Source organism: Hirundo rustica, chromosome 6, assembly GCF_015227805.2.
Source record: "Hirundo rustica isolate bHirRus1 chromosome 6, bHirRus1.pri.v3, whole genome shotgun sequence".
Taxonomy (NCBI): Eukaryota; Metazoa; Chordata; class Aves; order Passeriformes; family Hirundinidae; genus Hirundo; species Hirundo rustica.
Window position 1 is genome coordinate 41,133,224 of NC_053455.1, and position 71,775 is coordinate 41,204,998.

Here is a 71,775-nt window from a genome sequence, read left to right on the forward strand (position 1 = left end):
CCTACCAGAGCAGCAGAATTGCTCTCCTTGGTCATAGGGTTGTCCACTCCCACCTCACATACTGGCACTGGAACTGCCCCTTGGAGTTCCAACAGGAGCACCTAGGTTTTCAGGAGCCAGGGGCATGAAGCATTAGCGGTGCTTATGTGACCTTGTCCCCATTCCTACCTTTCTGCCTCCCAGCAATGAATTCTCATGACCTTCTAGCCGATTTCCCCATTTTTAACCAGAATTGCCAACAGCATGCTTTCCTCAAGAAATTCTGGAGTCTCCTTACAATAATTTTTTGATACTGCTGGAAACAGCCTTTTTCACCTCATGTCAGGCAGGTGAGAAATTAAGTTATGATTCGTGTCAGAACATCTCCTCATTTATAATAGGCATCACAGACAGTATGAGTGATACTTTACCTGAAGTTCCTAGACACAAGCCACCTACAGTGCAAAAGAAACCCCAAACAATTTTAAAAAACCCAAACCCACCCCAAACTAGAAGCCAGGGATCTAGTTAGTTCAGTGACATGGAAAGAGCACATCTCCTGTATACTCAGCAAAGTAAAAACATTTGCTAGATAATCCCGTAAATCAGGAAGATCTGCAGATCTTCAACAGCTTAATGGCATGCACTGCCACAGGGAAAAGGATGTCACACCTTAGTAAGAACAGGTTCCACTGAATGAGATGAGAACGTTCTAGTTCAGCAGTAATTTCACTTAATGTCAGCTCTGAGGCGGGGGTTTCATGTGAATAGTGAAGCTGAAAGCCATTAGACTTCTCCCTCATGCTATCATCAACCACTTTTGGCAAGGCCTGTTAAACTGAATAGCTTGCAGAGGGAGCCAGAAATAGGGCCTGTGGAACAGATTCTTCAGATCACAAATGTTAAACCATGGAAATGGATTGGTGACAAAGAGGGTGGAGGGGAGAGAGAAAGAAGTTTCCACATACTATTTTTTTCCCCCATCACCACCACACATGTGGTCTACACCCCAACATATGTTTGCCACGAGCGTAGCCCAAGAGATATTCCAGATCTTACTCAAGAGGTGAAACTTGAAAGAACCAGCCAAGTTTGAGATTAATCAAAGGGCAGGGTAATGGGGTGTGTTGAGTGTAATGGAGTCACCCTCGCTTAGATTCCACAGACAAGGGCAGAGATACCAATAGCCCTGCAGTGGTGACTCTGATCTACAGTCTGTCTTCAGCAGCCACTGAAGGGCTCACCTCCTAGCTTAGATTAGGTTTTCACCTGTGACCAGGCTGTCAGTTTAAGCACCCCAGGTGTGTTCCCAAAGTTAGGAAGATAAAAGCATGCTTTGGAGAACACTTGGCTTTGAAAGAAGGTTCTTTGAATTTTATGGCTCCTTCCTTTCTTGCCTCTACTTCTGCCTCTCTCCCCACTACCACTGGATTGGTTTACCAATTTTCACAGAAAAATTCTGAGCATGAAAGAAAATGTCTCTTCACTCAGCTAAATCCAAAGTGTGCTAAGATAGATGGTTGCTGAAGAGTGAATAGTATGTCAGGTCATGTCAGATCAGAAAAAAGGAAGCTAAATGTTCTTAGAAAAAAGAAAAATAAATACAGCAAGATGGTTACTGTGGGACACAATTTTCATGCTCATACAAATTCTCTAAAAATTTAAGTTATACTTCTATGTTTCACAGAGAGATTTAGGAAAAATAATTTTGTAGGCTTGATAGACTTGGAGACTTATATCGTTAAAATTCCTGAGAAGACATTACAGAAAATCAGAAATACAGATGCATATACTAGCACATTACTGGTGACATAAGTTAATTTAGGGAGACCTATTAGGAGAATGGGATAGTTTAGATAAATGTGTTATTTATCACAAATGTTTGTGTACTTGGTTTAAAAGACAGCTAAAGATTAAGTGGGACTTGGGATATAGGCTGGGGTTTTTTACAGAGCTATAAATGAAAAGGGAGCAGAAAGGAGAAACACATTTCAATTTTATATACCCAGTACTGAGACTGGAACTAAATACAGAGCAACAGAAGAGTGCCCCCAAATAGCCACAACTCTGTCACATGGGGCCTGGCAGGTAACATATGGAATTGCTAGATGGAAAATGACCCACCAGTTTTTGGCTTCAGTGGAACTTTTTTCCCAATGGAGTAAGAGCAGTAACCAAATAAAAATTAATGGAACAGGCTGAATGATGCAGGTCCATATCTTATCAGAGCTGGTGCCTATGTTCAAATGATGGATTAGTTTTGGCAACTGAATTTGGAAATTTATTGCTGTTTTTATTTTTCTCCACTGGAGGAAAGACTAGCAGTTGGAAAGGAAGCCTATAAATCTTAACATTAGAGAGGGGAAAGGGCAAGGTGTTTTACACACACACAGAGGCTAGACAAGAAATTGTTCTTTCTAGACACAACGAGAAACGTGCAACAGATTTCTTTTGAAGATTTTTCATTTACTGAAAAATAGAAAAAATATTCAGTGCACATCCCCTTTGTTCTTCTAATTCCAGGTTTTATTAATTTTCACTGAAAAATCTGTAGGCATTTCAACACAAAGAAAAACCTATAGCTTCTTTTGCACCAAAAAAAAAAAAAAGTAATCGCAGATTTTTGCCAGAAAGAGGAATCACAAAGAAAGCAAACCTCTCTATCTCTTTGGAAGATGTTATAACCAGAATTTTTCTGGGATGAGAAGAGTTTGGGAATCATCACAACCTTAGATGAAGTATCTGACCCAAAACAGTGGTTTGCTACTCTCCACTGTGGATCACAGATGGGGAATGCACAGTCCCAATGGGGAAATAGCCAAATAGAACAAGGCTGCTGAAAGGGCGATGGGAGCAGCACTTGTAAATGATAAAAAAATCCTGACATCAGTTGAAAGTGGTCTGAGGAGCTCCAGCCTGCATGGAAAAGAACAAGAAGATGTGGCAGATATTTAACTGTTCTCATAAAACTCTTTTTGGCTATTTGCAATGATTCCTTCTAACCCTGGGCAAGATGAACAAAATTACCTAATTAAGTCCAAATCTTTGAATGTCCCAATTAAACCAGCTCCTCATCTTCTCTTGCTGAGAGGCACCCTGCATTCCCTGATTGAAGCTGGTGGCAGCATTTAACGTAGTATGCTGAGAGCTTATGGCTAAAGGTTAGAAGCTCTGAGAATCTCTCCCTTGCCAGTGAACTTGGGATGGAGCTGGTAAGCAGCAGGCTCTAGAAGGAACGTGGACACTTTAGTTTGCAATGAGCCATTGAGGAAGCTCATAAACTGTGGTAATAGCAGGTGATGACAAGAAGCCCTCGAGGGTAATAGGGGATGGCAGTAGCTTCAGAAGAGCTTTGCCTCTTACCTTGGCAAGCACAAGGAAAACTCCCTTCTCTGCCTCCTATTTCCCTTAAACAAAACAACCCCCTCAGAGTATTTTGGAAAGGAGTATTAGTGCACTAAGATGACAAGGCATTCTGCAACATGGGTCTGAGGAACTGCTTCCAAGAAAGAAATCCTCATACACACAGATCACAGGAACTTGAGCCCTTTTCATATCAAAGCAACTCGCTCAAGGGCCTTCAAAGTGCATTCTCCATTCCAAGGCTTAATGGAGCTGGAAACCTTCAAGGGATGAGAAGAGATAAATTTCTGCCAAAGAGTCCTGCTCCCTGGATTTTTAAGACATCAAAATGTTTCAAGCTGCTAGTTCTGCAACTAAATATGGGATAAAATGAGATATTTTATCCCATTAAAACAGTGCTTTCACACTCCTTTTTCTTCAAGTCCCGAGTTCAAGAAGGGTTAGAGCAGTGGGAGGTGAGGGAGGGAGGAAAAGTACCGAAAGGAAAAAAAAACTGCTAAAAGACAATGCAATGACATTTTAGACAATGGAAAACTGAAGTTAAATATAATTGCATAATTGGAGTAAGGCAGGATCAAATATTTCTGATTTATTATATAGCTTGACTCTTGATTTCCAAGGAGTAGAATCAGCACTCTGATATATTTTGTGACTCATAGAAAAACAGTTTCAACTTGAAACTGTAGGATAACGGTGACAAGACCAACAGCTTACGACTCTGCAGCACACTATGTAAGCTTTTGGGGTGTGATTTCCACATCAAGATCAGATCAGCTTGTGGCTGAGTTGAAGCCTTAGATCATGCCAAACTTTTTTTTCCTGATCTTAGTTTTAAATCCAGTTCAGCAACAACTTGGCACATCAAGCCTCATGCATTTACCAAAACCTTCAACAACCTCTCTCTTAAAACTACAAATCCTGAATAAATCCCCAAGCTCTCCTGAATGCTTCCTAAGCCTAGCCTCACCTAAGGCTGTCCTGACTGGTACCTAAATATCCATGGCCCTTCTAAGAACCAGCCTTCATTCTTGCCCTGTAAGCAAGGAAAGGCAGGACAGAATGATAAATCTTAGCCCAAATCCTAGCTGCCTCTCTGGTGGAAAGACACCAAGCAGTTCTGTCACCTGTGCCAAAATTCAAAGCAGCCTTACAACTCTGTGCTCTCTCTAAATGCTGGAGTTAGGAATATACTTGCTCCACACTAACTTGCATTCAGAGACCCATTTCAATGGACAGCCATCAGTAAAATCCTAGAAGCTACCCCTACACCTTGAGACCTCTGGCTTTAGCAGACCACAGCTAAGACCAGCATTAGGAGGCTGCAATAAACAGTTTTTACTGCAATGCCAGAGGGCTTGCACACATGATGAGGCTGTTGAGACAAACACCCAGTGGCTCTGGCTGAACTTGCATGGAGACCTATTGCAGAGCTAAGTGAACTCCAGGGTTCAGGCTGGATTTATAACTCTTGTTCCAAAAATCAAAGAGTTTCAGCTGGACTCCTACATGTAGGTCTCCAAAAGTAAGTGTAAGTATGCCAGAAAGCTCCTCCGAAGCCATGATTACTTTGAGGAAAGCAGTGCCTCAACAGCTTTCAACTAAAATTAGGACCATGAATAAGAAGTAACTGGAACTCCTTTTGTTCGTGAATCCCAGAAATTTGTACAGGCAGGCAGATAGGGCCCCCAGACTTGTGCTTTATTTGAGTCTGCAACATCAAACTCTTTTGAACACTGGGTGTACAGCTGGGGTTAGAGTTTACTAACAGGCTATGACCAGTTCTTATCATGCCTGCAAAGCACGCAGCAGGACAAGAAAAACAGCAACATTCAAGTGCATTATTTAGACAACAAAAGGTCTCAGAAGTTATGGTGTAGCATCAGGGTGTACAAGAAAAATGAGGAGAACGTGAGCTGTTTTTACATAATAAGAGTCTTCCATGGCTTGTGGACAGAACTATGTTCAGTAGGATCCTATAGCTTGCAGGTACTCTACTAACACCATGCTGTGATAAAGCCCAGGCTAAGGAAGGAATAAGCCTGAACTTCTCTCCTCCCTGACCAAGCAACTGGTAGCAGGCTGACCACAGCTGCTGGCCTTCCAGGCACAGTCCTGGAGCACTGCTGCACCATGGGTGCTAAGATCACAGAGACTGCTCTAGAACCTTCTACCCAACTGGCACCAGAATGCCATTTCAACCCACAGTCATTGTTTCTTTTTCTGGTGTTAGTTTTTCAGAATACCGCAGTAAGAGGTGTTCTTAAATCTGTTCCACCCCACAGCTAACAAATTTAGCCATATATTAATAAGAATTTCCAGTGCCAGAAGTTTTTCTAAACTAGAACTTTCTTGCATAGCTATTCACTGTTCATTCTTAACTCGTCTCATTTTATTCCAATGAGCAAGATGCTACTGAAGCCAAAGAATCCTTCCAACACCAGCCTTCATTCATTCCTGAGGAAAGGGCAAAGACCAGCTTCAGCATTTCTTGTTCCAGCCCTCACGGTCCTTGTAACTCTGCAGACAAAAACCCAGGGCTGTCAGAATTGCTTTCACACTTTACATTCATTACCGAACATTATGCTCTTGAAAATTCTGCATAACCCTAAACCTGATGCAGCACGTCAGGCTGGTCCCCTTGGCACCTCTGATAGCAGCCCTGCTATCCGGGCAGGCATAGCCTCAACGGCACAAATACAGCTTCTAATAAGAAAAATGGGGACAGACCTTCTACTAGGGCCAGTTGCAATAGAACAGGGGTAAAGGCTTTAAACTGAATGAGGGTAGATTCAGATCACATATACAGAAGAAACGTTTGTACAATTCTAGCATTGGAACACTGGAACAGGTTGGCCAGAAGGGTGGTAGATGCACCTTCACTAGAAACATTCAAGGCCGAGCTGGGGCTCTGAGCAACCTGATCTGGTTGAAGACATCCCTGCTCTTTGAAGGGGGTTGGACGTAGTGAACAACCAATCTAAACGCCTCTATGATGATTCTATGAAATATACTCCTCCTAACCCCCTAACCAGATGATCAAGACCTTCTCTGTTTCTGTTACTGATCAGTCTGCTATAAACAGGTGAGTTTTACAGTTTATTAAGGCTTCCATTTGTCCTTGCACAGATCCTAACCATAATCTTCCACTGTCAGTGAGGCAGGCTTTCCTTTACTCTTGGAATCTGACAACAACAGCTGTAAGCACTACAAGCCTTCCTGTATCCTGAAATATGCCATACTCTCAACATTCTGGTCCTCAGCTTTTATCCTTACAGGAAAAGGAAACATCTCTGCATATTATAAACCAATCACACGGGCTACTGTAGTCCTCTTCCTGCGAACAACAGTTAGCAAAGCTCTTATAAGGTCCTGCTGGCAGTACCAGGAGGTGACAGAAGTTCTCTTAGTCTGGGAGAATAAAAGGTTGAACATGAAACAGTTACTCAGGAGATTCCACCATTAAGTCAGAGGCTAGCAGACTACCCTTTCCCACCAAGGTGATTTCAGGGTAGAGACAAAGAGACTGCTTTCTCCTCCCCTTTGGTACTGGAGCATAGGAGTCCTCAGTATGTCTTGTGAGGAATTCAAGAGGAGAGAAGATTTCATTACCATTTTGCTGCCTATTAAAGAGTGAGACAATTGAGCTGTGGTAAAAAAAATAAATAGCTGTATGCAATTATGAGAATCGCCAGACATCTCATTTCATGTCAGGCAAGACTGCTGTCTAATAGGAAGACAATATAATCTTGCTGTTGCCTTGCTCAGATGAGAGAGACTTGAGCTAATTAGCTTCCACTATAGCCAGGCATGAAATTGCCAACTTTATTTTATGATAGCCATCTGAACTGTGATGCGCTCTCTGCATCTCCTCATTACATAAAAGCTGGTGTAACCAGCTTCACTACACTCTGACAAAGTGCAACCTCCTCACTAATGTCCACAGGGATACTGAGGGAAATCTAAGAGCAAACAAGATAGGGTTCCCAAATCCCAGACATACCTCTGCTCTGGAGCCTTGGTCCCTGGTAGGACATCCTCCCACTTCTGCTCACAGCTCACCAGTGCGAGGAGATTCCTTGCAGCCAAGAGCCTGGACCCCACAGCATTCTGCAGCCAAACTTTCACATCAAGTTTTGGTATTCGTTAGCCAAAGCAGGAATTGCTGGGGACTCCAGGAAGAGCTAGCAAGCGTGAGAAAGAAGGTTCAGTCTCAGTGTTACAGGAGGCAGGAGACTGTTTTCATAACATCTGTGGTGAGAGTGTATAAAGCAATAGACAGACTGCCAATACTTGGAACTACTCAAAAGTCAACTCTGGCAACCTCACAGATTGTTTTATAAACAATTGGTTTCAAACTGATCTTGAAGATAATAGGAAAGGCAACAGAGTCACTTAAGGATAAAGGTGCTGTGGTTTCTACATTCCCTGCTGATTACTTTCACAACAGCAGTCCTACATTGGAGTGCCCACACTCAGGCACAGAAGTTCTGTTCATCCATCTCACACTGCTGACAAGAACCAAAGTGGCAAACCTCATCAGCTGAAATACAGCCACCTGCTGCCCTACCTGTCTTGTAAGTCCTAATCTCCTGAGAACAATTCTTCCAGAGTAATTTTCTTCCTACAACCCCCCACCCCGCCCCATGGCTGGCTGCAACTCATCCTGTACCCTTTGTGGCCAGACTACAGCTTGGCATTTGCTCAGTGACCCAACCTACCTGGCCATGCTGGCTGGCTGCTCAGGGCAGGCACTGCTCCGTGGGGGCCCATTCCTGTCATTGCCTTGCCAAAGCCACACCACCACTCTCTGCCTCAGACACCTCCCCCTCCTCTTTAGGCAGCTCCTTCCTAAGAGTACACCTCACTTTCCAGAGGCTTCCACACTACCCCAGCCCACCTTCCACAGCACCCCACTTCCACAGGCTCATACAGACCTGGTACTCATGCACTTCCACTTAAAAACCAAACAAGACAAAAACAAAACAAAAAACAAATGTGCTGGCTTGAAGGCAAAACCAGCAAGAGACTCCAAGTCAGAAAAAACAATTTAATAGGAGAGGAAAAAAAGTAAAATAAAATAAAACACATGCAGTGGTACAAAAGATCACTGACAGAGTCAGAATACAACCTGAAACCGTGGTGGTAGCAGTCCAGATGAAGTGGTCTTGTTGAAGCAGTGTTCTTGCAGAAAGGTCTGGTAGCTCTTGTCCTCTGGGAATCCAGTGGGTAAGGCTGCCTGTGCTGTCCCAAATCCCAGATTATATCCAGGTGGGAATGTTTGTCTCCTCCCCCTGGGCGGAGCATCTCACAATGGGCTGATACCATTTTATCAGTTTTGTAATGGGTCCTTGATTGCCTATTAAACAGAGATAGCTCCTGGGGAGAGTTATCTATGAGTCATGCAGGACGGCATTGATGGGCCATTAACAGAAGATAGTCTGGAGGGAGGGGGCACAGGAAACAGTGGTGCACAACTTATTTCAACATTTCATGTAGATGGTGATAGAATACATACTTTGGGCACATTTTACATTGTTACCTAGGACAACAAACAACCAAACAAACCAAAAACAAAAACCAATCAAACAATGAAAACAACACCACCCCCCCAAAAAAAACCTCAAAGAAAAAATACCTTTAAGAAATCCCACCAAACCACACACAACAGTAGCAGTGGCTGCATCATTTCCGTTTCTCCACCAGCCTCTCCCCAGCCTCACAGCACACAAGGAGACACGTTGGCTTCCACCAAGCACCAGCATGATACCAGTCCACCATGCAGGTGATGAAGTCAAATCCTGTGCAAAACTGTACTCAGTTTCCAGGTGACTGGGAACGCATTGGTTTTGAGGAAAGGCATCCACGGATTTCTCCAGGCAGCTTCTCTCATACACCACAGAAGTGAGCCCACCTCATTTCTGCTCTGCTCTTTGTTCTGCAGCTCTGAAGAATTGCTCACAGCAGTCTAGAGAAGCCTCTCCACAATGCAAAGTGCTCTGGTGTCAGTCTCTTTGCCCAAGTAAAAAGTGACAGGATGAGAGGAAACAACCTCAGGTAGCACTGGGGAGTGGGGAAGAAAGGGAATTAGATGGAATACTAGAAAAAAATTCTCCACTGAAAGGGTTGGCAAACATTCCTTAGTCTATCCCATCTCAGAAGACCAATACACCCTGGTTTTAGGTCACAAGTTTAGAATATAGCTTTATAATCCTATTTTGTCCAATTCCAAGTCCTTTACATAATGTTTACTATGAGGTAACCACCGAGAAAGCAGAAACACACCCCCCCCCCCCCCCCCCCAATCAGAAGTTATCCAACTATTTTCAATCTATTTATGCAGAAGGAAAAAAAGAAAAACAAAACCACACTTTGTCTTATAGGAACTGATACCCTCTAGGGAAAATTGGTTTTGCCAAAAGAATTCCCAATCAGTGTTTACCAGAGTTAATTACAACATCATATTAGAAGAACAACTTCTTTTTGAATACTTAAGAGTATAGTGAAAAAACCTCTGCCAAAATTAAAGGTCCGCACTGTGCTGGGTTATTGTTCCAGGCTGTCTGCAGACATCACTGCATGAGTTATACTATTCTGACATCATTTTGCAAGTTCAGTGCACAAAGCACATGCCTATACTATAACATGACAGGACCTCACATTTCCACCCTAGTAAACCCTAAATAGCTTCCAGAAGTGCTATGCAGAAAATACCCAGGAAGCACGCTGGGTAAGCCATTCAGATGATCACATGCTCTGGGATTCTTGCTGTCTCTGAAGAACTTCCATATGTCCAGTCTATAACTCTAAGGAGGGCAAAAAGAAGGAAAAAGTTAGTCTGGTGCACAGTCCTCTGATCTCCTGCACTGTCACAGCTGTTGCTTTGGAGCCAGTTACCTGATGGTGGCAGACAGATGACTCCAGAGGAACTGCAGACTGACAGCCTCCAGGAAAATTGTTTGGACAAGAAGAGACAACACAGGGAAGATTTAAGCTTATGAACAGCAGATAACACTGGCCAGAGACACATGATGGAAAAGGCCTGGCATTCTGGTGACATAGTGAGGATCTGGGGTCCTGCAGGAGGTCTAGGTCTGATGTCAGTATAGTTCCTAACTTGAAGAACACTCACAGATCAAAGAGCAACATCAGGATAATCCCTGAGCTGCTGCCACTGTTCAAAGAAACATCATGAAGGAATGGGAGTTACTAACATCTGGATCCTATAGGTGGGAAGGAAAACACTTTCTTGTTTCCTAAAGATAGGGCCTGTTGTAGTTACAGAAGTCCATCTCCATACTTTCTGCTAAACTCTGGATTGTTGAGGACAGAGGAGTTACTCCGTGATGCCAGTCATCAATGAGAGAGTTATAGGAAAGAACATACCAGAGAGAAATTTAATTGAAGTGCATGAAAATACCATCCTCGGCCTAAAGCAGGACTTTCCCTCTCAGATTCCATACCTCATAGAGCATCTATGTACTACTTGTTAGAATTATCCTCCTCTTAAACCTCTCTTTTAAACAGAGGTAATACTTTTGCCCGGAAAGCTGAGAATAACTTTTCTCCAGGTACGCAGCATTCCCCTAAGCCCTCCCCACAAAGTCCAAACAGCACACAAATCCCAGACAGTTGTATTATTAGGAGCTTAGAGCAGAGAAACCAGACAATTTATACCTGTGACAAGAACAAATTCATGGCCAGGGTTACAGAATTTACTTAGAAGGTAATTTCCCATGTTTGGCAGAGAAGATTCCTGCCACAAGGCACAAAAACAAAACAAAACAAAACAAAACAACAAAAAAAACCAAAAAACAAACAAACAAACAAACAAACAAAAAAAAAAACAAAAAAAAACAAAAAAAAAAAAAACAAAAAAAAAAAAAACAAAAAAAAAGGAGAGAATGAACTCTGCCAGCACACACCTGCTAGAATTGTTTATAATGGCTAAAGCACACTTAGTAGCTTTACTAGCAACGTTTTACCAGTAGCTTTGATTCACTTATTGCATGTTTTTCGCCAGTTTACAACTGTTTGAAGACTTCCATGCCAGTAGATTTTTACATTGACAAGCTTTTAGTATCAACCTGGTTTAAGATGTGAAGATTCAGAAATCCTGACTGCTAATTGAGGTTTATCTGCAATAAAAGGCCAAGGCTAGAGCAGAATCTCAGAGGCTAATGGGATAGAGCCAGCCCATGAATTATTGAGGGTATGTTCTCCATGTATGGCATTGAGTGGAAGCATTTGTGGGAATCCCAGGGTCCTTTGGTTTTTCAGCAGTGAGCCCCTGTGGCTGCCCATTCCTCACTTTCCTCAACAATGTCACAGAGTCTGACACCACCACTTGCAGTCTGTCCTCTGGCAGCCAGAAACCAGGCTTTTCTGAAGTCTACCACATTCAGCCTAAATCCTGAACAAAGCTGGCAGGGACCAGCCACACCACCACACATGGAAGAGTTATAGGGAAAAGAACAGCTGCCACATGTTAAATTTGAGTACGTGCCATACAGAAAACAAGATGCATTGCGACCTATAGACTAACCCATAGCCACTCCAAATAATGCAATTCCTCTTCCCTCTCCAGAAGGAAAAAACACCTCATGGAAAGAATTATAGCAGCTCGTGAGTGCTTCATGATCACACAGAACAAGAAACGTCACCAGTTCATTACTGGGGGCCTTGCTTCAGGCCACAGGGTGGTCACAACTCTGCTTTTGCAATATTAATTATTGGCCTGGGACAGCTACAGAGCAGCTTATTGGCTATGCACAAAATGCTTCCATGTGCTGAGCTTCTGCAGAGGCTGGCGTTGGGGGCTTTGCTAGACAAACACTGCAGCTCCCAAGAAGTCTGAGTGCTAGGCTGATTTCTACTTCCAGCAGCAAACCTTCGCCTCTGGAGAAGAGCTGGGAGCCTGGCCCAAGGAGCAGCAGCAGATTTCTTAATCTCTGAAAGTCTGAGGACTTTCTTCCTGGAATCTTTTTTAGATAAAATTTGTAAGTATTCAATGCCCTCTCCTTCCCCACAGACTGACAACTCAAAGGAACTGAGGCTGGAGGTAAACAGGTAAAAATGGGGACAAGGAGCATCACGGGAATTTCCTTATGCTGAATTTCCAGAGCTAGGTAGAGCAGAAACACAACTCTCGCAGCAGCGGAAGTGCAACAAAATATCCAACTACGAGGCAAAATTATCCCTAAAAAAATGCCAAGCATGTAGCAAAAAATCATTTACGAGGAGAATACATTAGTAATTACAAGTTAATTTAGCTACTCTGCTGCCAGGAGTAACTGGGAGCAGAAGGAAGCCATCAGTGTCATCTTCTCGCTCCCCGGGGAGCAGCCCGGGCTGGGTTTTCTTGGCGGAACACCTCCCTCCAGCGGCCAAAGGCAAGCGCTTTCCACAGAGCTCGAGCAGCCGGGGACCCGAGCTGGGGACGAGCAGTTGTCCTCAGCTGCCCTACTTTCTCCTTCCAGCTCCGCAACAGGCTGAACAGAAACCAGCCCTTCCCCACCTAGGAGCCGTCTGGTCAGCGCCGGCAGTTTAGGAAGTGTAGCCCTCTAAATCCTGGGGGCCTGGGAAAGCATCACCCCCGATTAAAGCAGGTTGCTCGGGGAGACTCCGCACGACCAAGAACCAAGCTCTCCTCAGGCACAGCCCGGGGCAGCCTAAAGGAACACGTCGTACTCAGGGATCATTGCACCCTCCTGTGGCTCCAGGATCCATTTAAGCCCCTCCTGCTCTGCACTCACCTGGGTCAGGGTTCCTGAAACCTTGGCTTAGACCAGTTGCCACCAGTGTTTGCTGGTAGCACCCCAGCACCTTCTCTGCAAACTTCACTCTGTTTCTTCAAACATCTATTAGGACTTCGGTCATGCTGATTACTTCCTAAAGCAACAGCTGTGAGATTCATTAGCACACTACCTTAGGTTTTTCTGAGCCATTTTAAATGTCCAGATGCACCAATATGGTGCAGGATCTGAAGTAATTTTGAGATCTAGCTCATATCCACCTCTCAGCTGCTAAGCTGAGAAAAGCAAAGTTTATACATTCAGTCTATCTACTTCCAAAGAGCTTTTCAGTCAAGGCCAGCATGTGGTGAAATAAACTGGAAAAAAACCCCCAAAACAAACAAACAACAAAAAACCCCCCCGCTATCTAGTTTTCTTCCTTCTCACAGTGGCAGGGCAAGGGCTGAGGAATCCTACTGAAGGTGAGTAGGAAAAAATTATATAGTTAAGCTTGCAAGAGCTGTATGCACTGTGGGCATAGCAGCAAGCTTGTGTTTTATCAGAATTGGTCCCCAAGGCTTATGACTTCGAACTGTGCAGATTTGTAGCAACATCTTCAAATACTTAGCTTAGTATGAGATAGCAGGTAATTCAAGGAACCACCACTCAGTCAGCTCACCCTAAGCTCACTCAGGGGTAGTTCACACACTCGGTGGTAATTGACACACTTCACAAAACAAGACAAAGTTTACTTTAGAGCACAGCCCAGAAAAACTGTCACCTCCCCATGGTGGGCAGGATCTTTACACTGATCTCACACATGCACCTCAGACCTTCTGATACTTCGAACAAACAAGATGTCAATGATCTGCACGTAAAACAGAAAGGGATGAAGAGGAAGCAAGGGGAAAACACTTCAATGCACAAGTCATAGGCAGAGATATATATTTTTTAGCAAAGTCTTTATTACAGAAATATTCACCCTCTATAGACTTTTATATCTGTACACACATTTCTTCCAGTAGGAAGATGTTGCTAAAAACAGACAAAAACAAAAAAGGAAATCCAGAACGGGCTCCTTTTTACTTGCTGCTCGGCATTGGCATCTGTAACTGAACAATAATCTTACAAATAAGAACACATTAGAGAATAGACTTTGTGTTACAAAAGCTAGCAAGCTTTACTGCTAAGGGTGCCTTCTGCTATAGCAAAGGTCAGCTTGAAGGATCTGTGCAGGAAGGAGCAAATATCTCAAAAATTGCAAAGCATTATCAGATCTCCATAAAAACCAGATGTCCAGTCACTCTCCCCAGTGATTGCTCTGTCCAAAGTTGAGGACAGAGCAGGGACCCACTGCTGGTGCCCTGATCACCTGCACCAGCCTTTCTTCCCAGAAGGAAAACCAAGCAGGCAGTGAAACCATCCCTTGGAACTGCTACTAGGGTTATTACTACCCGCCCCACCCCTGACAGGAGACAGTCCTGCAACCACCTCTGTAAGGCAAAGGCTCTCTCACCAAGCACCTTGTAAGAGGCCCCTGGCAAGGACCATCCACTTATCTCCCGTACAGCTTCCTGATGTCACAGTCATTGTACCATGTGCAACAGCAGGAAATCTGCTGTGCCCAAGACACCTCTACAAGTGAGGATTTGCACCCAGCTCTCTTACGTAAGCAGTTGGGGCAGTGTTTCATGTGCATTTCCTACCTTCTTCGGGCCTACACCACTCCTTGCTGCTGGCCACTGGCTCAATAGAGCAAAGAGCCCAGCCATTAGCACAGAAACCTGCAGCCTGGACAACTGCAGAACCTGCTACTTATCTGCTGCAGTGCTGGCACTTGATGCAGAACTCAGGATGCAGCCATGGCTCCAGACCACAGTGGAGCCAGAAGAATGGACAACTGAAATAAAAGCAGCTTATCTTTGCATCCCAGCTACAGAACCTATACTGGGCACTGATAGCAGTGATATTCCCAATATACAGCATCAGCAATCCAGTCAGATCCCTCCATACTCATATCTAAATCCACAGCTAAGAAACTTCATGTTCTTAAAGGAGCAGGAGAAGAATCAAATCAATTGTAACTTCTATAAAGTTGGCAACCCAAGAATGCAAACAGCAGAGCCAGCCTGGGGCTGAATCAACAGCATGCAGCAGTCTCTGAAGTAACCTCCAAGCTGACAGGAGCCAGCAAAGCAGAGCTGGGAGAGAGGAAAAGATAAAGAAGCAAATGGGAGAAACATGTAAAGTGTCAAATCCAAAGCCCAAGGGATCCATTCCAGAAGTAGCTGAGCACCAACACCACAATCTGCCAGGTCACACTAGGAATAAATAGGTAGGCTTGGCTCCCTCCCCGTGGCTTCTCATCACGCTCAAAGGGAAGAGATCCACTGAAGGCAAGGCATAGCAGACTCCACAAAAAGGAGAAGCGAGTGTGACAGTAGCACTCTGTATTTCAGATGAGAACCTAGGCTGGAAGATGCATAGTAGGAGCTGAATCAGGTTAACTGCAAGGGACGAGAAGGCCTATAAAGCATGACTAGTTACCACCACAAGTCAGTGACGCAAGTGAAGCTACCAAAGCGCTGGAATCTCAACAGAATTCCTGGCTCATGGGACTTCAGGGGGGAGGTGAAAAGATGTGCAGGAGAAGAGCAGGGGGGAGAAAAGTTATTGTATGTTAGGCCCAGTGGGTTGTAGAATGAAGATATGAATAGTATCGTTTAACATGGTGCAGGCAGCAAAAGCATTGACCCCTCTGGGTAATCAGTGTCTCATGTCACATGAGACAGTTTAAGTTCTGCTTCTTGAAGTAGAGATAATCCAGAGGCAGGATGCAGGTGGCTCAAGGGCCCTATTGCCAGAAGATCAGGCTGTGTTGCAGCTCTAACAGTTCTTAGCAGAGTGGTATCAGAAATGGGATGTCACAGGAATAATGGTCAATGGTTGGACAGTCTGGGTATGAGGCAGGAATGTTCTGTTTGCTCCTTTCTCTGTGGTGCCGTAGCTCTGGAGTCATCCAACTCAAGACTTGGGCACTTTGGTGTAGTCTTCGCTGTGTATGTTCTTGCAAAGCGAAATGGACAGTATCATTCCCAGCAGCTGGAATAAGTATGAAGAATGGGAACAGAATCAGCAACCAGACAGATAAAGTGGGAAGAACGGGTGATACGGGGGAGCAAAATACAGTGAACATCTTCTAATGACACCATACAGGTGAACAGAGTTAGTCCACAACGCAAGGCAAATGCAATAATTGAAATGACAAAAAATTGGGCTTTGTAAAATGAGACTTCATCTGGAAACTATGTTATGGGCTTTTTAAGGCAACAGGTGGGATTTCACTAAAGTGGGACTTTGCTTGCCTCAGTATTCTGGTTACAGTCAGTTACAGCAGGCAGAACCACAAGTAGACAAGGCTTTGTTCGATTTTTAATCCAATCAACAAAAGCTGCAGTTCAAAGGTCAAAGGCAGACACAATCAAGAGCTAGAACTGCACTGCCATAAAACCAGGGGTGTATTACTTGAGAAAAAAGCTTTGCCTTTAAAAAGAATCTCCTTGGTAAGACATGGGTTCATGTCAGGAAGTGACTCACCTCTATAACAGCAACACCAGTGCAAACCCCCAGAATGATACCAAGGTTGTCTTTCAGCCACTGCTCTACACCATTCATGCATCCCTAAAGAGAAAACACGGCCACAAAGAAAAGAAGCATGAATCCAAACATCTCAAAACTGAAAATCCATAACACATCTTTGCATGCAGGAATTATCCCAGTTACATGCTATACCAAGTTTTATGGAAGCTTTTGCAGAAAAGGGAAGGATCCCTGTCATCCCGTCCCCCCTTGCCCCAAATTCCACAGCTTCTTCAAGCAGTAAGGATGTGAAAGTGCTCTAAATTTTTAGGGGAACAAAGACAAGGCAGCTTCAGTGGAAGCTTCACAGGGCCCAGACATGCTCACTCACTTGCTCATGAACAGGCCAGTCAGCATATGTTGCAGTGCCATTGACAGGGTCTTCCAGATTACAGAAACCTCTTCCTTCCGCTGAGTCCTTAGATCTATTGGAGCAGGAGCACGGATACTCAGCATTGCTTTTGTTCTTAAGAATCTCGTTATTTTCCCATTCCTTTGCTCCAGTCCAGCCACAGCAGGAAATCTAATAATGAGAGAGAAATCATCACAGTCTTACACTTTGCACTGGCAAGATAACTGCACATGAAAATAAACAGGTAGAAGTACTCAGGAGCTCTCCGTGCAACAACAACAGTCAGGCCATACAGCTTGCATGAATTAGCTGCACCAAAGACCATCCTGGTTACTCATGTATAGAGCTGTCTGGAAGACAGGGACGTTATCTCCTAGGAAAGAGCCACTCCGCTAGCACAACAAGAGTTAAAGGGCCCCGGGGTCAGCAGCAGCAGACACCGCACGGTGGCGTCCCCATGCCACCGCTCCCCAGCACGCGCTGCGCAGCGCCCGCCTGGGCGCAGTAGGGACCAGCTGGAACGTGGGACAGGGAAAGCCTTCCCTCCAAAGAAACGCTGACATTCCTATAGAGCCACGTGATAAATCTGCTGAGGGGAAAAGCACATCGGGAAGTCTAGCAAGGAGTAAGAGCCTAAACATGGATCTCAGTGCCTGCGCAGGGGTACAGAGCAGAAAGGCTGTCTGTGTCGAGGTAGAAGTTTAGGGAAAATCTTTCTCTGCTTGGAAAGGAAAACTAATGTTTATGCTATAATAGATATGCGATACAAACAGTTGAACACCCACATCAGGACAAGCATTTAGTTTCCAAAAGAGTGTTGTGAAGACACAGCCTCCAGAAGGAACTCTATCTCCCTCACAAGAGGTTTGGACTTTGACTCCTGAGACTCGTTTACAAAACCCCACCCTCTTTCAAACGCTAACTCCAATGGGAGACAAAGTACACTCCTAACTTCTCCATCTCTGCAAAACCTTTTTCTTCTGCTTCTATGTAAAAGAAGGGCTCAAGCAGTAGCCTCTCTCCACAGTAGAGTCAGGCTTCCCTCCAGTTCACTACCAAGGAGTTCCAACTACAGTGACAAAACATTCATAAATCATTCTCCAAGGAGGAGAAATACTGCAGGTCAGTGCTGTGCAGACCAAAGAACAGACAGAAGACAAACGCTGTTACTTGCACTTACTACCCATCAGTCCCATGCTGGGCCTGTATTTAACCACAACAGCCAGCCAGCTCTCAAGCCTGTTGGTTTGGCAGTAAACAGCTGTCATGACTCCAGTGTACTTGAATACTCTCTAGCTGCTCACCCTGATGCTAAAACAGAAACCATGGGCAGTTGGACGGCTCCCAACAGCACTGATACTTGCAGAAGAACCATCACAATAAGGAAGCAACAGCACCAAGTAGTAAGGCAAGTGGTGCTGCTGCCTTGCCTGGCAATAAACTAGGGACTTTTTGCTAAAAAAAATCACGTGCAAAACGTTTTTCACACATGTTAGCATTCAGGAGGCCCAGCAGACAAAGACAGTTTTCTGGAGAGTTGGAGTTCTATTTGATAGGCTGGATACATTAGGCCATGCAGCCAACACTAGCTAGTTCTAACACCCAGCACGCAGGAATGGTTCAGGGTCTGACACAGAAGCAGCAAGCAAGACCATTTTCTAGTCTGCAGGCACCAAACCTCACAGGCCACTTTGCACATCAGCCACATCCATGTGCAATAGCTGTACCTCTGTCCTCAGCCCAGCTTTAAAGGCCATTGCCTGCACTGACAAATAGCATCATCTACCCCATGACTCACCTGTGCCTGCACATAGTCCCATGCATCTTGCAAGCTCCTCTTGTCTTCATTCGAAGGATCGTAATTTTCAATCAGATCTGCAACTATGTCAGACAACTCAACTTTCAACTGGCAGGAAAAAAAGAGGCAGGAGAGTTAGATTACCAATCTTGCAGCCTTTTGTTTCAGATACATATACAAAGCCACAGTCACTCATGAAAGCTGACTGCAAATAGTTAACAAGTACAGGTAAGGACAGCAGCTTTGTTGCTGCAACAGCCAAAGCACCAGCAAGTCCTTGCCCAGACACAGGGAAAGCCTACAAACCTGATGAGCAATATGGAAACAGAACTGGGTAAGGTTATCCTGCTAATACACAGCTGAACAGCTAACTGCCTGCCCCAGACAAGACAGATGTGCAATCTAAGTGCAAGTTGAAGGACAACATTGCATTAAGGACTCACAGGTTATGTGTTTCAAACTTTGCACTGCATGTGAGACCCTGGTCCAGAATCTCTGCCACTGCAGTTCATCTCCACTGCTCAGGGAAGGTGTGAGCCACTCTGCTCATGAATGCAGATGGGATATACAGCTGATGGAAACTTGCCTTTTTCACAAGGTGTTGATCTACCTCTCCCCAAACTCCCACAACTGATATTTCTATATTGAGGCAGGAAGTGTTACAACTACTTAAACAGTCTTACCACAAAGTTCAGGTGTATCAAATCATCCTTTCACCACCATTCCTTTTCCAGAGATATTTACAACACCCTTCAGTTTGATGAGAAGTGCAAGCTACCACCTGGAAGACTCCTCCACCTTCTTCTGAAACCAGCCTTTACATGAGGACTACCAAGTCCAGACCCAGATTCACAAGAGGTTGGAGAAAAATGCCATTAGACTGCCCAAGGGATGGGATAGGATAGAGTTACATCGGCCTAAGCACTGGGTTCCCACCCCACATATTGCCTTTCTGACTGGTGCTATAGCATATTTCAAATCAGTGGAAATGAGTTCTCTTTCCTCCTACTATCAAGCCTTTCCAATGACCATGGCAAATACCAGGACACTCAGCAAGAGGAAGTACTGCCTACTGTTGAGAAAAGCTTCTCTACATCAGCAGCTCTTCTTCCTAGGAAAACTGCAGCTCAGTTCACTGGGATCAGCTATGTCAGGCCAGACAGATGGGAGCTGCATGATCTTTCTTCTCATGATGTCTGTCTCTTCCCCTTTTAATTACTTCACTTCCCCTTTTCCTTGCCTTCAAATCAAGGCAACCTGACCTCATTCTCACTAATGAGATTGGCCTTGGCAGCTGCCATAAGCCTTACGAGTTACTGAACCTCTGAGTTCCCACCCTGACCCCTCCTGCACAGTGCTGCTCCACATGCAGAGAGAGGCCAGGAGAGCTGGGCTTGTCTTCCTACCCTGGGCCCATCTAGCCCCTTAGCTACAGGGTCAGATGGAACCCAGTGTCACTCCTGCAAGAATCCCAGGACCCCACCACAGGCAGACAAGACCTGAACCTGACGTCCCCAGCCACAGCTACATGGGGAAGCTGTATGTCTGCTCTGCCCTTACTTTTACAAAGGAACAGGGAAGAAGTCTTGCAAACAGCTCCTGTTTCAAGAAGTGAAGCATTTCAAATTAAAGAAAAATCAGGCATTCCTAGGTGTTTTAGCAAGCAATCTGAGAGAGGGAGAATATTATGTAAACAATGGCACAGCTCTGGAGCCACACAGGCAGCTTGCTTGTGGGTTTAGCCCACAGAGAAAACACAGGCACCTGCAGCTGTTCACACTTAAGCACCTGGCAGAGGAAAACTGAAAGAGCAAAAAGCTAGAAAGGCACAGGGAACACATAGGCTTTCAACATCCTAACCATCTTCACCCCATTTAAAGCTATCAGGACTGTGTACCGTGTGAGGCATGAATGCTTCAGGAAACGGCCACTCTTGCTTTCAGGGCTTCCTGATCCTTCCCAGCTCTAGCAAGCCCAGTGTCAGAAGGCACAATCCCACCACCTCAAAGCAGGGGCACTTAAGATCCTAGGCAGCAAAACCACAGCTCACTGCCAGAAAGCAGCAAGGCTGTCAGTCTCCCCATCACATGGACTACTGAAGAGGGAGATGGGGAAAGCTGAATGCCAGAGACAAGAGCAGGTCTTTGATCACACAATGGATTGTGCAGGCTTCTTCCCCTATCAGACACTGTCAGTCATCTATCCTGTCTCTGTCAGACACAAGCTAGATCCTTCCCTCAGCATTTACTAGCATCTAGCCTGCACACAAAAGCTCTCCTCTGCCTTGTCACTTCAGATTCTGAAACTAACGCATAGCCCATGGCCCCAGACTAGTCGCTGCACGCAATCACAAAGGCCTGCTTGCTGCAAACAATAGCTAGCAAGTAGGGATATTCCCAAAACAGCACCATTCTCCTTTACTCAAGGCACTTGGATCCGAGCTGCACAGAACTCTGTGAACTAGGCCAAGAGAGAACTTGCCCAGGCTCTCACACGTTTAGGGGCTTGTGATCCACTAGAGGCAGGTGAGTAGCAACATTCAGTTCAGAATGTCATTTGCAGCACTTGTGATGCTACTGTTTTGTTGTCCATAAAAAAACCCCACCCCACAGTTTCAGTCACCAACAAGCGCAGGGAAACAAATGTTACATCAACATCCTCCCAGAAAGTACTGGGCAATTCCAGTCTGAAGGGGCATTCCTCTAACAATGCCCATGGGAGAGGCGAAGCAGCAGCCTTCCTGTCAGAGGCTCAGCCTTTTACAGTTACTCTATTTCAGCATACTTTCATTTGACAGTGTGGGGGAGGATTTTGACACCAAAAAGGAACAGATGGGGCAACAATAACTTCAAGTGAATCCATAGAGATAAATACTTCAGTTGCAAGAGAAGGAGTGAGTGTCACCTCGCTACATTCTGGATCCAAAATCCTTTCCTTCACTCTTGTCATTCCTTGTTTTATATCTAACCAAGTTCCTGAAGTCAGAAAGAAATAAACACAAAGAACACAATAGATATCTAGGGACTGGCTGTTGAGCAGCTCCTGCGTGCCTCACTGTGCTCCAAGCTGCCCTGGGATGACGTACAGCCAGCGAAGCAGAGCGACTTGCACAGCAGCACTGAAGCGCAGCCCCAAACCACTGTGCTGGAGGTTTCAGTCAGGACCTTCCTCAAACAGTTTTTCTTAGTGCTCTAGGCAAGTACTTTGGAGGATCCCTGAAACAGAATGGCTCTAGAAGAGCTTTTCCATTAATTTCATTCATTAGGGACTGAACAGGAGCATCTGTTCAAAACCCAGCATCCCTGACCATTCTCCCAGATCCCTAAAAGTGCTCTAAAAGTGATGATCTCAGTCACACCGACTCCAACAGCTGTGCAAAACAACCCCCAGCACTTTTAAACTCTCCCTGGTCTTACGAGATTTAAATGAAGAGCTACAGCTTAAAAGCTGGAGTTTCCTAGATTAGATTTGGCAACTGGAGGAGAAATGCTAACAGAAGTACAGAATTTCCTGGTCTGAAATCACATTTCCCCATTGCAGGGGAATGCCCATCCCCAAACCTCCATATCTGCATTAGTCAGAGCTGTTTGTTGAGAATCATATTTACACACCAGTTTTAGTCACTCTTTTAGTTTCTCCTTCAGCTTCTGCCAGCCCAGAGTGAAAGCTACAGTCACACTACATTTGGCAAGGAACCCAGCCAACAGCTGCTCACAGTCACCACAGTACAAAGCTCACACCAGTTATGTTGGTGGAAGGGACCTTCCCCCTGCCCCCAAACTTCCCCACCAGACCCCATCCATAACTTCCTCAACCATTCTGCTTTCTGTAACCATCCAGCTAAAGAGCTGGCTCAGGAGAGGCAAGCACAGACACACAGTGGTATATACAGATACGCAGCAAAGGACAGGGTTACCCACAACTTGTACCAGAGGCCAGTAGCAACCCCACAGCTGTAACTTGTTCCCACTGCATAAATGTGGCTCCCAGTTTAGCTGTCAAGTAGCTGAAGGCCTGATCAGGCACTGCCTTGACCAGTGAACCTACAGACATGATGGATTGTTGCACTGCACTTAAGTAACTCAAAAACTATTCCCTTTTACACTATAAAGCATATTGGAGCTCTAGAAGCAAACACTGTGATACTGCCTTCCTGGCAAAGGGATCCACTTCAAACTATCAAACCACTTGGCTTTAAACTCCAGCTGTAGAACAGGAACCATCAGATATTTGGGCTTGCTCCTGTGGAAAGAGGACAGCTCTTCCAAGAAGAGTTCTACATACAGATGCAGCAAGATGGAAAGGACAGAACAAGATGGCACAACGAGGAAGACCAGTCAAAACAGCGCTCAGGCTGGTAAGTCCTTAGGACACCAGTGATGGCAACATGGTAGAAACCACTGCTACTATATGCCCAAACAGTTGTCTACAGCAGGGTTAAGAGGAGATGTGGTCTAAAGCATTTTAGGACTTTTTTTTTTTCACCCCACTGTTCCTGCTAGCCAAAAATAAAGCCTGCATACCAAATAAAGCTTCATAATCCTTGAGAAAGCAGCACTATTGAGGCAGACACAGAAAATCAAACACCAAAACTATTGAGCTGGGGTAGAGAAAAGGAGAATCCAATTATGCCTGATAACAGCATATCCCATTTTGGAAGACGGAATTTCTATATTACCCTCCTCCCAAGCCAAGAGCAAGGAAAAGACACACAGTAATACTTACTGTTTCTTTCTGGAAGTAGATGACCAGTCCAGCGGCAATCTGAGTTAAGAGGATTATCATCAGGCAGGTGAAGTACTGGAAACAAGAAACAATAGGTGATCACTGTCAGTCTTTAGAAAGGTCTGTACATAAAAGTTAATAAAATTTCATATACAAGAGAAATCACAACACTGAGCTAACTAACATCTTTTGGCCTGCAGACAAACTCTGCTATCAACAATGCTTTCCCAGGAAAAGGCTGGGACCAGCGTCAGACCAGTGCACTTCAACACTTCCCCCATTAGGCCAACAGAAAGACTTCAGGAGGGAAAGGGTTCACAAGCACTATCTGCATGTGTCATCCCAACTGGGACTCTCTCTCCCAGACCATTCTGGCCTCAATCAATCAGCTGTACTCCACCTACCCCAAGCCTCAATAGAAAAAAAAAAAAAGAGTCAATTTTCCAAACCTAATTTTTAATGTGTTTTTTTTTAATCAATTACCATTTTAAAAAATGCTATTTAATTTGTTTGAGGATCTAAATTTAAGATTCACCAGCAAACTGCTCAGGTTACTTTTAAATGGTGGCAGCTGCTACTGCTAGACAAGGAGATAATACCAGGACACACAATGTATGCCATGCTCGGTTTCCAAAGCATATGTGCTCCGAGTAAGATAGAGTCAAGTAGAAGGCTGAAATGTATAAAGTGGGTATCACCTCACCCAACATGGACAGAAAGCTTCCTATACATGAACTGTTTGAAGAGAGGTCCTGACATACAAGACATTCCTAGTTGAGTTTCTCTCGACTCTTGCACTTCCCACAGATGTGATACAACAGGACAGCATCACTCTTCTTTCACTGCCCTCGGAACTTACTTGCTCTTCGACCATTGAGAGCACACTACCAACTGGGAAGTCAGGGTGAGGGGGACAGGGTACACTTCCCAGTTAGCAGTCCTCCACCCCCCATGTGCAGAAAGCATCAGTGACATCCTCTCTCATTCACAGTTCTGAGCTCATTATCAGTAATGTCTGAGGAGCTCTGCTGCAGTCTGCTGACTGCGGGAGAACCTAATGTGTGCAAATTAAGAACTAGATCTAAGTTGCCCTAGCAGAAATAACATCCCCAGGAGATCGAAGCCCCATCCACAACCCAAGAGAAATTTTGCAGGAGAGGTATTAAAGGCTGACTCTTAAACAGGCATGAATACTCTCACCAGACCCAAGAGACATCGGATTTCATTGACAGCTCCAAGGCAGCCCAGGAACCCCATCAGCATGGTGAGCGCCCCAACAGCGATGAGGATGTATGCACCAGTCTTCAGGGAGGGAGATGACAGCTCTGTAGGAGCCAGGAGAGAGAAAAAAAAAATACGTCTGCCATCGCCGTTTATAGAACTGTCTCCATATTTGCTGATAATCGTCTTTGCCTGCTCCAAAGGAACAGCACAGATGTGTGCCGAACATGGTGACAGACAGATGCTTCTGGTTGTCTTTTGATGTCTGAAAAGCCATACTGCAGGTCTCCAGAGTCTGGAAGACTCAAGGTCACTCCAAACAAATGAACCTTGTTTGGAGAAAGTTATCTCCTTGCTGGAATTTTACTCCCTCATGAATGTACTTCAAATAACAGTAATATAAAAGATGATCTACTCCTTGACTACTGTCTATTTGCTTCAATTTCCTTTGCTATCTTCAGGGAAGCTTTCTTCCAAGTCCTAAATTCCAAGTCCTAAACCCTCTTTTTGGACAGCCTTTTCATGTTAATGCACTATTTATTGTTGTAGCCATTCTGTTTTCACTTATCCACTTACAGTCAACACTGGGACAAACTAACTCTGGAGTGAAACATGCAACAAGCCACAGCTAGTGTTGAGCACAAATGATGTGACAGGTTACTTAGCAAGTCTGGGTTGAATGGCTTGTGACCAGGTACTTACCACAGGCTGTTGCAGCACCTGTGCATGACACCCTGCAAACATATGCTATTCCAGGATCAAAACAGATATAATACCCAAATTAGCTACTTTTACAAATCCTCCTAAATATCCCCTGCTATTGTTTCTAATGTCTGCGCTTTTAAATGCTCAACCATTTTTCAACCAAGTTTAGGTCAGACGATTTTAGACATGCTGGTGATGTCAGCTCTCTCCCCTCAGCATTTAGTAGTGCAAGCAACAGAAGAAAAACTCTTACATTTGAGTTGGTCAGCAGACCATTTCATGCAGAATAGGATTGGAGAGAACAATCATTACAGCACTAAAGTTGAAGAGATATTCTAGAAGCAATAACTAGAAATCCCATTTATCATTAAGAGACATTCCTACATCTGAAAGCCACAGAGTGTAGGGGAATTCTGGATGTCCAGTGATTAATGAAAATAACATTTTTAGAGCTCAGCATTTAGTTTCCTGAACTAAGGAAGTCTCAGGAGACAAACTTCCTCTGAGCTCCTCCTGAAATATGTTAAAGGAAAATAATCAAGCCCAGACTGATACTCTCACCCCTAATATGTACTTCCCCCTGCTTCTGATACCTGGCACAAGCCATCAGCTTCCAAACCTTTTTCCCTAAAACATGCTGAACAGAAGAAAGTTCAGTTATCAAGATGTGAAGCAAATCCATTTGCCACACAGGTCACTTCAGCCTTGATTAATTTCCAGGCCAGACTCTCCCAGGCTGGACATATGCCAAAAACCCCAGGATCCTGCTTCCTTACCAGTCCTATCACTCTTGCTGCACGGGCTATGTGCTGATACTACAAAGCACTTACTGAGGCAGCAGCCTTAGAGGGGTGGCCATCACAAATCTACCCTATTCCCTCCCTCAAAATCAGCTCAGCTATCATGCAAGTCAGCATTCAAATGCCCAGGCTGCAGCACCTCCACTGTGCCAGAAAGCAGTTGCTTCATCAAATTCCCATTAGAAGAAAGAAAAAGATACTTCCAACGCAAAAGCCCCTTGGAGAACTGACAGTGTCAGGGGACAGGAGCCACACTTGCAGTTCTCATCTGCAACAGTCTTGTCTTGCAAGAGAAGGCTCCGAGGGCATTCAACTCCTGCTTGTTTGCCGTCACTCCGTGTTTTTCCCTGCGCTGGGCAGGCAGCCAAGCAAGTACAACAGGCTCCTTTGGCAGCAGCTGGGGTGCCCTCCCTGATGCCTAGGTTACTAAAACAGAGGGAAAGAGGGGCAAGGCATGGGAAAGGAAGTGAGGGGGCAGGGAGAGAGCTGATACTAGAAATCTCCAGGAAGGAAACTAAAGTCTTAAATGCTCTGTTAGCAGAGATTCCAAGTAAATGGGAAGAAACAGAGCCAAGTTCAGGGACTTCTCCCTTCACAAATGGCTGTAACACCCACCGACCTGAGGGGAATCAGCTGCTGACCCACAGGTACTAAGCACACCTCAGACTGTGAGGGGTACTGCAAACAGTCAGGCCATGATAGTCTCCTTTCAGGCTGCATGTATTGTTTCTGCTCCTACTCCCACTTTATTAACCATAATCCCTTGCTGTACTTCTTCACCTTCTAGTACTGCAAGTAGCAAGTCAGATGCCACAGCACAAAAGCAGAGTAAGGAGCGGTATCTGCATGTGTGGTATTAGCAGGGGTGTCTTCTCCATCCAGAACCTTTCAGGCCAGAGTGCTCAGCAGGACTTGGGAGATAAAGTCCTTTGCAGAATCAGAGTAGCTGGGAACAGGGCTATGAATGCCACTAGTGCTCATTCCCCACATGCAGGCAGCCCTCCTGCACTGAGGCTGGTGCCCAACTCAGCAACTCTGGAGGCAGTGACAAGTAACCAGACCCACCAGGCAGGAAAGTTTGAAGCGTTTCTAGGAAAGAGCTCAAAGGAAGCAGAGCTTGTGAAAGATGGAGCTGGGATACTCATTTGGTGAAAGTCCACTTACAGTCCTCTGAAGCCCAGACTCTGCTAAGTCAGCTCAGTTTTTTGGTTTTTGTGGAAAGCAGACCCTCTGTTAAGACTCAAGTCAAAGTTTGTGGCTGACTTCAGGGAAAGGAAGCTAAACCTCTTGCGCAATACAGAACACCTCTGCTGCCCAGGGTAAGTCCCATCAAGTGTATACAAGAGTGTTTCAGAAGTCAAAGCTCTTCAGACACCCAAACCCCTCAAATGTGCATCCTCAACGTTGTACATGGAGCATCAATAAAACCAGGTGCTTACTTTCTTTGGCATTTAAAATATTTAAATTGAAATAGATCATTACAGAAAGAAAGAACTGGAGAACTCACACAGCAAAACTGCATTAAGGCTTTTGGGGCCTTTGCACGTGAAGGTAATAAGGAAATTATTGTGAAAACAGAGCATGCAGTGAAAATAGGATGAAATACTAACCCCTGCGTTTAATACGAAATATTTGGATTGTTGGTTGAAGAGGCAGTAGTCTCTCTCAGTCTAACCCTGGTGTTTCAGTCCACAAGACTAAGAGGAATGCTATGTCTCCAGGGCTGCTCCCTTTCACTGTGTCCCTGCTAACAATCCCATCTTGCTAAACACCACGTTACTGCTCAGGCCACAGACCATGCACAAAAGTATTGCCATTCCTAGGCTACACCACAGTCAAACACAGCCCCAGGACAGAGTCAATTTAGAAAAAGGAGGAAGATAAAGAAACACAGTCTTACGTAGGACTGCGATGAAACTGGTTTTGTCGGCCAGAATCCATATTCCAAACCCCAGGATCACAGCACCCAGAATCTGAAAGAGCAAGAACAAAACATACACGGTTTTGTGTAAGTTATAAGCTTAGATAAATAAGGAGAGGCAGTCACTATGATCCATACTTCCAGTTTAAAAACAATCATTCCTTTGCTGTTCCCACCCATCTCCCCTACGGTACTCCTCCCAGGGTAAACAGGATTAGCACAGTTCCAGGAAGAATGCCTCGCCAACTGCACAGGAGCCCCAAGATCTGCTTGGGAGTTTTTCACACAGTATTTTAATAGCACATAATGTTGTATAGGAGGACATTCAAAACAGTCTGAGGAAGAGACACCCTGCTGCTAGAAGATTGTTGTCGGAAGTGAAAGGTAAGTGCATTGCTTCTGTGAAGAACCAAGGAAAGACAAACACATGATTTTAAATATTTTTTAAATAGAGAAACCCATGACTCTATGGGCCAGGCTGGAAGATAGCTGACAAAGGATTAGATATCTGGCAGCTGGAATCTCTCCAGGCAGGAAATCTTTGGCTTGTCAGGCTCTGTTACAATGTTATGGCTTCAAACCACAAAGACAAAAAACCAGCAGCAGGTTTCCTTGAGAAAAGTGCTTCGCCCCTTCCAAGGCCAAGTTAAGGTATTTTGGCTTGCCCCCTTCTTTATGGCAGAATACCTGAGCCCCAAGAGAGTCAAGAGTTATGAAACATTAGGCCTGGCCTCTGCCTTGCTCACCACACAGTCTTACGTAGGGCAAGGATTAGTAGAGCAATACGTCCCTGTGAGGACTCAGCCGAATCCAGACACGGATCTCAGTGGCCAAGAAAGGCATACATTTTCCCATCTCACTTTGAAAGATGGAGGGAAGGAAGCATGCTCTGCTTTAGCCTTCACATACCAGCAAGTCTTCAGGTTTGAGAAGAAGCTGAAACTTGTGCTGTTTAGCCAATTAGAACTAGAAAACACTTGCACAAAGGTCCAAAATAGGCTTTGAAGAAACAAGGAGTGGGCAAGAACTGCAAGTGAACTGCAAGCAGCTGTTCTCGTATCAGCAGGATTTCAAGATAGGAAGAAGTGAAATAAACTAACAGGGCTAAAGACAGACTGCAATTCTGTGTTTCATTAGATAATGTTTTAATACTTGGGAGACATGGAAAATGCCAAATCACCATGTGAAGCAAGCTGGCAGAGAGTGTGGATGGACAGGCATTGGCTCCACACTCTGAAAGTTTACGCTAGGATTCAGCTGCTCATACAAAGAAGCTTTTCTGAACCAAGATAAAGCCACAGTCTGAAATAAGCTGCTTGCAAGCTTTCCTGTCTTGGCAGAAGGTGCATCATGTAGTTAGCTCTAGGGACAGCATTAGAAAGTCATCAAGCAAGTTCCCACCTATGAAGCATACTGACTCAGCTTCAGAAAGCAAGCAGCCACTGTAGCCCAGGAAAAAAGAATTCCCCCTTGCCTTATGTCCCAACATGCCTGCACTCACAACGCTCAGTCTGATCAAGCTAGAAAGGCCCCTTGGACATGTAACAGCTGGGACACCTAAAAAATTCCTCTCAAAATTGGTAGCATCATGAACTGTTGAATTGACAGTTTAAGGCATTCTCACATTTAAACTATAGTTTTAATAAACATTTGTCTTAACAAAGATGCAAACCGGGCTGTATGTGACATCCCTTTTGGTTCACTGACCCTGAAATGTCACCTAAGTTTTGCTGTTGCTGACAAAACACAGAAGGGCTGCTGAGCAGAGTTATTTGTTATGAGGTGCTCAGACTATCCAAGGCCTGTTTTCACTCTGATCTTTGCTCCAGTCCACAACTTGCGCATTTGCCAGGAGCTGCCGTGGAAAACACTACAAGGGAAGGTCAGGGAGACAATAACTACAGGCAGGGAGAAAACACTGTCCCATTAACAAGAGTGTCTTTACTTCCTAGCAGGATCATATCTCTGCTCAGCATCTTCAGGAGTTTGCATCGCAGAGCAAGGCTGCTTCTGCCCCTGGCTTGGCTTCAGACCCTCCGTACAAGAAATCACATCTGCTTTCCATGGAGTTTAATTCCTCTGCTCCACTGCTGTAAACTCCTGAAGTGGGGAACAGCTGTCTCCCCTCCTTCCTGGGGAATGGAGGTTTCACCCCCAGTTTCAGCAAAATGTCCTTCTACACCCAAGCCAGAAGGATGCAGATCCTTCAACAGAGGATCAGCAGTTTCCCACAGAGAACTAGTCAAGAGGGGCTTGGAAAAACTAAGGTGTGATGGAGCTGACTCATCTTGCTGCAAAGAGCAGCTGGGGGTTCCCAGCTTTCGTTCCCCAGCACTGCTTTCCCTCACGCTCAGACTGTGATGTAACACTGAACCTGTTGGTACAGGGCCAACAGAAAGGCTCTCAAACTCCAGGTTCTGCTGTAGGTAGCAGCCTTCAGCTGCATTTACTAAAGGGTTAGAAGCAGGACAGACAGTTATATGTTCAAAACAAAGTTTCCAGAGGCTGTTAAACTTGTCTTGCAAAGCTGTTTTCTCTTTAAGTGCATGTGATGCAGCACGTGTCTGCTAGCCAAGAAGGCAGACGTGTTAAATTCTGATTAGGAAACTAAGATTATACTCCAAGCTTATCTGGTATCTTTTCTAGCAAGCAGGCAGGCAGTCCAAGTAACCTTCTTCCCTTTAACCAAAGCAGGTCAAACCTTTCCCCGAAGTAAAGCTCCAAGACTGCAAAACACCACTAAGTCCCTGAACTACTTCAGCTATAGCAAGCGACCTTCTCGCAGACCTCGGGCTGTAGAGAAGTGCTATTTCAATAACTAACTTCTAAAAAGAGTCACCAGCATGTCTCTACAGGCTTCAATCATCAGCAAGGCTGAAGAAGACACTTTAGCCAGCAAGGGCTGGCCTGCACGGGGTTCAATCACACAGGTTCAGTTCAAGGTCGAAAGCAGACACAGGGTTCTGTCAGCAGCACTGGTGCTCACTTTTGCTCAAGCACTCTCCTCACAAAGCTCAGCAGCTTCAGGAAACCAGCACAAGGCATTCAAAACCTGTCTGTGCTGACGGCTCCCAGCAACTCAATACAAGCAGTTTCTCTGCTAGATTAATATAGCTCTACCACACTGTACAGTCTCAAGAATCACCAATGACTCTCCCCAATTCAGACCTTGAACAACAATAATGGAAAAACATCTCAGGTCAACTACCTCCTAAGAGAGGGAGGGAGCAATGTATGCCACCTTCCTCAACACCTGGCACATGCAAAAAGCCTGCCCTCAGTCAGGACAGAAGCACTTCCTCACTCTAGAGAAGTAACAAGCTCAGCCAGAACACAGTGGCTTTGGAGACCTCACCTTGACAGAGCAGTCCAAGGGTAAGACAATGCCTGTGCTGCACAGCAGGGTTAAAGAGCTCATTTAAAGCAGCTTCTCCCTTTAGTCAGCACAGACCTTCTCATAATACATCCCACCCCAAAGTTCTTACCCTCCAGGTCCAGCTCAGTGAATCAGATCAGCTTTCCACAAGATGGAGGGGGGCTGGGTGCTACACCAGATGAGTTGGCTTGGAGCAGGGTGTGCACAAGACAAAGAACAGCTATTTCCAATCACTTGCCACCCAGACAGAAGCTCTCAAACCTCTCCAGGACCCAGAGAGGGATTCAGTGCCCACCATTCTCACAGTCTCGCAAAACATAGGAAAGTGCAGCACGGATGTGGGTCAGCCCAACAAGCAGTTCAACGCTGCCTCCTGAGAGCGCATCCATCCCCACAGGCTGCCTGCAGCCATGCCTGGCTCAGCAGAGCAGGGAGAGAGAGAAAGGCAACGATGCCACAATGACCATTAACAGCATACAGCAAAAACAGTGACACTGTTGCGAGGTAGTGCAGTATTTCAGGCTGTCATCTTCCTCCTTTCCCGTATGCTAGGCTGGCTTTCTTGAAGAGAACTTTCTCTACACAGAGATTACCTAATGAACTCAGACCGAGGTTTGGGCATAAAGGAAAACTAGACAGCGGCTAAATACTGGGCGTCAGCAAGACTCAAACACTGTCTTAACAAATACAGCTCTGCTTCCCAGGCTCGACTGGCTGTCACATGCTGCTTAAATTTTATCACTTTTTCAAGAGAGGAGAGAGACTTGATGCTGATCTCTGCATAGGAGTCCTGCACTAGTAGGGGGACAGGCCTGGACTCATATGATTTTTCCTATCTTTAAAGTCAGCTAAATCATATTCAGAAAGACCTAGTGGTACTTAAAATACCTCTCCTCTCCCTGCCAAGAGTCTTCCCCACGAGTGCTCTGAGCATCCCTGACTTTGTACCATTAGAGTCCAATTAACTACTCTTAAGATGGAAGCAAACACAGAGAGCAAAAAGCGAGCACAGTAAGCCAAGGGAAACCAGATCCAGATGTGCCTCAAGTCCATCATGTGTGCTGCCAGCACAGTGCAGCCATGCAGGAAACAGGAGTGAAGCTGTGTGCAGGGACAGAGACCAGAAAGCAGGGCTCACCTTATCACAATTCACTTCCCTCCCGTCTCTCCCAGCCTGACCCTTCCTTTTCCTTACACACTGCTCAAAGGATAACGATATCAGACAGGCTCTTTTCTTGCTGACACGTGGAAAGCCAAAACCTTGCACTTCCCCACTACACCATTCCACTGCAAGAAGGTCTCACCAACAGCACCATCACTGCCCACAGGACACATGACATCCAGGCATCAGAAAGATGCATGCAAGAATGCATGTAGCCATCCCACACCCAATCTGTTCCAAAAGGAGTTAATCTTTTGCTAAGATTCACATTTGAATGTAACTGCACACAGTGGGCAGTTTTATTTCCCCAGACAAGCCTGTCCTGGTCTCCCCCATCTCCCAACTCCATTTCAAACAGGAGACTTGGACTAATTCATCTTTTCACAAAGCAAAAAAAGCCGTTGGGACTCAAACAAAATTAGAGTTGTTCTGTGAAGCCTGGCTGGCCTATTTAGGAGGGCACTGCCATTACTTGGCAGGTTTAGTAGCTTTGGTGCTCAGAGACAGTTCAGCTGCTGCTCCAGATGTGTCAGAGAAAGTACTTACAACTACTCTCCTTCCAGAAAGAGCCCTGCTTTCCCTTCCCAATGCAGGAATGGAGCTGTGTGCACTGGAGGCAGCAGGTGGCTACTGGGAGTGGAGCTGCTTGGCATACCTGAGACACACAGAGCAGCTCTGACATCTCTCAACTTCAGGGATCCCCTCCCTCCTTCTAAAACTGTGGCCATTTTATCTAATAAACACACTGGGCCAACATTTAAAAAAAAAAAAAAAAAAAAAAATCTCTTCTAGCTAACTTTGGCCCAGGCCTTCCTTCTTACTCCACAGATGCTCAAAATACTTACAAGGAACAGGAGATTGAAAAGGAAGAGGAAGTACTTGGTGACTTTTAGGCAGCCAGACCCCATCTTCTTTCACTTACGGGACCTAAGGGGAAAACAGACAGACAATGAGTTACATTACAGATAGGTCCTCTGGGCAGCTTCAGAGAAACACCTTTACCCCGTGCAGAGCTCTGAATCATCTGGTGGGCCTCAGAGCACATGCACAGACAGCACAGAACACCAGAGCTGCCTTTTCAGGACAGTAAAACAGGACACCGGCACCACACTACAGTCACTGCTGCCAAGATCTCCTGGAGAGTAACACAGAGCTATCAGCAGTTACAGAAGAGATTTCATCACAAATACACTGCTAATTCCATCACTATTTATATGGACCTTGCAATAGTAGCATCAAGCAAAACACCAACCCTAGCTACTACTCCTGGTGGTGAAAAGTGATGCAAGCTATTTCAATTCCCTGACAGCAGTAAAAGAGATGCATGGAGCTTCTGGAGCAACATAGATTATTAAAGGCAACAGAGATTATTAAGGGGCTCTCTTATAAAGACAGGCTGTGAGAGTTAGACCTATTCAGCCTAGAAAAGAGATGACTGAGAGGGGACCTCATCAATGTCTGTCAGTACCTGAAGGGAGGGTGTCAGGATGAACCAGGCTCTGCTTGGTGGTGCCAAGCAACAGGACAAGAAGCAACAGGCAGAAACTGATGCACAGGAAATACCACCTGAACATGAGGAAGAACTTCTTTGCTGTGTATGTAGCCACACACCAGAACAGACTGCCCAGAAAGGGTGTGAAATCTCCCTCACTGGAGATATTCAAGAACCATCTGGATGCAATCCTGTGTCATGTGCTCTTGGATGACCCTGCTTGAACCAGATGATCACTGGGGTGCCTTCCAACCTGACCCATTCTGTGGTCCTGTCAGCTTTCCTGCTTCTCCTTCCTGCCCCAGACTCAGTTGTTTCCTACATAAAAACAGAACTTTTAAGTTCTTTAAAATTTGTGCTACCAAGCTCCTTGCTCCAAACACACCATGCCACTTTAAGACTCACCAGCCAGAGGAAGAGCAATACCAGGCTGGGGTCATCAGCCTGGCCTGGGAAGAAACAGCCCCAAGAGAGAGCAAGGTCAGCAAGGTTCTCTGCTGTCAGCCTGCGTGTACCAAGGATCACCACAGCCCAGCCCGTTCTTTTGTTTCAATCAAAGGCTTTTGCATAATCCTATTAAATATTTAGGTTAACTCTGGAGCTAAACTAGTATGTGGGCCTTGTTATAACTGGCTAGCCATTGCAACAAGCAATAGTCACCCTCAAACTACCAGAAGAGAGCACAAGTCTGAACTCCGTGGCTCAAGTTGCTGCCCTAACTTCAAGGAATGCCATGGCTAGAGACTGTGCTAAGCCCATCACTGCACAGCACCGAGAAGATGTTATTGAGACGAGAAGCAGCAGAGATATAAAATGTCAGCCAGCTGTGCTACAGACTGATCTCACATCTCATCTGTATAGCAGTCATTGCACCTAAGGAGCTCTTACTGCTCAGCCAGGTTAGCAACATCTCAGTCAGTTCTTCAGTTAACTCCTCAGGTCGGGGGCCATAAAGCCAGTTGCACCCAAAAGTACGTCCTCCAAATGAGCCATAGAAAACTCCTGTAATAGTTTCTGGTCCATATGTGCACCAAATAGCGAACACACAGCATTCCCATTTTCAGTGCCCCTTGGGTGCAGCCATCACCATGACATGGCTCTGTTCCAGCACAGATGCACTGTACTACAGCTGCATCACTACCAGCCTAGGAAAAGTGAATGAAGGCTCTCTGTTAGCAGAATTCCTCCTTTCCTCTGCAGGAGAAACGCTCTCTCAGGCCACTACTCCTGGAAAGTACCAACACCTAAGGCTGCACCTGGAGAGCATAACTGAGATGTAAGTTTTCCCATCCAGCTGGCTTGCTTCCTGGATTCACCATGAACATATCTCCTCTTAACAGGATCACAAACTGGAGCCTGGCAGTCTAAGCAGAACACAAAGGCAGCCAGATCCCGATCCCTAGGTGATGATGAATTTCTGTTGTGGGAGCTACAAATGTTTTTTTCTTCTTTAACCCAGCCAAGAACTAAGCTAGGTAACAACTTCCTGCACAATGCACCAGACTTCTTACCTTAAGACATCTGATCCCAGATGCAATCCTCCTAATTTTCAAACTGGAGGGGCAACTCCAGTACTTGCTCATTTGCTTCCTAGCACTAAAAGCCGTATGCTGCCTATTTAAACTCTGCCCACACTGTTTTGATTTGTCAAGAAAACAGATTTGCAAAGCTGTTAGGATCTTTATTAAAATTATTTCAGCTAATTAAGCAGCAAAGCAAGTTTACTGTGGAAGAAGATATGCCTGAGGTAACGAGTAAAATATTGCTTTCAGGGCTCTTCTACTCCTAGCTATTTGTTAAAGACATACCGTCTTCACAGTTTATTAAAAAGAAACCCCAAAACAAACAACAAACCCCAACGGTGCATTACAGCATTATGCACCATTCTCTTCTTCCCACAGGGCAATGTATCTCTTTCATAGCTCCTAGACATAAAGTAGTTCAAAACATAGTTTTCCTGTCAGAAGAGAAAATGGGTCTTAAGGTTTTGCTTTGATCTTTTACGATACTTTAGAGCTCCACTGAAATAGTACAAATTTTCCAATTTTCCATTCTTTGCAAATTAACTTACTTTTGTCCACTACATCAGTGAAACTCCCCAAAACTCCATCTTCTGAAACTGCGCAGTCATAAGGTTAGCAACACTGTCATACAGTAGAAGCAGAAGCTCAACAAAATTTGAGATAGGTCAGGCTTGGAAGCAGATGAGCTTGGAGTTATCACAACCAGGCATATCCACAGGCCACTTGGCAGCAAAAAGCCAACATAAGTACCATAGCTAGTGCTGCAGTAAAACCTGAAGTTTCCCTTCTGAAATTAGTCAAGTTTTGAGCCTTAACGTCTTGCAGCAACGCATGCAGAGGTTAAATACATCTGCAGCTTTCAAATTCCATTAATTGTCCACAATTATTTGTTTTCTCCTCTCCCTGCTGCTTCGACCGTTTCAATGTTCATCCCCTAACAGCAATGCCCACTCTTTTCAACAATCCTGTATGTACACATCCAAATTTTCCCTGTCATTCTCCAGATTGATGACAGCTCTACAGAGGCTTTCATAAGACACCATCAGCTTTCAGAATGGCATTTCTTCCAACCTCTCATTCTCCCATTTTGTAAAGCTATGCAGGATTATTTATGCAGTGTGTCGCCTTGAGGCACTATTGCCATAAAAACTTGGTTGCTGACACAGCCTGGTCAGCTGCTGTGAAGTTGATCCGTGGTGTTTCTTAGCCCAGGTTCAGTGCCAGGACCTGAAGGGAGAACTAATTCCAGGAAAGCATCAATTGATCCAGAACTCAGGGGTTTCCTATCAGGAAAGAATGCAATGGGTCTTCACAGGTTAGATTGCCATCAGGGGATGGCTTCCTGCCCCCTCCATGACCTCCAGCTCTCAGGCCCGTCATACTCCCAGCAACAGCAATGACAGCAAGACCTGCATGTGGAGCAGGAACATAAAATCCAGGACATGTATGCCTGAGGAGATTCAGACAGAGGCCTGCTTTGTTAACAACTGCAGAGGAGTCCTGTCACAGCTCAGAGATTAACTTACTTTTGTGACAGGAGCCTGTGAAACTCCCAGTCCTCCTCCTATAAAAGGTGACCCCAGAGAAGGACAGGTGATATGAGGAGACTTGAATACCTCTGTCTCCTGAACCCACCATTGGCCACCAGAGGAAAGAAGGGGAAAATTCATGCACAGACATTATAACCACATCAGTCAAGGGACAGAGAGGCTAAAGTTAATTTTTAATTGCAATCCTGCTCTATCCAATTACATCCTGTATTGCCTCCACCCAGCAAGCACTGCATGCTTGGTGCTTAGTGAAGTTTATGATATTTGGCCCAGGCCAGTGCTGTACATGCCTGGGCCACGCAGCTCTGCTGGGAAGGGCTCAGCCCTCCTCTGCAGCACACCTTTGTGCTCACTCCTCAGGTTTCTCCCTGATGAGCTCTGGCAGCTGAAACACCTCAGCTGCCAAGTTACCGTACAGCACAAATAAGGCGCTCAGTTATGAGTGCAATGAAAGAAAAGGAAGAACCACAAAACAAACCAGAGTAGAATAGCTGTGCAAATCACTGTCTCAGTAGATTTACAAAAAAGTGCAAAGTTCACGTGAACCCTTAAGGGCAGCACACATGTTCCCAAGAGCACGGAGCCCAGACAGCCCTGATACTCCAACTCAGGTAAAGAAAGTCCACATTTGACTGTACCTACATAGTCTGAGGATGCTGTCCCCTCTTCCCCAGATCCTCTTGCTTTAGGACAGAAAATGACTGGTTACAAAGAAGCTGCAGATTATTTCTGTGTACTCTGACCAACTGCTCCCCAACACCACCCCTCAGGCGCTAACATCAAGGGATGTAAAACAAAGGCAGACCCTGTAAGACACACTGCTACCAGCTTCTGTCAGGCTAGGATGAGGTCAAACCAGCATCAGATTTGGCTTTCACAAGTTGCTATTTCCCCTGCACCCAAAAACACTTCAAATGCCCTGTAAGGCTGGCATGCTGGCTCAGTTCTGCTATGCCTCCTGCCTGCTGAAGGAGAAACTTCCAGTTTGACAGATGCAGAGATGCTGCAGCCAGCACTACGAACTAAGTTTCTGCAACATACCCTAAGGCTCCTGATCCTCCTTCACATCTTGCATCTGATGTGGAAGGTGGGCTCTTTGGGTGAAGGTCCAGCTGGTCCGCTGAAGCAACCTCCAAAGCGGCCTCAGCTGATCTCAAGCACTGTAGGTGCTTCTTGACACAACAAGCAAGCATCATCTTCCTCACTTATCTAAGTCCTACACATTGCAATAGGTCATTTCCCTCAAAATATTACAAGGCTGGACACTTAAAATATCTAAAGCTGTCCCTGATGCGGTGTCACCTCCCTGTTTTTTCTTTCTCACACCCCAACATTTGACCAAAGTTAGCTGGGTTCATTTGCAGAGAGATTGACCAAGAAATCCTGGAGATGTAGGAGCTGCCACTGCTGTACTCGGGTTGCATAACTGGATCCCTCTGCCCACAGCAACTAGCAGGTGTCCCTAGGAAAGGATCAGCATGCTGCTGGTTCCATAAAGATGTTTATCTGCACAGTAATTTGCATGAGGCTGAGGCCATTTTGAAGGCCAGTGTAGTCACTTTTTGCAGCATTATCCCAATCCAGAAGCAGATCAGACTTACAGCTGCACAGAGACCTACAGAAGCCAGCACAATAAAGCTGCTCCCTAAAGTGCCACTTCCCAGCTCCAAGGCAGCCATCCCCATGCAGGAGAGACGGGAAGGGGCAGCTCAGAAAGCCGTGGAGCAGAAAAGGAAACAGGTTATTCTCTGCAGGATTCTGAGCCCTTGCAGCCCAAATGCCAGCTGCTTCTCTAACCATGCACACGCAGAACAGACATTTGGAAATCAGAAAGTCTCCTGATCATGACTGATGAGACTGGACAGCTTCACACAACAGTACCAGTTAATGAACAATGGCAGAGTTACTAAGTCTCCTGTTAACCAGGTACATCACTGCCCTCAGGGCAGGGACTCTAAGTTACGGCCCCATTAACATACAAAGAATATCCTAAGGAGTTCATCTTGTTGACGTTAATATATAAAGGCCTTGGACTTCAGTACACCTGGGAGGTACATCTTGTCTCTGGGAAGCAAATAACCACGGAGCTGATGAATGACCCAAGTCTGAATTCACTGAACTTTCCTTTAAGCTTCACTGAGATAATACCAGCTGTGCAACAACCTTGAAAACACAAACAAGATTATGTTTGTTGTGGAGATTTTCCAAATAGCATCTCTTCACAAGTTACAATGGAAGGAATGAGGGAGAAGCTGGATCCTAAAAATTAAAGTGTATATATATATTATGTATTATATATATATTTATATGTGTGTATCTCAGTGATACAGCTACAGTTTCCTTTTAAAGGAAAGTGTTAGTACAAGGTAGAAAAGTATTTCTGCATATTACAAATTTTGAAAACAGAACAAACCAGACCATCTCTTATTCCATCTACTGCTAGAGACAGTTTCTTCTTAAGTAGAAGTAACTGTCTTCAAGGGTAGAGGAGACAGTCTGAGGGTTAAGCACCTAAGCAGAGACCAGCCTGCAAACTGCATCATCACACTTAATTATCTGCAGACTTTAAACCACCAGCACAGACATGCACAGTGAGACCCCAACAGCATCTGCAAGACATCTGTGGGACAGAGATTCAAACGTGCATGCAGTCCCTCTGCATTTGCTACTTCTGGGGCAAAGGGAGCAGACTAGAGCAAGGCAATAGCTGGCTGCAAGTACTGCAGAAATACCACTGGAAAGAACAGATTTCTCAGGAATAGTTTCTGAGGGAACTTATCAGCTCACACTGCAAAGGTAGGCTTGCTCCCGGTGCACCTGGTAAGACATTCAGCTTTTCTGACTGACTTCTCTAGTTAATATACTGTTGTGTGAATTATCTGACTAGCAACTGCATTCTCCAGCAAGACCCTGGATTAGAAAGTCCCCCTAGGACTTCCCAGGATGGCACAGATTTCTCAGTATGTTTTATCGCAGCAAGCACATGTTGTGTATTTTGTGAAAAGGAAATGCGTATTTTAGAAATGTACTTCTGATGCTCGACGGGAAATGATCAGATATTTATAAACCGCTATCACATCGTTAAAAAGAAACCAAGCCCACAGTTCAGTATCAAAGAGCAGCAGAGGTTTTAGAAACGTGTTTTTATCTCTATGTTTACAAGCAGTGTAACACATTTTGAGAACATCTGGCCTTCACACTTTAGTTTGAAAGCCAACATTTAAGTAGGTCTTCAATCCCTACAACTGGCAAATTGAGAAAGTTCTCTGCTATTTTCAGCCTACACACTCATGCTTGCACAGCATGACGGTATTTGCAGGACAGCCTTTCTCTGATGTAAGCAAAACTTTCCATACATCAAGACTAGAGATAGAACTCCGCCAAAAAATGGGAGGAAAACAACAACCCCAAACCCCACAAATTGTCCCAGAAGTCACTTGATTCTACTCTCCCCCTACAAAAAAAAAAAAAAAAAAAAAATTAAAATAAAAAAAAAATTAAAATGAAAAAAATTAACAAAAATAGCAGACAGAAGAAATAGCCAAAAGTACAGTTTAGTGGACTTTCTCTTTTTAATTACCACGTATTAGAATGTTAGTTGTGCAACAAGCTCTGCAGGTCAGGTCCAGAAAGAGGTCTCCACACTGACTAAAGCCAGTACACAATGCAGTAAAAATGCAGAGTTTTCACAAAACTGGTTGGGCAACTCTGTCACTTGACTACATTGGCTCTTTAATCGCTTCAACAACAAGACCAGCTCAGCTTTGTTTTCTGCACTTGGAGCTGCCAGGCTGCAAACCTAACCTCTGAAATGGATGTGCCCACCAGCTCCCACATCTATCAGTGGCACAAGTGTGTCAAAAGCAGTTCCCCTGCTCTGGCCTGCCCCACAACTCCCCACAGAGGAGCAAAATCTGTGAGCAGGACCCGCACTCCAAACTGCAGCAGGGTGACCAGCACAGACAAGGAGCATTCTGCTTATGCTCAGGTAAGCTTCTCCCCAGCACGGTTCTGCAGCACAGGGGATGCCTCTAAGTGCTTCCCAGTGCCAGTCATCAGCCTGGAAATGCCAGGTGCAAGTACATGCACAGGACAGGGTCCCCTACCTTCCTTCTCATGCAAGCAATGCCTTGAAGGTCAACAAATCTCCTCCAAGGAGTTGCACAATGTCTGTCTCAATGCTACTTGGCTTGGAGACCTTCCTCAGACTCAGCAGCTTTTTCTCCCCCTGCCAGAGCACCCAAAAGCTACCACAATCCAGGCAGGAAGAAAGCCTTTTTTTCCTGTTTTATGAAACAGCAACAGAGATTGTGAGACTTAGGTAGGAGCCAGGTAGTATAAGTGATTTTTATCTTTCCTGCTTCCTCCTCCCATAAAATGCAAGAGGTCAAGGTAAAGGACTTTTCACTGCAAAGTTCCTTTTCCAAACAAACTAGTTTTCAGTTACTTCCATTTTCTCAGATGCTGGGACAAATAACTAGCGGGTGATTACATTCAGCCTACCCATGACAAACATGTTTCTGAAAAGTTACAGCATCTGCTTGACCTGGGAAATAAGGTTTCCTTCTCTCTTGTTTCTTTTCAGGAATTAGCAGAGAAAGTAGTTTTACTTCAAGGGCAGAAAGTTTTCCACAGCCTAGCAACTTGTGCAGCACTTAAACAACTTCTCTCTCCACCTCCCCTCTGCCTGTTGAGCCTTCAGACCACACACCTCCACAGACAGGTGGATGGGGCTGAGCAGAGCCTGGGCACCAGCACCTGGCATAGGAAAGAAGCTGAGCTTACCCACCACCACTCCCAGTAATTGCGGGTTCTGGAGTTCATTTCATAGCTGAAGCCAGACACATCTAGAAGTCAAAGCACTAGAGATCGCCTCTTCGGAAGGGCATAGGGCAATGAGCACACCCTCGTCCTTCTCAGATTAAACCTCTGGAGGAGCTCAGACACCCAGCCAAACTATCTGACTCACCAGAGCAATGAAGTCCCTTGCAGCTGACAGCCCACTGGAGAATGGAAGTGTCTTCTGCCACCAGGATTCTCCCTAAGATCTCTCTCCCTAAAGAACATCCACATGGTCTCTACTGGCAGAAAGGGGAAAAAAAACCCACCACAAACAAACAAACAAACCCAACAACAACACACACACCAAAAAAAAACAAACCAAAAAACCCCACCAAACCGAACAAAAAACAAACAAACAAAGCCTACCACCAAGCAAACAGAAGAGGCCTCTAGCTTGTTATTCCAAATGACTGTGAGGCTTTAGAATTAAGTAATCTTCTTTGAACAACAGAAGAGACAGGCTACTAGTCTACTTTAATCATATCACATGCTTTGTATCGGATCCTTTGCTGATAGCAAGGCACTGATCCAAAGAAGCTGAGGTTTTAACCCTTTAGCACACAGATTAAGTAGAGCTGGAAGAGTACTGCAAACCCATCATGACTGGAAAGTGAAAAGAAGTCTTACTAGCACAGGAAAGGGCCTCAGGCCGCAAGGGGATACATCTTTTGGCATTTATCGGAAACAGTCTCTTTATTTTTTGTAATTTTAGGAAACTTTGGTTTTGCCAAATAGACCATATACAGCTGAACCACTCCTGCACCCTGCTAGTACATTGGCACTGCTACATGGAATTCTAGAGCAGAAGAGCACAGATCATCAGCTGTAACCATCTCCCCTCTCCTGCAAGATCTGCCCCATGGGCCTCCAATCTGAAGGCCCCACTGCAGGCTGACAGTCCAGAAATCAGAAGTAAAAGATTCCTGCTAGATTCTCACACAAAGTACCTCATGATCTCTCCCAGATTTGCATACCAGGGAAGACAAGGGAGGCAACTCAGCCAAACCATTTGTTACAAGCAGACAGGGCCATCTGAGCCCGGGGTCTCCAAACTCAGTGGAACAGAATCACACACACTGTGGCAGCAGTGACACAGCCACAGAAGGTTACTCCTGGACCCAGCCTTGCCCCAGAAGAAGCTGTACTTGCACCAGACCATCCCAGGGTCACACAAGACCTTGTGCCCCGCTGCAGCGTGCTCTGCCCTGCTGACGAGGGGAGCACTGTCACAGACAGTCCGAGGACGAACATTTCACAACATCCTGAGTTGCATGCCACACTACCAAAGGGTACAAACGAAAAGAGAAAGCCAGAACTATAAAAAGCTCCTGAGGAAGATATTCTGTCTCAAACAGCCCGATTCCAAAATGATGACATACAGAGGGCAGGAGGGCAAGAAAAGCCCTAAAATGCAGGACTTTAAACCACAGATATTTTGAGTCATTTCCTGCTATTCAAAAACATTCACCTCAACCACATTTTCCCTCTCCAACATCACGGTAAATAATACGAATAGTTTCACATTTGTAATTGGCAGCACCTGGCCGAAATAGCCAAACCCCTTGCTGCCCTGATCACTCTGAGGATGCAACTCAGAAGCTATTTCAAACCTTGCTCTGGAAAAGTCAGTCCCAGCAGGGGCTGCTGTACAGTGTCTCTGATGAACAGCAATATTGTCTAGCATTTCTTCCTTTCACCTTTAGAGAACACTCTCCTCATGCTAAGAGGATACTCTCCTCTCCTCCAACAGAAGAAAGAAAATGGAAAAGAAGGCAATATTGTACAGCAGTAAAGAGCAACGCTGTCAGGAGCAAGAATAACACAGCATGAGCTGTTACAGAAGCTGCAGTGAAGCTGCTTTGTTCCCAGGATAAGCATTTTAGGAAGTGAAATGCTGCAATAAGAAATCTCAGCAGACAAGGCTGGAAAACAAAGGGGTCCTCTAGAAAACACTCAGCCAGCTGGAAGTGATACCCAAAAACTTTTGTTGCCCTTCTATGAAGATGGCCCTGAACTCCAAGGCAGGCTGCCATACAAAGAGGCATTTTGCTACCATGATGATTGTTACATTACCATGCAGGTAATCCCAGCTGAGTTAATTGGAGCAATACAAGAATATTGATTAGTGATGGACCTGCCACCTGCAGTTAAGATCATGCCTCCAACACCATCCCCAAAAAAAAAAGAAAATAATCAATCCTTCAAAGCAATACATGCATAGGTTCTGGACAGAACTGTTTCAAGCCAAGAAGAACAGACATATGGGATAGGTTCCCTAGGAATTTGGCAGTTAAAAAAGACAGCAAGACTTTGAAAAGCTGGGTCTGTTTTGGGAAAAAGAGGGCCTCCTTGGAGTCTGCAGACCTATGCACAGTGGTCTGGAAAACGGGTTCAGCTGAACCTGAACCAAGAGAGGCTGGGTGGCCTATTCTTTCCTGAAAAGGTCTCCTTTTCTATATTTAGAGCATAAATATTTCAGGAGACTGTTTGATGGAAGAATGCTAGAAGAATAAGATGGAAAAGAGTAGTTCAGAGGTATTTACTTTAAAATAAGAAAGAATCCAGAATAACTAATTTACAAGTAATCCAGTGAGCCTCTCTGCAGACATAAATGCTCCCATTTCAGGGGGGAAAAAAAAAGCAGGCTGTTCCATCTTTAATCAGTAAATCATGATTGAGGCTAAGACTATTTTTTAATAGGATTTCAGACACAATTTCTTCTTACTTGCCTCTATCCCACTGCATTGTTTTCTCCCCACAGCTCACCCAGTTTTACTTCACATCAGCTCCACAATTTTAAGCCAAAATCACCAATCAAGGGGTCTCATGCATGTTACCTGAGCAGGTTGTGGTCGTCACACATGGCTCCCTCTGCCCCCAACATACACAGCCACCCCTCGTTAGTGCAGCAGCTTGAAACTGAGCCCAGCAAAGCCTCTGATGGGAGGCTGCCAGCAGGAGAACCACCCATCACAGGGCACCAGGGCTCTCCACTGAGATCCTGGACACAGGAATAACCATCAGACAGCGCCACAGTAACACAGCTGCCGACCTGGCTCAGCTCACACGTGGCTGCACAGGCTGTTCTTCCTGACAGCAAACACCCTGTGGCAAAGGCTGTCTCTCTTCTGGGCAAACGAGGAGCAACTGCTCAGGTTCCCATGGGACAGCTCCGGGTGCACAGCCATCTACTTGTATACACACCTGTGGGTGTTGCCAGTGGCTGACAGCTGGGATAGGAAGAGGTTTCCTATCTGCCTAAAACTACACAAAGCAGGAGCCTAGTGTTTTACTACAGGATCAAGTCTAAATCACTGCCACAACAGCCTCCAAAGCTGCAACTTGATGCACTGGTAATGAATGCAGAAACACTCAGGTTCTGAGGCCACCACCAGGACTGCAGCATCAAATCAAAGAAGCCTTTGAGGTCTTGGACTTGGGAATTAAAGCACCTTGCCATGCCTCAAAATAGCCCTTCCTTGAAATAGTCTCTTCTGCCAAAGAAAAAGCCAGTTTGATGCAGTTTTTGACATTAAAAAATTCCCATGAAGTTTTGACAACTGCATTTTTGTCACCTCAGTTTCATTCCAGGAAGCCGTGAGTCACAACACCTCCCCCAGGGAGAAAGGGCGAGAGGAAACTCTGACATTTCAGGTCCTCTCACATCAGGCAGGAGAAGCACCAGCAGCTGTGGGCATCACCTCCAACCACTCAGGAGCAGCCAGGACCACCACCATCTTAGCTGCATTCCCACAGGGTATTCTCACTCTTGGGAGGATCTGGGGCGAAGGAGCTGCTGAGCTCTGTGCGTGGGGGGCAGCCACCCCTGCAGCAAGTCCCACGGAGGGGCTGGGGCTCCCTTGCAAGGCTGATCTATCACACAGGGTTCCACTCCCCACACCACCAGCCTGCAGGAACTTCTCTTGTATCTGCAGCCTTCCCAGAGAAGTGCAGCAAACCCCATGGGAAGCAGGGAAGGGCTGCACCCTCACCTTGTTTCACACTGCTCACCAGGGCTTCTCCACACAGCTGTGGTCTAGCACTGTTCCACACAGCAGCTGCCGAGCAGAAGTCTTCTCTAATTAAAAGAGTTTCCTTGGGGAAAAGGCAGATCTACTGCACAACTCGGAGAGCTCTTTAGTTATTCCATGTGCATAGCTGCAAGCCCGCACTAGAAAGGGACCTGAATGCAAAGAAGAGTCCAGCAGCCTCTTGGGCTGCTGGGAAAGCACATTCAGGCAGCCAGAGTTTTGTCTGGTTGTCTCTCCCCAAAAAGACTTGAGATGTGAACATAATTAGAACTCCTGCCTGCCTTTACGCCCCAGTTTCTTCGAGCGTGCAGCATAGATGCTGCAGAATAGTTCCATTTCTGTTTGGTCAGTGCAAAATACAAGGGAGTAGAGGCAAGGGCAAACAGCCTTGCTAACTTGCAGGTCAGCAGTCTGCCTCCTTAACCCAAGTCCTGCTCTGCTTCTATGTTTTACAGGGAGCCTACCTCCATGACACAGAAGAATGGGACAAGAGGCCAAGGAAGCACACTGGGAAGTTGAGGACATTCCAGCAAAGCCACTCAAGACTGACTCATCACCAGCAACTCCAATCCACGACAGACACATGACCAGTTCCACAGCAGGCAAGAGGACGCTTTGTGCCATGGCACCACAAGAAAGATGCCCCAGAACCAATGCAGGCCTAGAGCCCGTGTCCTGTCACCGCACCAGCCAGAAAAGCACCCTTTTATGCAAAGAGTACTCTACAAATTAATTGATTGCAAGCAGAGAGGGAAGGAGCAGAGCTGTCTGCATGGTGACTTTGGAAAGCAGGCATGGTAGCTCTGAGAACCAAAGTCCAAAAAAATCCCTTGATACTGCCACCACTGGATACAGAACTTCTTTTCAATTTCTTTCCACACATATTCCAAGTAATGTTAAGTAAGCCACTTGCAGGACCAAGGAGAAACTAGAAAAAAATCATGTAGGAAAGGAATAAGACTCCCAACACAAACTTTTTCCTCTATTACTAGAACACTTAGAAATGGAAATGCCACAAAAGGTACAGAAACTTCCCTGAAAAGGTCTAACTAGAGAACTGAGGCATTTTGTGCTCAGTAGTAGAGATGATCTAGTCAATTTAGACTCCGCAATTGATTCCCAACAAAACTGCTACCCATCTCTCACAGGACACATATCAGCTCCAGGCATTTAGGATTTCCATATTCTTATATTATGAGATGACAGTAGCAGCCCTTGAAGTCCTAGTCAAGTACCAAGATGCCCTTTCCACACCTGCCCTGCATGCTGTTCCAGAAGCCCTGCACCAACACAGCTCCAGAGGCTGTGGTGGCCCCACAGCAACGCAACACACAAAACTCCAGAGGCAGCTCACTCAAACCTCTGCCAGTCTGGTGCAGCAGCCTAAGCAAAACCAGCATCCTGGAGCAGGATGCTTTCAAATCTAGACAGACAAGGTGCTGCATGAAGCCTCTCCTGTAGAGGCAGCAGCTGAGGGCATCAAATTCCTGTTGTCCCCTGAACCCATTTTGGCAAGGGAACAGAAACCTCACAGATCACAGAGGCAGTGACCAAAGCAAGGTGCTGGAGAAGAATATGGTCAGATCCAGTGACTGTAAACCATTTTCCTGAACAACTCTGGTAAACAGCCTCCTTCATTCCCAACGGGCAAAGCAACTTTACAGCACATTCAGTCCCTGCTGTGCAAACCCTTCTAAGATAATTCCTTTCCCAAACTACCTCCTTGGCAATAGATGGCGGAGCAGGAGGGACCAAGGGCAGTTCCCAACTCCAGCTGTGGGAAGACGAGCTCAGCTCAAGGTGCATGGCTGCAGCTCTGACAGCTCATCTGTTCTGTTCCTTGCTGATGAAAGATTGAAGCAGACTTGTTTTGTCTACAAAGGGAACTCCCCATTAGATAACTTTAAATCTTCAGGCTGCTGGATATCCTAATGTATACAGTTCATCCCAGATCAGCATTTCTCCAGTACACATGGCCATGGGATTATCATCATACTGGAAGAGATCAGCAATCTGCTTACAGCTCAGTAGCAATTTTGTAGTAAAGGGTAAAGCGTTTTTGTGATGCACCTGCCTCAAGGCTGTGCTGCAAAGCAGCTAGTCAACAGCCCAACAGAATCCTTAACAAATTCCACCAGTACTTCACGTATGTGCAAGGCTTTTCATCTGGTCCTTCTCAGCTCCTTAAAGACAGACAGGGCACATACCACACCAGCAACTTTCAGAAATTAAGTACATGCACTGAACTTTGGTTTGACTTCGTGTCCCAGTAGGTGATGGCCCAGTTCTGAAGCTCCACCAAGGAGACAAAGAACTAGAACAGTCAGCCAGACAGCCTGTGCACGCACAACTTCCCACAGGACAAAGCCTGTTCCCAGCTTAGTCTCCTTCCCTTTCTCCCCTGTATCTGCTTTGGATGAGCCACAAGCCACCCAGCTCCCCTGGCTCTGTGGTGTTCAAAAAGACACATGCTTGGGTTCAGAGTCGGCAGTTTCCAATCCCTGTTCCCATCCTCACAGGCTACTGTTTTCTTCCCTTTTTCTTCTGCGATCAGCCAGGCAGCCCCTTCCGCAGAGCCGCTCACAGTAACACCTCATCCTTCTTCCAGAAAATTAGCTAGCTCTGAATCTGACAATACACACAAGAAGTGATTTAAGCAATCTCCACTACGCAGTTTCTTTGCTTCACTTATCACCCCATCTAGTCTGAAGTCAGCCATTAACTGCTTCAGTGTTTCCAAGCCCTGATAGCCCAGAGAGCTTTCAGCAGACAGGCTCTGCCACCGCCAACCAGCCGTCAAGGAACTGCTGGCGCTGACTGAGCCTCCTGTATTATTCCTTTTACCATGCCAAGAGAGCCTGTAATTTTTAGCCTTTCCTCCATTTCATTCCCTCTAAGAATACAGAAGAGCCAAAAAGAGACAGAAGTGGTTAGGTAATGACTGCATCTCATTACACAGTTGCTAAAGGAAAGGTGGCTCACTCAGCCATCCCTTCACACGTATGTCATTAATCTGTTGCCTGTGGAAAGCTCCAATCCCACATTCCTCCAACAGATGCATAAGCGCAAGGACACAGTTCATTTCTTTGCCCATTAAAGCTGACAACCACATGGTGGTGGGCAGGCTACTGGGCCCAGCCACTCCTTTGCTGCACAAAGGACTCCAGATCTCTGGTTGGCACGATGCATGTTCAGAGACAAATGAAGGCAGGGAAGGAGAAGAAGGGAATACAGATGTCATGCTCCTATTTTGAGAGGTGAAGTTAAGGCACTCCAGGGTGAATGCCATAATTCCTGGCAGCAACAAGTTAGTTTTTTGGTGCACATAAGTTTTTCCACAATGGAAACTGAGGAGTAAGTGCAAGAAGGCTGTGGCTCCAATCACCCCTCGTTACACAGGCCCACTGGTGGAAACACTGCTACCTCCTCCAGCTTTCCAAAGTACTCAGAGACTGAGTCCTGATACACCCACACCCTCCAGCACCTCCCACTCAACAGCTAAGGGAAACCAGACCAGGAAAAAAGTGGCTGCCATGCCACAGGCACAATTAAAGTGGAGCAATAATTACTGCTTCAGATAGCATGGGGCATGATCCACATCCCAGCATCCCCCTGACATCCCCATAACAGACCCTATCCCATCAGTGCCCAAGGGTCTTTGTGGCAATGCCTTTTGCCTGTGCTGTGTGCTTCCTGCTGTAGCAATGCCAGCAGGCACCAAGAACCACAGCCATGGTTTGAAAAGTACCCTGGGGCCTGTGGTTACCAGAGGCCTGCAGAACTCCCACCTGCATCCCTCTGACTTAAACATCTACTGGATGAACACCTGCAGTCCTGAGTAGACCCTTCCTGCCTTACAGCTGTGAGACCAAGACACGGAGAAACAGAAGAGTGACAAAACCTTTCCTTGGTTACAGCTAGATGAGAAATTTCATGTGAAACACCCCCTTGCACTTCCAAGGGCTTGAAGCGGAGTGGTTTGAGTGGCAGGGACAAGAAAACCTCCACGGAGCTGTGGGAAGGCCTCGTTAGAGCGTTTCCTGCACCAGCTTACAGTTGTAGGTCACACTACACCTGCCCGTCACCCAAGAACTAAAATAGAGACAATAACAGTAACGAGGAGAGTCCAGATGAGCCACATCATTAAAGCCGCTAAATCCTCTTAGGGGAGGAGCTTCCATGCAGCAGGACAGAGATTGCCCACAGGGAGGGCTTTCTCCAGGCACTCAGCTCGCATCTTGCTCTATTTCTGTCACACACAGGTATGAAGCTGAACAAACACTGCAAGACTTCACCCAGCCCTGCAGCACAAGGATGGGAATGTCATCTCAGCGATCCCCAGAGCCCTTGACAAGGATGGAGAAATCCAGCCAAAGAGGGGTTTAAGTCCAAAGAGGCTACACCAAGCAAAGATATTATGGCAGCAAGATTCTTCTCTGAAAGGGGTGTTAAATGACAAAATGTTAGGAGTGAGGAGAGGCTACTCACTCCCCTGAGCCACTCCAAATAGGCTTGCAGAGCAGTTGGCAAAGGTTCTTCCCACCTGTGTGGGCTGCCCAGCACGAGCAAGCACACATGGATTTTTTTTTTTTTTTTTTTTTGGTAAAGAAGCACAACTGCAGGTCTAAGAGTTCCTGCTCCAGCCAAGGGATCAAAAACAAATGTAAATGTTAAAAACTACCTCATGGTTGCAAGAGGGTCTGCTATGGAACACTGGCAGTGCGGTGACACTGCAGAACAGGTCACCGACTGTACCACCCGGTGCCCGTCTACCTCATTAACACTTTCCTCCCATTTAATGCTCATGAAGTATTTAGTAAGGGCTGAGAAATTTGTCATTTTTACAGTCTATCATATGCTTGACATCAGCACACTACTGAGACTGCTCCTCTCACTAGACACCTCCATCTAGATTTTCAGATCAGCGTTCCTACATTTCGACCTTGAGGTCCGCCAAAATTATCCCAAGGCTTCTGCTTGAAGGTTCTCATGCAGTGAGCAAGCTTCACAGCAGCAGGTTCACATCTTAGGCTTTGAAGGGGATTTTTCTTAAGCCCAAGATGTCTGAGAAAGAAAAAAAAAAAAAAAAACGGAGAGGAAGTATCACTGATGGCAGATTTCAAGACAGCGTTCTCCAGCTGTTCACCCTCGCTTGCACAGAAGCACATGGGTGTTGTCAGAAGCTAACAACCCAGAGGCCTCACAAGTGGTGGGATGTGTTACATTCCTGTGAACTTCTACCCTCGAGAGCACCTCAAATATCGCCAAGAACGGCTTTTCTCTGCAGCCACTACCTCTAAGAGCACTGCAATAAGACATTGTCCCTCCCTTGCACAGCTAGTAAGTTTCAAGACGCAATGTGCTAGAGCTTGTCCGAGACGTAGGAACACTTTATCCTAAACTAGCTTTACAATTTACTGAATCCAATGTTTAGATTTCAGGATGGGTTGGTTTGGGTTTTTGGTTTGTTATTCCTCTGCACCAAACAGCCCATTTTACATGAAAGCATACACAACAGAGCTTTAATGCTCTGGGCAGAATCAGCATGCCTAGAGTGCAACAAGCCGCTTTCCCCTTATCAACAGATTTGTTACCAGCAACACTGCAAATGCAATTTGCATTTACAACATCTACCCAGCTGTTGAACTGCAAGCACTGCTCTGAACTCCTCACATGGATTTTAAAAAGGAAAGGAGGGAAAGGGACACAGCAGGCTGAGCCAGCACAGGATTTCTGTAGTCGTAACAGGGTAAGATCGCTACAGAAGCATCTAGTCCACATCTTGGAAATCAATCAAGACAGAGCCGACTGAAGCCAGCTGTATGCCCAGTCTCATCAGCAGGCAGCAGAGGCGCTCGGCCGGTGTCCCCGCACAGCGGCAACCCGCCGGGCCAGCAGGACCCGCTCCTGCGGACACCGCGTCCGCCGCGCCTGGCCACGGTCTCCCTCAGGTCCCACGCCAGCCGCGCCAGGGGATCACAGCCCAGCCCCCGATTCGAGCGTGGAGGGGAGCGCCTGGGAGCGCCCAGCAGCGGGGACCGGCCCCGAGAGGCTGCCCCGGCCCCGCACCACCCCTCCGGGAGCGGCGCGGGGGCTCTCCGGGGCTGCCGAACCGGCCACCAGAAACCCCCGCAGAAAACCCCCGGGAAGTCCCCGCCGGGCACGGCCCCTGTCCCGCCGCGCCGGGACCCCCGGCTCGAGGGGAGCGGGGTGTCCGGGCGCGGTGGAGGGAGCCCCGGCCCGCGCCTCCCCGGCCCGAGCCGCCCCGCTCCCCGGCCCCTCTGGGGCGGGCGGCCGCAGCGCGCCTACCTGCTCCGCTCGGCGGGCTGGGCACGGCTGAGCTCGGCGGAGCGCTGCCCCCTCCGCCGATGTGGCCCCCGGGGCGGAGCCGGCGGCTGCGCTCGGCCGGCCCCGGGGCGGGTCGCCGCCCCCGGCCCTGCCCGGCCCCCGCCGGGCGCTGCGCGGAGCCGGCGGCTCGCCCGGGCCCCGCCGTGCCCGCCGTCGTGGGCTGCTGCGGCCGTCCGGGGCTCCGCGCAGCGCCCGGCGCTGCCCGCTCCGAGCCCCTGCTGCTCGCTCCTCACAGAGTCACGGGTTTTCCACTGCCCACCTGCGAGGCCTCGGCCCCTGCCTCCTGCTCTGCACCTGGGACTAATTCGCCCCGCTCCGCTCGGGCAGGTGGCCAGGCAATGCGCTGAGGCCCTTTGCCCTGCTCGCTGCACTTGCCGTGAGCCCGTCTCCTCCCGCGAGCCCCCTGTCTGGCCCGTCAAGTAGGTGCAACAAGCGCGCACACACACAAACACCCCTTAAACCCCCGTCTCGGAGCTTGTCCGGTGCTGCGAGACGCCCGCTGTGGCTCCCTGCCCGGTGAAAGCAAGCCTGATGACCCACCGAAAGATTTTTCCAGTGGGCAGATTCGCTGCCCCAGTGAATCCTGTAAACATCACCCGGGCTGCACAATTGTTCCCCCTTCAAACCCCGTTAAGCTCTTGTTTGCCCCAGTGCCTCCAGCACTGTGAAGATGGTGAGGTGCTCGCATGCTGTGGCTGCTGTTTGCTCTGCTGACCAGTGCCACTGCATTGTTTCCATGGGCTTCTCTGTTTTGTGTAGTGTATCCGCTCTGCGCAGCAGGCAGCAAGCTCGAACCACCAGCTCTTTGTTCTTGGCACGTGGCAAAATTAGCCCAATGGGATTCTGCTTCTTCTCTACTGGCAGAACGCAAATAAAAATAAAAGTGATAAGGCTATCTAACAGTAACAACGTGATCCTCTGTAAGTCCTCGTTTCAGGGATATTGAAACTAAACCATCAAGCCAATCCTAAAATGAAGGAAGATCAGGAGGTCCCTCACCCTTCTGAGGAGCCACATTCCTCACTTTCGTGTATTCTGCCGTCCTGGCAGGAGGAGGACCAGCCAACTCACGCAGCTCAAGGTCCCGGTCTTCATTTCTGAGGTACAAAACCATTTTGGCTTTTGTACCAAGACAGGTGTACAATGGCCACTTTACTCTCTCCTAACAAGATATCTCTTGATCATCTTCCTGTGTCTGAAGGCTGATTCCTTGCCACGCCACCAGGCTTTGAAGAAAAAAAAAAAAAAAAATTAAAAGTTCTTTTCTGGTCTGTGCTTTATTCATTGTGTTTACTTGACTTTCAGTCTGGTACTTAGAGCCCCATCCAGACCAAACCTTTCCCTGCAGCTCTCAATCATTTCCTCTGGTACCAGGATTAAACACATCCTTCTTCCCTTTCTCAGCAGTGGCACTCAGCAGCCTTCCCTCTAGCCTGTATTTTATCCTGTGGACATATTTTTTATCTGGGTAAGCACGTGTTTATGCAATGGGCAAAGTCAAGCCACATATCAAGTCCTCCTTCACGCATGGCTAGCGTGAGGCAGGAGGGGCCATGGGAGGAGGCTGCACACGGGGAGCAGGTGTCACCGCCGCACATCGCGGGCAGCACCCCGGGCTCCACATCCCCCTCCGTGCCGCCGGCAGGTAACTGCAGGCTCATCGGACGGCATGAGGGCTCGGCTGGGGAGAGAGGAGGGAAATGCAGGTGCTGAGGCAGAAGAGGGACATTAAGGTGGAAGTGAAATGACGCTCTGCGAAGGGGTTTTTGTGGGTGCGGTCTCACCACCCCTATTTCTGCAGCTGCTCACAGCAATACCGGGCTATCAAGTCCGTGGCCTGCAAACTGTCTAATTTTGCTCAGACTCCTTTCTCATACCAAAAAACTTTGTAAGGCCAGTTGTTAGTGTCCAAGGCAAGGACAAATTATGCATGAGAATTACTTGGGGCAATAGCTGAAAACTCATTTACAACCGGTCTTGGGAACCGTGTCTTTCTGGAAATCAGCAGCAATCCAACATCTCTTTTCAAGCAGAATAAACCTTCATTAAAACCACTTCTATTCTCAAACATGATATTAAGAGTACTTTTTCTTTACCTCTCCTCTCTCTGTAATAGTCTTTGTCTTTAATTCAAACATCTGTTCAGGCTTATGCCTGTACTCTGTAAGTCAGAATGCTTACTTATAGAGACACAAGGGTCAGTGGGGCAGGTGAAATAGCATCTGCCTCTTCTTATATTTAGTCTTCCTCATCTCTGTGCCAAGAGATTATCCAAGCCTACAGGTACTGAGCATGTAGCTTGTATCTGATTCTTACAAAAATTGTCCTACTTTGAGGAAGAACGCCTGAGATCAAAATATTTCCCCTGAGGATTAGTGCAAAGGCTGTTTCTTAAAGAAAATTGGTTTTGAATAAAAAGTGATTACAAGGTGCAATGGAAATGGATTGTGCCAGCAGCTCTGGTGCCTGAATTCATTTGTGTCAGAGGCTTTGAGAACGGGATGCATGTTAGCAAGGGCAGTGTGGGAGTATATATGCATCAGTGATTGCATGCATAACTGGTTATGCTCGAGTGCCACTCTGATATTAACCAGCGAGTCTAGAAAAAGCATTAAGTCTATACCACTGCTTTTGCTGAGAGAAGGGACTAGGTTTTAAAAGAGAGCTTCCAAAGTGCCTGAATTTTATTAGAAAGTCTGACGTGAATCATGCTCTTCAGAAGGCTTGCCACAGGGACTTGGCAGCAGAGGAGAAACAGATCTACTGAGATGTTGCAGCTAAGCTGTGCACAGATGGCAGACTAAAAGCCCAAGTATAAACAGCATCTTTTACAATGTACACATCAGCCTGGATTCTCAGCTAGTGATTAGACAAAAGGGCTTGTAAGAAAACAGCCAGGTTGGAGAAACCCACCATTATGTGGCATGTAAGGCCGAAAACTGAATACCATTTCAAAGGCAGCCAGAGACCAGCCAATGGGTCATTGAGCCAAGCAATCTGTTTTTGCCTTGGGCCATCTTCATTTCAAACACAACAACCATTCCCTGTCAAATGAATACTTTTTTTTTAGGAGGAATTAATCTGTGTACCAAATCAAGTCATGGCCTTTTCTGTGGGTAAACAAGGGAAGTCTGCACAGGAGTCCAAGTCCCTGTGATGCAGCTTCATACAGGTTCTGATTCATTTGTACACAAAGCCTGTTTCCTCAGGCACGGGGGAATACTGATGCCCTGCACAGAGCTGGCTGGCTCTGCTCTAATGGCTGCTTGCAGCCTTGCCCAGGGTTGTGAGAAGCTGCACAGTCCCCACTGCTTTGCAATGAAAAACACAAATACGGCATGCGTGACTGCTAATTATGGGTGGCTGCTAATGATGGAGGGAGCTACGGCCCCCTCGTTCTCTGCCGGTAAACCCATGTCTGGCTGGGTAGGGGCCATCCTGGACCAGTTGGATGCCAGCAAGAAACTTTCCCCATTTTATGTATAGGCAGCTCTTCATGTCTCTCTGAAGCTGGGATTAAAGGTCTCTGGGTTGTTACTCCGCAGGCTGCAGAGGGGAAGGGACCAAACTTCTTTTCTTTAGTCTCAGAGGATCTCTGAGAATAAAGGGTTTGAGTTGCAGCTGGCACAGATTGCTGCCCTGTGCTGCATGCACCAGAAGGAGGAAATTAGTCTTTGGCATTAGGGAGAACAGAGAAACAGGAAGACACGTGGATTTCTAATGTTTGCATATCTATTTCCCTTAAAAATCTTTGAATTGGCCTCACATTACTGCGACTCTAAGAGAGGAAAGATTTCTTTGCTGATAGGGCCAAAACATTGAGTGGTCCAAGTGATGTAGTGACGAGGACTGTAATTATCAGTACAAACTTCTTAAAAAAAAAAAAAAAAAGTTATTTCAAAGTTGCTTTGACAAGGAGGAGACTTCAAAATTAAAGCAAAGAATTGCTGGGGGGCCAGCGGGAAGGGGGAGTTCTGTTTAAATTTCAAGTTAAAAACAGAATGACCAAACAACGTTGAGTTCATGGTTAGTGTCTGTTTGATAGCACAGTATAAAATAGAAAGAATGCAAAGCACTGTTTAAAATTACAGATTGTTTTCAAGTCTAATTTGTAGTGTGTTCATGGCATCGTAAGTGGAATCCTCTTTTATTTGCCCCAAGCTGTGATTTACTATCAGATTAATTATATAGAAAGAACAATGGTTAGAGTGAACGGCAATACAGCAATAAAAGCACTGTGGTTGCTGAAGCTTGTGAGGCAAGAGGGGACTATTTTAACTTATATTAGGGGAAGGCATGTTTCTCGAAAGGTATGTTTTCAGGACTAAAATATTTTTAATATTCTGTGTTTTAGGGCTTCGAAGTGCTTGCAGCTTTAGTAAGCCGAATTTATTTTCCTGATGACCAGTTGCCCTCCCCTGGCTAAAATGAGAAATGCAGTCAACTGAAGTTTTCCAGCAGTTGGATTTGGAAAAGCTAAAAGTTAATAACAGTTCTGCCAGATGCACTATGTAACTGAGAAACAGATTTGTCCATAATTGGGTTATTTTGGATCCTGGTATGGGTCACTTGTAGCTGACTATTACAGAGGTGACTGCACTCTCAAACTTGGTATTTTGCGAGAAAATGTTGATCCCCCTCAATAAGTGCTGGAAAATCCAGCACACAGGGATGTGTCTTCCTTAGCACTATTTTTAGGGCTATTGAATTCTACATTTTTGTGATCTGTCGAGCAGTACCAAGCATGGAAGCATGTGCCTCCAGACATGTTGGATATCTATCTGACCCTTGAGATAGGAAACTTGCTAGAACAAATCATCAAGATTTACCATTCTGTGCTTTCCATAATTTTTCCCTTTAAAAGAAAAAGAAAAAAAAAAAAAAATCCCCACAGAAACAGATCTCAAAAGGTGTGTGAGCAGATCATAGATGTCTCTGGATTGAGAAGAGTCCATGACTGTTGCCACAGGCTTGCTCATTTGAGGCAGGTAAGAGAAAATGACTAGAAGGTTTTCAGAAATACATCCCACTCACTAAGGAGCTCTTGCTAGTTTTGCTGAGCTCATGGGCATGCCTGGGCTAACATCCATGAAGTGGGACCTAGACTAGGTGGGTCTAGGACTTAACCCAATTTTATAGTCCTCCTTGTGCCTTTTGCAGTCATCTTTGGTAACCAGAAATTAATTTCAAAGAGGTAGTATTCAGGCTCAGTCCTTTTAAACACCTGTAGATATGGATGAACACCTGAATAACTTGACTGTATTCATGAGGCTTCTATAGTAGACACCCTTTTTTTTTTTTTTCTTTTTTTTTTTTTTTTTTTCCCTTCCTCTTACACAGAAGTATCCTGCTTTTTCAGGTGTGCTCTCTTTCCTTGGAGATACAAGATGTTTTGTTTGTGTCTTTTGCTGGCATGCTGATTTTGGCTGAGGTAGTGTTAATTTCCTTCACAGAGGCTGGTATGGGGCTGTGTTTTGGGTTTGTGCTGAGCACAGGGCTGATAATAGAGATGTTTTTGTCACTGCTGAGCAGGGCTCACACAGAGCCAAGGCTTTTTCTGCTTTCCATGCTGCCACGGTAGTGAGGAAGCTGGGGGTGCCTGGGAGGGTGGGAGGAGACACAGCCAGGACAGGTGATCCCAGCTGACCAAAGGGATATTCCAGACCATATGGCAACATGCTCAGCATATAACCTGTGGGGGAAAAGGAAGAAGAGGGGACATTTGGATTGATGGCATTTGTCTTCTCTAGTAACCATTTAATGTTTTGAGGCCCTGCTCTCCTGGAAGTGGCTGAACACCTGCCTGCCCATAAGAAGAACTGAATTGTTTTGATTTGTTTGTGTGCCTGGCTTTGTTACCATTATTATTATCATTACTATTAAATTGTCTTTATCTAAATCCCTGAGTTTTCGAGCTTTTACCTTTCCAATTCTTCCCCCAGTCCTGTTGGTGGGGAGTGAGCAAGCAGCTGCACAGGGCTTAGTTGCTCACTGGGGTTACTTTGAATCCTAGCCTCCTGTTCAGAGAGCAACAAGAATGTCCACTGGTCTCACAGGAACCAAGTACAATCTTGTTTCTAAAGGCAGATTTGCTGGAGCACAAAAAGTTTCTCCTATAGACTTCTTTTGATCTAATATTTACAGACTGAGGTGATAGTCTGGATTTTATGTGCAGGTTTGCACTGTGAGGCTACAAAATGCCAAAGCACTATGAGATTAGTCCCCTCCCACAAGATTTGAGCTCTTTTGCTTATCATCTTTCCACAACAGTATTTCTGAGGCTGGGCTGCCTGGCTAAGTATATGCATTTTTTCTGTATCATAGGAAGAAGGAGCCAAAGTGCTGAAAAGATTCCTTTCCTCCTAAGGTCATAGTTTGAATGCAGAATTGAATGCATCTGTCATTGTCTTTCAAAATATGAAGAAGAGAACTGGCGCTAGAACAACATGGCCACAGCTGGGCAGATCTCATACACGATTCATTTCTGGCATCCATGTTGACCTGGACCAGCTTCATCTGATAGAAGACTGAATAAATATTTTTAAACACTCATCTATATCTTGAAATTTCTTTTAACTTTCTTTTACACTGGATTGAGAGGAATGAACATTGCTGATCCCCATTGATCTGAGAGTCGTATGTGCCAGGAGAGATGCTCTTGCCTAGGCAGCATTATTTCTACATCCCACAGCTCCAGAGATTTTGAGTCTAATTAACGTAAACACCTCAGAAAACCCAAAGAAGGAGAATCCAGTTTAACGTCTGCAAAGTAAATGAGAGCGTTTGGGAGCTGGGGCTGGCAGATTGGGTATTTTCCCAGGGAATCGTGTGCAACACTGGCACGATTTACCTGAAGGAGCAAGGCGAGTGGAACAAACAATCCTATGACACTAATACCTCTTACATAAGCTCAATCCACAAAAGTATTTAGAGACTTAATTCCCTTCAATTTCATTTATTAAGGCATCCAAGTTCCTCCTTGCTATGTTAAGCCATTTTAAATCATGCACTGAAAAGAATCTTTTTTTCACCTTTGCCTCTCTCTCTCTTTGCTCACACAGATGCACGTTTCAATGACCACATGGCCAGTGAAGTGCCCAAATGCACCCCTGCATCACCTACTTAGGCTCACAAAGCTACAGCAAAACACACGGAGGAATTAAATCCTTGAGGGCTGCAGGCAACTTGCAATTAGTCATGAGTCTTTCTTCCACTTGGTGTCTCTCTTTAGTCTCAAATCTGGGGCTGGCTCTCCAGCAGCGTTCTCCTGGGGACGAATATTTGTTATTTACACCATGTAAAGCACCCCGGAGTTTCAGTGGTGCACCACGACCCTCTGTGATTAGCAACACAGAGAACTCACAAAATGTGAGACTCCCCTCCCAGCTGTATATCTTTGTATATCTGCATGTTTCCCATCAATTTGAAATGTGTTTAGGAAATTCAAATATTTATTTTTTTGTTACTGTTTGTCTTTGAGAAAGAAATATATTCATTGTGTAATTTGATCTAATTTTTGATTTAATTCTCTAACAGAGACTTAGGGCTAGTTTGACTCACCCCTTAATAACTGCTAGAGAAGTTAACAAGCATGTGAGAGAAATGTAAATTGTTACTTCCCTGAATAATTCAAATAGTATTTTTTAAAAGGATGATTTCAAAATAACACCAAATAAAAGCACACTCCTTGCCCTTGTGCAGAAACAGAAAAGGCAAGGGATACTTCTAAACTTTCTTCATATCATAGTGAAAAAAATTCAGGGAGGGTGAAGGTGATTTAAGATTTTTTGCAATGGAACCCAACTTTTTTATGGTATATAAAAATTACTCAGTAGAAAAATCTGTAAGTTTGGATTCCTTTTCAATTTATGTATACTGCAAACCAGTTTTTCAGTGACTAAAGGTACACTGGAAGATTCTGCTTTAAAAACTTCAGATATTTGCAGCTACATGGAAAACACTGTGGCTCATGGCATAAATGCGTTAATGTGCTTGATTCGCTCCTGCTTCTGGGCCTTTTCTGTTCCGCCAGTTCCTCTGAGATTAAATCTCTGAGAGAAAGTTGTCCAAAGCGAATGTGTTTGGCAGTCCCCTCAAATAAAAGTTCCTTTCTCCAAAGGCTGCTTGGTGTCTTGCTTAATTCTGATCTGGAGACCTAGAGACTAGACTCTCAGCTAGTATAAATGAGGGAAATATACCACATAACAGCAGCTGAGGATCTGGAAAATAGTATCTACCAATAACGTCTTACTTCATGTGGGTTCTATCCAAATAATTCACTAGCCCTCCTGTGGGAGAACAAAGCACTGTATATTTCTTTTTACGAGCTGTTTTGCACATAAATGCTCTTTGCAGGCCTAGTACATCTTCACTGAAACCAGTGAGAGCAAGCTGGCAAAATCTGCGTGCAGTTTGTTTTTAAATCCTTTTAAAATCACAGAGGAATGTTCATCAGATTGCAGATCCCCGATGCAAAATAACTGCAAATTGTGCCAGCATTTTCTTAGCGCAGATCTGGGGTAAGATATCATCCTTTTGCTGTGCTTGTTTGGGATGAGCAGGGTATCCTGGAATTTCACGGCCGTGAGATACCGAGTTCGGATGAGGATGGACATGCCATCTAGCGGCTGCTTGTCCCCATGGCTTGGACAGTCTTATCGCCAGTTATTAACAGGATCTCCCGCTTGTCTCTAGATGGTGAAAAGATAGACACCACAGAGTTTTATCTGAAAATCTTAACTGGTCCATCTCTCCCCGAGAGCACCAAGCTGGAAGATTTTTGTATCAGGCTTCATCTGGTTAGCTGGATTTTCAACGAACAGTGTTTCTAATAGTCAATCAATCAAGGGTTTGCCCTTGATTCCCTTGTGTGACCTTGTGTCTCTTCCTCTGACACAAGAAAAGGAGCTTCTGTCACTCACTGTGGATAGAGGTTTCCCTGTCCAGAAGATTTTTCCCTCTTCCCTCTTTCCCCACCATGTCCCATTTCACTCCTACCCTTTTGAGCTGTCTCAGCAGCTCCACTTAGTCCCTGGTGCAGGGGTGCCACAGGGGTGGTAGCACTGCAGAGGAGGCTCTGGAGCAGCTATAAACAACTCTTTAATATTAGCCCTCATGCCAAAAACTGGCTAAGGCTGCTATGAAAGGGATGTTAGATGTGGGAAAGCAATTTTCAACCCTCAGGATCCTGCTTGCCACCAGCAGAGTTTCCCCAGTGAGAAGAGGCAGAGAAGCATATTCCACACTGCTTCTAGACACCCTCCACTGAGCAATCCCATACATCAGGCCAATATCAAATACAACCACAGAGGAGGCTTTCCCTTATCTTTCAGGACAATTACCAAGCTATACATCACTTGAACAATATGGGAACAATGGGAGATTGTGGTTTCTAGTAAAATGGAAAAATCTTTTCATGGTTAGCACTAGCAATGAAATTTGTAGCCCACCTCCATCTGGGCTGAGCCACGGGTGATCATTCTTGGAGATGAGCTTCTCTCGGTGTCAAAGGGCAAATAAATAACTAACTATGTGTGAATGTGCATTTCAAGGAAAAGTCATGGGTTTTTTCCTTCTGCCTTCCTGCCCCTCATTTTGCCTTGGAGAAATTACGGGTTTCCTCAGGTCCTCAGAGAGGTTGAAAACTGTCCAAAATGTGCTTCAGGAAAGTGATTGCTCAAAGTGAATCAGTTTGCAGTGTCTGCTCACCATCTGTGTGCCTTTAGGAGATTGTCACACTTTCGGCTGGCTTCATCCATCTCTTTAATTCCTTGGTTACAGTCAAAACAGTTTTAAAAGGGTTTGGTTCCCACAGTGGGAAAGTAACTTGGACGCTGCCTGCTACCATCACTTCACCCAGGGGCAGCTGACGCCTCTTGGAAAACTTTGAAAAGCAAATTTCTCTTCTGAGTCAGTTCTGCTGATGTAGCTTCTACTCTGAGAATCACTCTGCTCTTCTCTGTTTCTGTATTTGTAAGGGCACTCCTATGAGAAGAGGATCCTGCTTTCCTGGAAGGATGCATTACCTTCAGTGAAGTCATGGGCATCTGTGGCATTGGTTCACCCACCCTGAGCAATCTGAACTGGTTGATTTTCAGGCAGAAGGAGTCTGATATCATGAGCCATGGCTTTCTGGTCTGACATGTTTTGAATTATTATTCCTCTGTTACATTTTTCATAGAAATGCCCCAAGCCACTGACAGACTTGGTTTAGCAATAAAGAAATAATCGTCTCCACAGCAGTTAATGGGATGCCAACAAAGATGCTATGTGGCTGAGTCATCTTCATGTTGTAATAGTTCTGCCCAGCTAGCCACCCTACGAGGTTTAGCAGGCCCAGACTTTTCAGCTGGGATAATTAATCTCTTGCAGTCTCTCTCAATAAGCTTCAGTAACTAGAGGGGTGAAAATGCCCTTTTCATTGCAGAAGACAACTGATGGTCTCACCACCTAAAGTGCTGACTGTCTCAATATGTATCTTCATTAAATTTGGCAGTCAGTAAGAAAGTTTGGGAAAAAACTGTCCTTTCATTGTGTGAGAGCTCAGCGAATGATCCCGTAGCACCCACTGATCTGTTCCTAAGCTCAGACTGTTGGCCCACGGCTGGATTTCTAGTGCACATCATGGCAGCTAAAGAGGAGTTTAATATCTGAATAATCATGGGGGATCAGGGCCAGGATCAAAGAGAGGAAGCAGGAGACCAAAGATCAGTTTACTGTGAATGGATCATTACACTTTACTACTTGCCTGCTCTCTAGAGGCATAATTGCACCCACTGTGCTGATGAGCAGCACCAGCTCTCTGCTGCTTCCTGTTTTGAGAGGAGCAGTTGTCTCCAGAGCTTTTCTTGCCTGTTCTCATCTTGTCATCTCTTGCTGCAATGTGAAAGCTGTTTGACTTTGTTCTGTTGGGCCATCTATCTATGCTAGATCTCTCCCCAGAGAGCAGGGCTTCAGTTGTCTCACTCTAAGTTCAGTGAGCCTCTTCATCTTGTTCAAGAGTGAATTGCACAGGTTGACTGGGGCTGTCCTCACTCACCTTTTCTGTAGCATTATCTGGCTTCTAAGATAGGACATAAAAAGGCAGCTACCAAGCTGTGTCCAGATCTCAAGCCCTTATGTCACCTGTTGATAACTGGGACCCCTACCCAGAGTTGTACACAACTGGAAGGCAGCGTGTTGCATCCTGTGGCTGAACAAGAGCACCATGCTCCAGACAGACTGGGTCCTTCTAGCAGCAGCAGTAGGCACCTGGCCCTTTCCACCCTCACGGTGGCTGCATGACTAGAAGGGAAGGGGCCACTTCCTGGTGGCCCCAGGGGATGGCCTGATTGGTCCTGGCAGTGTAGAGGTCCAAGTGGACATTTATAGCACAATTCCCCACAAGGGATTTATGGCTTGGCTCTGGCACAGTAGTGAGCTGCTAAATACTATGAGTGTGGTATAAATTGGGTTGGAGGAGAGGCACAAAGCCAGAACTCCGAGAGCAACACGCAGGAGGTCTTACTGACTTATGTGTGTGGCAAAATGATGGCTGAGGAGGCTGCTACCAGAAATATGGGTATCACATGTGTTGCTGTAGTAGATGCAGCATCATGTAAACATTTAAGAGTTACAGCTCTTAAAATGGTATTCTGTAAGCACACGGTTGTTTCCCCTGTAAAAGAAGCCATCTCTCTTTTGCAGTACCAGAAGAAATAAGTGCATCTCCACTCCTATTTCACTTTGCCCTGATGTGCACTAAGACAAAACCAGAAGAGAGTGGAGAGAGAGGCAGTAAAGAGGAAAAATGCGTTTGCACATTTCCAGCACGCAAAGAGTTTGAACATTGCAGATTCACTTGGACTTTGAAGCACAGTGTGCATCCTAGCTGAAGGCCAGACACCTTTGGTGTATTTGTCAGTGTTGGGCTGAGGAGGAAACATCAGTGTGCAGCATTAGCCAGCTGTATTCTTTTCTAAATTTCCTCTGCTGGCCTGAGGATTAGAGTGCCACAGCAACATGATCCCAAAGCCTAGCAGGGCTCATATGTGCTTCTTGGCTTTCCAGCACCTCATTTCAATGCGTACTGAGTGGCTATGGTGATGGAGGGGAAGGCTCTGGTTATGACCCCGTTGAGAGCTGAGTGTTACCAGAGGTCATCACTGCTGATGGCTCTTGCCTGTGTGAGAGAAGCCACTTGGGTTTCGTCCAAACCTTAGACTCAACAACACTGAACACATCACCACATCTGCTTGCACAGCTGCACAGCCCCTAACTGGCAGGCTCAGTGGAGAAAATAGTGCTGAAATATGGTGCAAGGCCTGATGACAGTGTCTTTTGTGGAGATAAAGGGAGGCTGGTCCCTTTCATCACTGCTTAAGCAATTGTTTCCGATGTCTTTGCCTTGCTTTTGTTCTGGTCAGGGTGGAAATTGGAAGCTCTGGTGCCTGCAGGACAACCTTTGCCAGAAGGTACAGCTCCCTGGATGGGGGTGGGCAGTTCTCACTCCCAGTTCCCTGGAAGGCAGCCCCACACTGGGGCATCTCCATCCATCTTGCCCATTCTAGAAAAGCCTGGTGTGCAGGGACTCCTCTGCTCCTGTCCTTTGGCATGTCCTGTGAAAAGAAGGGCCCTTCAAAAGGGTTTGTGCTTCTGGCTCGGGAAGTAAATGCTACACAAACCAGTGACACTTATTTCCCTCTGAGCCCCACAGTGGTCCTATTCCTAAACAGGCGCCCAGCTCTGCTGTTCCCCTCCATGCGGTATGGCAGCCAGGAGCATGGCTGCTGAACATCAAAGTTAATTAGCATCCAAAAGCAAATAAATCAATCAATACATTCCCAGCCTCCTTAGAAAATCTCATTATTGGGAACCGACCCTGGCAGCGACTCCCAGGAAGAACTACAGAGGAAGAGATCCTCCAAAGCTGTAATTTTTAAGGTTGTACCACTTGGAGAATAATTACAACCAGAAAAACAATGTTCACATCTCACATTAATATAAAGTAATGACTGCATGCCTGTAGCCAGCTAACCACAGAACTGAGAAGAGACTGTCAACTCTTCAGCCCTGCCATAATACAAAGCATCTTGGAAATGCTAACAGCCACTGCATGCCAGCCCCTTGTCATCCCTCCTTCTTAAAGACACAGACTGAGGGCTGCCTCAGCCTCTGCACGCTGCTTGTACAGGAGATGTCGTCACTGATGAGTTTCCTTTCTGTCTAAACTAAAAATGAAAACTAATATAATAATATGTTTATAGTTTTCACCGAAGCAGAATTTTAAGATAATTTCAGACATTTATAAAAGTTTTTGCTTCAGAAAAATACTGCTTCTGGTTTTGGAAATGTGTTATATTTCCAAATACCATTTTGTCTTCCTTTGTTTCTACATTATATTTGTTATCCTTTTTACACTGTTTCCAAGTGTCTGCCCTGCATGTATTTATGGTGAAGTGCAATGAAATAGTGGAAGCAAGAAAACATACAAATAAATGAAATGATGAAACAAATCAAATCAAATAGTATTTCTGAAACTCCAGTAAAATTATTTCCAGCCAGAATAAAATCTAATACAAAGTATTTTTCTATGGGAACGAAAATCAGAAATCAGGGAGTATGGAATCACCTCCCTTTAGACTGAAATAAAAAGTGAAAAAAATATTGCTGTGTTCTAGAGATCGTGATCTAGAGAGGAGCTTTGTTTCTGGTAGTATATACTGAAGGAATTGTTACCAAATTATCTGTCATCAGAAAGGGACTTCTGTGAGTTTAGACTCAGTCCCTACTTTTGGTAGTGGAGGAGGTTCATGTTACCATCTTTATACGTCAGATTAATTAGCTGTCTTAAACAAAGTATTCAGGAGGTCACGTTATTTTATCAGAAAATTCTTTTGCTGTGAGTTGGTTTGACTCTCTCAAGAGATCTTTCCTGGGTGGTGCAGTCCACTTACACTTCAGGTAAGAAGGTACTTCACTGGGTGAAACAGGTTCTCATGCAGAATTTTGGAAGACTTCCCTTTGCTCTCCCTCATCCTCATCTATTGTGTTTTTAGAACTATCAGGAGGACTAGTAACACAGTTGCGTAGTGGTTCTTAATGCTTAAACTGAATAAATAACAAAAAAAAGAAAAAGTCAAGGGGATGTGAGGGCAGAGGTTGTGCCAAAATCCATGAAGTCAGCGAAGCTGGCAAGGGTTCATGAAAGATTAGAGAACCACCACTGTGGTTTTAATGAACTGGAGTAAATCTAGTGACAATATTGTTTCAACAGCCTGGGTGAAAAGTTTTGTAAATGATGTTCTGCAAAACACCCAGATCAGCAGTGATGGAGTTGTGGTTTTAATTTCCACTGGGTGGACACCTGCTTTACCTCCAGGAAAGGATGAGCTGGAAGGTCTTTGTGTGCTTCTTGCCATCTATGGGCCCAAGCCCTGGCCTGAGTGGAGGCCAGCCAGCATCTTGAACTACACCGACAGGAGTGTCCCACTTGGCAGCCACTAAGGACATTCCTTGGCTCATCTGCAGAGCTTAACACCAGAGGCGTTCATGCTGTACTTGGGCCAGAGACTGCTGGACAAGGCATCTTCTCTGCATCTCCTCAGTCCATTTGCACCCTCCAAACAACCCAAACCTGCCTCATGTCCTAGCGCAAACCTGTCATCATGGGGCACAGGGAGGAAAACAACTCACTCCCGTGCTGTTCATCTGGAACCCCCTGAGACACCACGGGGACAGACCTGAAGGGGAAAAAGTGGCCTGAGAAATTGTTCTTTCACTCTGTGTCACTTTGAAGCCAACCCCAGAGGTCTGTCAGCAGCTGACACATGTAGGATAATCTTTATGCTTCTGCAACCCTGTTCAGGGTTGAAAAGAAAAATGTAGAAGGTGTCATCAGCTCCCAGCTGGAGCCTTACGTTCTTCGCTGGGGACAATTGCAGCAAAGGAGGGACTCTGGCCCTAATTTGCCAAAAACAGAGGAGTTTCTGGGTGTTCCTGCATGGCAGTAGGCAATAGGCAGTGAATCTCATTTATCTTCCAAGAATTTCAGAAAGCCTGGCAACTGCACCAACACCATCTCGCTCCAACTGAGAACTAAGGAATTTTGCCGCAAGATCCATTCGAAACCCGCTTGAGCTTTCCAAGCCCACTGTTCCCTTGGGGCAGGGGAGGCGGGGAGAGAGGCTTGTGTTGATTAATATTAGAAGAAACTCCCCTGAAAGAATGATAGATCATGGCTTGGTGACTCCAGAATCTTTTCTTGTTTCTTTCTTTGATGGGAGGAGGGGGAACTGGAAACAAAAGGCCTAGGAAGGGGGGAATGGAGGGAGGGGTGTGTTTTGAAATCTGCTTCCTTTTGGCCACGCTTGAACTTCCAAGAGCCTGGTTTTGACTGACATCCCTAGGAAATGGGAGAGAAAACTCCATGCTGAGCCGGCTCTCTGCCCAGCAGAGGAAGGAGGAGGCATCTGGCTCCAAGGAGCTGAAATAGATGCCTTTAATATGTCTGTCAGCCAGCATCACGGAGGTACACTTGGGTTTTTCATCTGGAGCACTCTTTTGCTGCAGGCTTCCAGGGCCCCTTTGGGGTCCACTTACATGGGTACGGCATCCACGCTCACCTGGACGGCTCCCGGAACAACAGTGGAGGGAGGCCAGACACAGAGCCACCGTACATTCACAGCTAAAAATTCACAGCTAGCAATCCTCTGTGCCGGTGCAGGAGGGTGTGGCAGAGAACTGGGACTGTCACCCAAAGCATTTTAGAGACATCCATTTCAAGAATGTGTGAGAGGAAGTGTGTTAATAGGGGTATCATCCATGCCATGCAGCTTCCCCCCTGCCTGCAACCTCAGGGGGCCAAACACTGGCCCATATGTGGGGCACATGTCAGAACAGAGCATCACAGGGAAAGAAAAATGGGAAAACAGCCCTGAAAAGTGAGATCTGCCGCTTGTCTTGCATTGAGCTAGGATGGGAATGTGGAAAGGGAATTAGGGCGAAATCAGGGTAAAAGCTGTCAGCATTATCTAAAGTTTGAAAACTGCTGGTGACACTACAGAGGTATTTGCAGGATGGTTATGCCAGGATGTATGCTCAGAACAACACATGGGAACATTGTTGTTCTGCCTCCAGAGAATTTAGGGGAGTATCTCCTGGGTTGGCGCTCACAGAAAAACCACCTTATATTTGTGAGTGGCTCCACAGTGACAAAAACACCTTTTACCATTCTAATGCCTCTCACATCCTTACCCCTGGATATATTACTGACGTTGAGCTTGCCCATATGGCCAAGCCATGTGCTTATTGCCATTCTCTGTGTTAGATCTCTTGAGCTCTTTACCAACAACTAGGAACTTCTAAAAGACTCTTGCTGTAGTCTCCAGTTTTCCCTGTCCAAGTACACAAATTTCTCGACAGAGGACTTTTGAGTTTTCCCCCAGCAGAAGTGAAAGCCTGATGCCTTTTACTGCATCTTGAAACATTTAGCTCTTTACATCATCTTTTGGTAGCTAAATGTTTTTCCCGAAAGGAAGAAGAGAGAAGTTTCCATGTTCCCTTTACTCCTGAGTTCTCGGTCCACTAATTGATATTCATCATTAGGTTATAGGAGGTCGGGCAATGGATCTGCCTACACGTGTTTGATGTGCCAATTTCTGATCATGAGTACTTTCCTAATGCTCACCCTAAGCAGTTGGGTCTAGCAAGCTATAAACAGAACATGGTCAAACCGTCTTAATGAAGAGTGAGGGAAAGCCAAGTGGACCAGATCTCAGATCTGCTAGAGAACAAGGATGGTGTAAATGCTACTGCAATTTGGCAGCTGGGATTTTATTCCCCTTTCTCAAGCCACAGAGGTGTTTTCTTGTCATTCTCCTGCCCGTGTAGTTTGGCTGAGCTTGTATTTTATCATGGTAGTCACAAGTCACATCAGGGTGGGTTAAGGAAGCCTGTGGTCTCTGTCTGTCACTTGTAACATGAGTTTTCTTTAGGTTAGGGAAAAATTGGTGCCAAATAAAAGGAATAAATGTGGCTAATGGCACAAGATGTTGATACTGGCAGTCTCTCTTTGTGCAGATGGCTTGCTAAAGTCCCTAACGTGTTGGACCAAAGCTTCAGTTATACGTTATATTTAAAAGCAGTCAGCTGGCATTTCTGCAGCTGTACTGGACTGGAGCAGGTGTCCTGGGACTGACAGTTTCTCTGTAAGTTCCTTTTTTCTCCTTGGGCTTGTCTTTTAACATTACATCCTCTCCAACACTGCTCAGTGCCAGCAAGGAAGACTTGCCCTTGCCGAGGAGGTAAAGGGAGTGCGAGTTCAGCCGGCCTCCAGCCAAGAGCCACAGAGAGCAGAATTGGCTCTGCCACGCTCTTGGGGAGCAGCGCATGGGCTTTCTGCAGGGCTTGCCCCTCTGCAGGCAAGAGCCTTCAGCCAAAACCAACCGTGCTACATCCCAGGCCTGTCTCCAGTTCTTCACACTGCCTGTGATGAATAGTGAGCCTGGGGAAACCCACAAGGCTTTAGCTCCCCGTGTTTTAGCTCTCCCAGCGCTCTGAAATCCTGCCCTCACTGTTGAGAGACAGTAAGCTTGCACGCGTCCAGACGAGGACTATACAATGATAGATAATACCAATAAAGCCCTGAGCTGTTCTGGGGAGGGAACGTGATTTATCCCCAGCTGGAAGGCTGCGCTGAGCAGAGCGGAGAGCGGAAATCCTACGGGAGCTGCGGGGCACACATCAAACCGCATGTCACAGCGTCCGCGACACCCGGGGCGCCAGTTCAAAGCTGTCACGTGCTGCGGCTGGAGACTTAAGGTGATGCCAAGCTAATGAGCAAACGAAACAATAAATTACCTCAGTGATCATTACGCTCCCCTCCTTGGAGTTCGCCTGCTCCGGCCCTGGCGAGCCAGTGCTTCTCACACCCAATTACTCATGCTGAAGCCCCTCAAACGGAGCCCAGAGCAGGCTCAGCAAACCATTCATCTTTGCAGAGTGGAGTCCTTTCAAGTTTCTCTGCGGCAGCCGCTCTGTTTATTGTTAAGATGAGCACACAGTTTACACGAACTGTTCTTATTTATCTTTGACTTTTACCTTTTAGGTCATTTCTTTGCACATCCGGCACTTTCCAAGTTTCAACCAAACTTTTATTTATGTCCTAGGATTTGCTGTCTGAAACTCCATCTCCCAGTGATGGAAAGGTGAGCTGAGCTCCTGACCAGAGCCTTTTCTCCAAGAGAACTGAAGTCCCTGAGGCAAATCACTCCTCTGGACAGGGATTTAGGAAGCTGCTGAAGGGAGGGGATGGGTGGGTTATGTGTCAGGAGGGGGTGCTTGGATAAGTGCTAGCAGCTGAGTTTTGCGTGACTTTGGGCTGAGGCTGAACATGCAGCCACGTTGGGAGGGAGGATGGATATGTACGTGGTTTAGGCATGATGGAGGCACTCTGGGAATTGTTTGGCTGTAGTGTTTGCTTTGCAGGCTGCTAAGATGCCTGAGGAGAGAACAGACCTGGGTATTGCACCCAGTGGGCTTCACATGTTGACAGCTGCTGCATGTAGTTATAATCTTTCCCAAATTCCAGGTCTTCCTCAACTATCACCACAGCCACTGCTCCCCTGCCTGCAGTGACCATCTGTGCCTTGCTGCCTTCTCTCTGCCACCAGCCTCACTCCAAGCCAAGTTTGTGTCAGGGCACAAACTCTGCTGCTTTTCAGATGAGCCCAGTAACTGTAACATAGGGGCAGGGGAGACCTTCAGTGCCCTCAGCTCTCCCAGGGTTCACCACAAACGGGTTAGTCAGAAGCCCCAAAAGCCGACCAAATGCCAGTCCCAGGAAAGATAAAACTTTTAATCCATCTCAGTGACCAGGAGGAGTTGGACATGCTTTATTTTGAAGAAACTCCCAAGGACAAAATGCTTCTACTCCAAGAGGGGGGCCTCCAGGCCTCTGTGTCCCTGGTCTGTAGCTGTGGGAGGCTGAGGGCAAAGAGTCCCTGTCCCAGCCTCCTGCAGCTGCAGGAGATGGACCCGCAGACCTGCTGCTAACTGCCAGGTAGCGCAGTGGAGGAGGAGCCCAGGAGGAGCCACTGCCTTTCACAGCCAGTTCAGTCTTTCTGTTTCAAAGGCACATCGCCTAAGCAAAAAGTCACACATTTAAATCTCACTCCAAGGGTTAATAACTTCCATAATGATTAAAACGGAAAGAATTTTTTAAATTGCATATTCCTTTT

At 45.9% G+C, this 71,775-nt stretch overlaps 1 protein-coding gene across 3 annotated transcripts; it reads right to left on the reverse strand.

The window, feature by feature from the left end:
• Nucleotides 1–13,959: 13,959 nt before the first annotated feature.
• CD82 (CD82 molecule) lies at nt 13,960–53,365 on the reverse strand. Of its 3 annotated transcripts, none has more exons than XM_040068348.2 (9): nt 52,520–52,607; nt 33,618–33,699; nt 28,214–28,286; nt 24,788–24,912; nt 23,588–23,662; nt 18,863–18,970; nt 17,044–17,235; nt 16,671–16,754; nt 13,960–16,175 (listed from the first exon to the last, which is right to left on the reverse strand). In XM_040068348.2, exons 2-9 carry the CDS (start codon nt 33,678–33,680, stop codon nt 16,098–16,100), a joined length of 798 nt encoding a protein of 265 aa, XP_039924282.1. In that variant the 5' UTR covers nt 33,681–33,699; nt 52,520–52,607; the 3' UTR covers nt 13,960–16,097. The 3 variants fall into 3 exon arrangements, with proteins under 3 accessions (XP_039924282.1, XP_039924284.1, XP_039924283.1); XM_040068350.2 differs by lacking the exon at nt 52,520–52,607 and adding an exon at nt 53,099–53,365 and having other exon boundaries at nt 14,009–16,175; XM_040068349.2 differs by lacking the exon at nt 52,520–52,607 and adding an exon at nt 52,818–52,988 and having other exon boundaries at nt 14,018–16,175.
• Nucleotides 53,366–71,775: the final 18,410 nt, after the last annotated feature.

Excerpts from the sequence above, each read along its gene's own strand:
- CD82 (XM_040068348.2), bottom strand. The coding sequence starts at position 33,680 with ATGGGGTCTGGCTGCCTAAAAGTCACCAAGTACTTCCTCTTCCTTTTC. Across the intron at positions 28,287-33,617 it reads TTTTCAATCTCCTGTTCCTT|ATTCTGGGTGCTGTGATCCT; the intron begins GTAAGTATTTTG and ends TTGCTCTTTCAG. Across the intron at positions 16,755-17,043 it reads ACTGGCCTGTTCATGAGCAA|GGATGCATGAATGGTGTAGA; the intron begins GTGAGTGAGCAT and ends TTTTCTCTTTAG.